This window comes from Medicago truncatula, chromosome 2, assembly GCF_003473485.1.
Source record: "Medicago truncatula cultivar Jemalong A17 chromosome 2, MtrunA17r5.0-ANR, whole genome shotgun sequence".
NCBI classification, from domain to species: domain Eukaryota; kingdom Viridiplantae; phylum Streptophyta; class Magnoliopsida; order Fabales; family Fabaceae; genus Medicago; species Medicago truncatula.
This window is the reverse complement of record NC_053043.1, coordinates 13127157-13199245: the sequence shown is the minus strand read 5'-3', so window position 1 is coordinate 13199245 and position 72089 is coordinate 13127157. Positions and strand designations below refer to the sequence as shown.

General features: G+C 31.5%; 10 protein-coding genes and 1 non-coding gene across 11 annotated transcripts in view; 7 read left to right on the top strand and 4 right to left on the bottom strand.

Annotated features, from left to right (window-relative positions):
- Nucleotides 1-3861: 3861 nt before the first annotated feature.
- LOC11407671 (uncharacterized) lies at nucleotides 3862-4424 on the bottom strand. Its single transcript, XM_003594718.3, has one exon. It carries the CDS (start codon nucleotides 4365-4367, stop codon nucleotides 4065-4067), a length of 303 nt encoding a protein of 100 aa, XP_003594766.3. The 5' UTR covers nucleotides 4368-4424; the 3' UTR covers nucleotides 3862-4064.
- Nucleotides 4425-6113: 1689 nt separating this feature from the next.
- On the bottom strand, nucleotides 6114-6613 carry LOC120578019 (uncharacterized). The gene has a single exon (XM_039830099.1). The coding sequence runs from the start codon at nucleotides 6520-6522 to the stop codon at nucleotides 6220-6222; it is 303 nt and encodes a 100-aa protein (XP_039686033.1). The 5' UTR covers nucleotides 6523-6613; the 3' UTR covers nucleotides 6114-6219.
- A 20981-nt stretch (nucleotides 6614-27594) lies between these two features.
- LOC11417104 (NADH dehydrogenase [ubiquinone] 1 alpha subcomplex subunit 2) lies at nucleotides 27595-31390 on the top strand. The gene is made up of 4 exons (XM_003594710.4): nucleotides 27595-27897; nucleotides 30010-30101; nucleotides 30229-30335; nucleotides 31089-31390. The coding sequence occupies exons 2-4, from the start codon at nucleotides 30016-30018 to the stop codon at nucleotides 31187-31189; spliced, it is 294 nt and encodes a 97-aa protein (XP_003594758.1). The 5' UTR covers nucleotides 27595-27897; nucleotides 30010-30015; the 3' UTR covers nucleotides 31190-31390.
- Nucleotides 31391-32931: 1541 nt separating this feature from the next.
- On the top strand, nucleotides 32932-34665 carry LOC11417103 (DELLA protein RGL1). The gene has a single exon (XM_003594709.1). The coding sequence runs from the start codon at nucleotides 32932-32934 to the stop codon at nucleotides 34663-34665; it is 1734 nt and encodes a 577-aa protein (XP_003594757.1).
- A 4077-nt stretch (nucleotides 34666-38742) lies between these two features.
- LOC11413902 (DELLA protein RGL2) lies at nucleotides 38743-40727 on the top strand. The gene has a single exon (XM_003594707.4). It carries the CDS (start codon nucleotides 38799-38801, stop codon nucleotides 40557-40559), a length of 1761 nt encoding a protein of 586 aa, XP_003594755.1. The 5' UTR covers nucleotides 38743-38798; the 3' UTR covers nucleotides 40560-40727.
- A 2327-nt stretch (nucleotides 40728-43054) lies between these two features.
- LOC11433599 (DELLA protein 2-like) lies at nucleotides 43055-45054 on the top strand. Its single transcript, XM_003594706.4, has one exon. It carries the CDS (start codon nucleotides 43089-43091, stop codon nucleotides 44850-44852), a length of 1764 nt encoding a protein of 587 aa, XP_003594754.1. The 5' UTR covers nucleotides 43055-43088; the 3' UTR covers nucleotides 44853-45054.
- A 1815-nt stretch (nucleotides 45055-46869) lies between these two features.
- TRNAH-GUG (transfer RNA histidin (anticodon GUG)) lies at nucleotides 46870-46941 on the top strand. The gene has a single exon. It is a non-coding gene; the product is annotated as a tRNA-His (tRNA).
- Nucleotides 46942-48660: 1719 nt separating this feature from the next.
- On the top strand, nucleotides 48661-49535 carry LOC11412482 (nicotianamine synthase). Its single transcript, XM_003594705.3, has one exon. It carries the CDS (start codon nucleotides 48661-48663, stop codon nucleotides 49507-49509), a length of 849 nt encoding a protein of 282 aa, XP_003594753.1. The 3' UTR covers nucleotides 49510-49535.
- A 454-nt stretch (nucleotides 49536-49989) lies between these two features.
- Nucleotides 49990-51465, bottom strand: LOC11420027 (pectinesterase inhibitor). The gene is made up of 2 exons (XM_003594703.2): nucleotides 51030-51465; nucleotides 49990-50099 (listed from the first exon to the last, which is right to left on the bottom strand). The coding sequence occupies exons 1-2, from the start codon at nucleotides 51463-51465 to the stop codon at nucleotides 49990-49992; spliced, it is 546 nt and encodes a 181-aa protein (XP_003594751.2).
- Nucleotides 51466-56878: 5413 nt separating this feature from the next.
- On the bottom strand, nucleotides 56879-58600 carry LOC11408794 (universal stress protein PHOS32). Its single transcript, XM_003594701.4, has 4 exons — nucleotides 58332-58600; nucleotides 57445-57554; nucleotides 57226-57344; nucleotides 56879-57083 (listed from the first exon to the last, which is right to left on the bottom strand). Exons 1-4 carry the CDS (start codon nucleotides 58504-58506, stop codon nucleotides 56996-56998), a joined length of 492 nt encoding a protein of 163 aa, XP_003594749.2. The 5' UTR covers nucleotides 58507-58600; the 3' UTR covers nucleotides 56879-56995.
- Nucleotides 58601-69458: 10858 nt separating this feature from the next.
- Nucleotides 69459-72089, top strand: part of LOC11413901 (aldehyde dehydrogenase 22A1) — a 7199-nt gene continuing 4568 nt past the window's right edge. The window contains exons 1-4 of the mRNA XM_003594698.4: nucleotides 69459-69985; nucleotides 70076-70119; nucleotides 71161-71265; nucleotides 71905-72032. Of these exons, the coding sequence (XP_003594746.1) occupies nucleotides 69874-69985; nucleotides 70076-70119; nucleotides 71161-71265; nucleotides 71905-72032 (389 nt within the window). The 5' untranslated portion in view covers nucleotides 69459-69873. The remainder of the gene's footprint in view (nucleotides 69986-70075; nucleotides 70120-71160; nucleotides 71266-71904; nucleotides 72033-72089) is intronic.

Genomic DNA, 72089 nt, shown 5'->3' with positions numbered 1-72089 from the left:
ACCAAGTCCCAACATAATCCTTCACCAACATTCATTGTTTTCTATAACCCTAACGAACCTTTCATTGAACATTCCTTCACCAAAATTCATTGTTTTCTATAACCCTAACCAACCTTCAAAACTTCATCAAAATGGCAATTGAGATCACTCAAGTATCAGCAACACGATTTGGAACGTTCACTTGTGATGTTAGTGTGGACGAGAATCACTCCTTTTGTGTTTCGACAACCTCGAACAACATAGTTGCTGAAGCATGGCTAGAGGCGACACTGGATTCTGATCTTGACCCTCTTTATTGTGCTGTTGGGTGTAGCCAAAATGAAGGTGAAGACTTTGCGTCAACCATTCACCTTTGTGTTGAAGATAGAGTATTGATCTACAAGTTAGGTAATGGTGACACTCAAGTCCCCCTGCATTGAGAAGGTTCTTAATGAGGGAAGATGTTTTGTTTCTTACTCATCGCCCTAAGAATATTTTCGTACTCTCTCAGCCTCCACACTCTCTCCACTTCCCAACAACAGTTGTGAATGTTCGACATGGTCTTCTGGGTCAGGAGCGAGACCACACCATGAAGACTCTTTTGAGAGAGAATTGAATATGGCGATACCCAACCTTTTTGATGACATGAATTTCAACTGGCGGGCTCAAGAATACACACGACCAACTCTTATTTGCTTCACTAGCACCCTATGGTGCTTATCTCATGCACCTTGCTTCCGTGTGATTGCTAGAGCGAATTATAAAAACAATATATATGATTTAATATTTATTCTTTTGGTGCTGCAAACTTTGATTAATTTGATTGGCACATACAAATAATTAGTGTAAACCTACCTCAAATGAAATGAACAATGTCATAGCTGTACGGCAAAAGTATTCTCCTATAGCAACCATATAGTCATTATTTAGATGAAAAAAGTTGACTTAATTAACTTTTTCCCTTTTATATTTTCTTCTTGGACCATCTTTGTTTAAGCAATTTCTTGGACCGTTTGTCGTGTGAATTTTAAATTTGTTATCTATGAAAAGGGATATGGAAACAATATGTTGTTGGCTTACTCTAAACTTGTTTTTCTCAGGAAGAGGGATATGGAAAGGACTGTGCAGCAGCTACCCATGCAGATGGAGGACTGATGTGTCTCCAAATCTTTCATACCCATTTTCAATGCTATGTCCCTTCTGTTGAGTTTGACACTCCAAATCTTTCATACCCTTGGCGTGATGTGCCTTTTAATGAGTTTGATACTAGTTGGCATACTGATGGTCTTGTTTTTGAGCTCCATTCCCATTCTAATTCAGCTATAGTGTTAATGTGTACTGTTAAGATCGATTAATCACTCTTATGTTCCTAACTCATTTTAGAGATTATAGTGTTGTTGAATATTGCACTTATTTTGTTTGAAATGCTGAACTGAATGCATTGTTGAAAGAAGATGTAAACAAGTGAAATCAAGCATGCTTTAATGTGTGAGTTGCTCCATTGATGCTTATTGTGCATTTTGTGTGGGAATTTCTATCAAGATTCAAGATCATAGTGTTAATGTCTACTTTAGAATAATACAGTGTTTGATTTTAGTGTTGTTGAGTATTGCACTTATTCTGTTTGAAAGGTTGAACTGAATGTATTGTTGATAACAGAGTCAACTACTCTGTTTTGTTTTGAACCGTTTGAACAAGTCAACTACTCTCTTTTGAACCGTTTGAACAAGTGAATACGTTTATACGTTGATAACAGAGTCAACTTAGTTCATTCAATCACTAAAAAAAGAAATACTCTATTCACTTGACTTACTTTCACCATATTTTTTAACTAATGTATAAATACAAATATTAGCATCTAAGATATTGTTTGATTTGTCTCGATAAATATTTTTAAAATATTAAATTTTTATAATTTTTTACTTTGAATAATTAAAGATATTAACGATCAAAATTGTACATTGGCATATGTGAAGTGATTGACTTGGACATGTATTTTGAAACGGATGGAGTAATATGCATGTGTTTGTGATTTTGATAAATTTAGGGACTATTTTGTTTGATAAAAAGAGAAAGTTTTATTTGCTTAATGTTTTGGTATATTTCTTTAATTCATGTTTTGGGACATGAGTTCAGAGCAAACAAATTATTTAAAGATGGAGCTAATTTATGAGCTCATCACAGAATTAAGTCCCAATATTTTCTGGTCAACTACCAAAACTAATTTTACACTTTAGTTGATTATTAGAATCTACTATTGGAATTCTTGAGTAATTGACCCATATATATTTTATGTCGAATAATGAAATGACAGAGAAAACAAAGCATATATTCTTAGTTTAAACTCCTTTACTTACATAATAGGGGCATATGTTATAGTCAAATTGATTATGATCATGAACAAAACAAGTGTAGTGATATCTCTACTAGTTGACACAAACAAAAATTTCGCCAATGACCGAGCAGACCAAATTAAACAGAGCTTCAAAGATAGTGGAATTCATAGCGGCTAGGGTTTCTGAATTTTGTGGTTTATCTATTTATAGACTCATTCATGCATAATCATATCATATAGTGTGTTACGTTTTAGTTAAACACACCATTTCTTATGGTGTAGTGCATTTATCTAATTTTGTAATTAAAATAATATGTTATTCGGGTCAGATCACTTTTCCGATGTCACAGACAAACCTTATACCATATGCCCCTGTCCCAATGGGGAAATAGCCATACTGTTCGAGAACCCGATCCGGCAAGTGAAGGCACCTTCTGTCTTTGCCGGCCATGATCCAACCGGAATACCAAGAGATGTTTCTTAAAGGTGTTATGTCTCGTCGATCCTCGTACGGCCTTCAGATGACATCAACATTCACCATCAGATAAATGAGGCCTCGGTAGTGTCTAGGATCAGAAAAGCCCTTGGGGTTTCCATCTGGCAACATGCGGCTGAGCACATTCATAGTCCTTCACAAGCTTCTTCGAAAAGAGCTTTATGAAGTGCTCCAAAACTCATCCCTACAAATACAAAGAGACACAATAATATCAACACAAACAAGATAAAAACAAATATTTCAGCATCACAAACGCATAAACAGACATAGTAACATTCCACAAGGATATATGCATATAGTCACTAGGTTTGGAAGGGTCATTAATCAGTGTTAGGAATAAGACAAATACACTCTGATTGAAAATACTAGGATCTCCTTCATTATTAAGGATATTTAAGAAAATGCTATAGGATCTCCTTAAAATAGATAATGAAAACTTCATGTATCTCTCCATATCTTCATTGATCAACCTGTCAACTTCGGTAATAATGTTGTTGATTCAGTTTCTTTTCCTTCTATGGGAAACTTAACTCTATATTAATATCAAACTGAATTAATAGTTGTACTCAGTACTCTATATTAATATTTTTTTTGGCTTAATTGCACTTATGGATCCCTATTTTTTCAAAAGTTACGGTTATGGACCCCTAACTAATTTAAATACAAAACAGCCCCCTATGTTTTGATTCTTTGGCAGTTTTGGACCCCAAGGCAAAAAAAAAAAAAAAAAATTGACACATGGCACCTCACTTAAGGTGCCACGTCAGCGTTGACCGAGTCAACAATGGACTGGGGGTCCAAAACTGCTAAAGAATCAAAACATAGGGGACTGTTTTGTATTTAAATTAGTTATGGGTCCATAACCTCAACTTTTAAAAAGATAGGGGTCCAAAAGTGCAATTAAGTCAATTTTTTTATTATAAAAAATGTATGGTCATAAATCATACATACTCACATATAGACAACTCATGCTTCGGTGAGAACAAATAATTGGTCCAATAACATAAAGATAATTTAGAGAATAAATTGAAACAACTAATTGATCCTCAAATTTGGAAACCTAAATCATTAGAAATAGGTAGTTTTGATATTTTTTAATTGTAGTTACTATTTTTAAATTGACAATAGATACAACATTAAACCATGAATACACTTTTGGAACTGCATATAGCTCCAATTTCATTATTCTTAGTAAAACACACAAGATCATATTGCATATAGCATATAAATAATATGATGATACATATATTATAACTAATAGTTGTAGTTCTTTGTGGAGGCATCAAAGTTACCATCAATAAACCCTCCATTGCCATGACCATTGAAAGTATTACCCTTGTTATTAATAGTGCGGCCACCATAACTATTGGTGGTGCGGTGTTTGTTACGGTCACCGGAATTTGCACCGGCATTGATTTTGGCACCGGAGAAATTTTGGTCCCCGTTGCCATGGTTGTTAAATGAATTTGCAGTACCATGGTTGGTGGATTTGGAAGCTTCAGCTGCTTCCTCAGCTTCAAGCATTGCGATGAGGTTTTTGATCACACGGGATGACATGTTTATACCTTACTTGAAAAATTTCTATGACCTTAGTGTTTTTGTATTTAAAATGTTGCAAACCAAAAGCTTATTATATAGATGTAATGGAACGAATATGATGCTTTTGCAAGTTCACGCGAAATTATTTAGAATATTACTTCCATTCTAACGAATATTTGATGGATATTTAATATGGACTTGTATAAAATGTCTAAAATTGGATCCTAGTTATATTTAATAACATCTCTTTTTTTATTATTATAAAACTCATTATATTTAGAAAAATAAAAATACCAATTGTATAAAATGTTTTTTTTTTTTTTACTTCAAAATTCAAATTATAGATTAGAATGGCTACCACAACATTAAGAGCCACACAAATAACATAGAGAACGCACCATGTCAAACACTAATACTATGGACTCAAATTCATAGTGTATTAGTGTTTCTATCTCTCTCATCATTTCCCTCCCTCATCCTCATCTTTTAATTTTTTATTTTGAATTTCTCCTTCCCCACTCACAAAAACCACATGAACTGCAATCATGAGAGAGAAGGTGATTTAATTCCATCTATATATGGTAACACTTTGAGTTTGAGGCCTCGTCATCAATTGTGTTATCTATTACTAAGGGGTTTCATAAAAAAAAAGGGACTATATTATCTTGTGAATTCGGACACAAAATCACACCAATAAAACTATGATGTGTGGAGTAAAGAAAAGTACTAATCAATATCAAAATAACATCAAGCAGTAACAACAATAACAAACCTAGATGTAATCTAGAAATCAAGTGAAAAACATAAAACCACAAGCAAAAGATAAAGAGAGAAGAGAAACAAACACAACAATAAATGTTTACCCAATAAGTCCAACTTAACATAGTTTGGAGGAGAGATTGATTTCTTCAATCCACTATCAATGAGTTTCTACAAAGAGATACAAAGGTTACAAGAAATTATCTTCAACAAGCTCACAAAGAACAAACCCTAATTTCTACCATTTTCCCAGTCTCACCAATGAACAAGACACTCAATGATTTTCACTCACCCAATGTGTTTACAAATGTTTCCCAACCCAAGAGAAGCTCTCAAGAGAACCCTATTCAAAGATCATCAGCCCTAAAATTACCTCCTTTGATTTTCTAAGTTTCTTTCTCTTGAAGTCTCCCTCAAAACATGAAGAATGAAGCCTTTTACAGTGCTCAACTCCCGAGAAATCGTGCCCCAATTTCTAGAAATCTTTCCCCGATTTCAACTCGTACACTGTACTATTCAAACCTTATATGTCAAATCGGGCTCCGATTTTGCCAAATCGTGTCTCGATTTTGTCGAACTGAAACACCAAAATCGTGCCACAATTGTACCAATCCGGGCCACAATTTTTCACGAATTCATATCCATGATTTTAGACACAAACATCAATTGGCAATTTTTTTATCAGAAAAAATAGAGAATAAAGTTAGTAATTAATTGAAGAAAATAAGCCAAATTTATTTAAAAGTTAAAGTATTCAATTAAAACATATGTAACGTTTTTATAGGGGCTTAGAGACTTAACTACAAATTTTATTTAAGTTTTTGACGGAGAAACTTAACTACAATACTAGTTTAATAAAATATTATAAACTCAATTATTTCATGAACCTATTTAAAAATTCATAAACAATAGAGAAACATAATCAAGAGTAATAACCCATATATTATACGAGGGATCTAGTATTCTTGACTAGCTTCCACTCATGTCATTACACAATACAACATGTACAGACAATTAGAGGTGTAGCTCTATTGCATATTATTGATAGCACACCATATATAGTCCGATATATGATCATATTATACACATCATATATGTATCAATACATAATTCAATGGTTGTAGTTTGTTGTGGAGGCATTAAAGTCACCATCAATAATGCTACCATTACCATGACCATTGAAAGTGCTCCCCCTATTATTTATGGTGCGACCACCGTAGTTGTTTGCGGTGTGGTACCTATTCCGGTCACCGGAGTTTGCTCCACTGTTGATCTTTGCACGGGAGAAATCTTGCTTCCCGTTGCCATGGTTGTTGAATGAGTTTGCAGTGCCATGATTGGAGTTGAAAAGTTCATCAGCTCCTTCCTCAGTCTCAAGAAGTTTGCGTAGACTTTGAAGCAAACGGTTGCTCATCTTGATATAGCTAGAAATATTAGTTTGAAGTTAACTTCTATCTACCTTATAATTGTTTTTGGTTAGCCTTAATGTTACCAACTAAGCCAACATTATAAATATGCATGCAACGGATGGAATCTATTGCTACTTGTTCAATTAAGGATATATGATTTGATAATTTAATTTAATTAACTTACAAGTTTGATTCGTTTTGATGGGTAAAAGTTTAGGAGAATATATCCCTAATTATCAAGTGTGCATCTCACGCCAAGTTCTTTTCATCCACATTTGTGCTTCAACGATAAGTCTAGGAATAAATATCACAAGTTGCAAGTGCAACAACAATATTTAGATATAGATAGATTAGGTTAATAATTGTAGATATGACAACATGATGAGAAAAACTTTTCCCATGGCTACCTCCAACATGAGTTTAGATGTACATATATTTAAAAAGAACATTTCTAAGTGAGCCTTTTTCATATGTTAAAACCACTTATTTGATTGAAGTAGGTGGAAAAAAAATATGTAGATGGGTGATTCTAGGTTAAAAAAAAAAAGATCTAAAACCACCCTTCTTCGATGAATGAAGAAGAAAGAGAGTTTATAGAGAAGGCAAAGTTTCTCTCACTAGAAAACTAGAGCAGACATGAATGTTTCTCAAATCTACATCTTCTGCTCTATATTGTTTATAATGATAAATATACCAATATATTTGTCAAAAAGAAAACATCAATATATGATAAGGGTGATTTAGTACACCCATATATTGTTTATAATGATTTAGTACATCAATATATATGGGATGGTAGAGTAACAATTTAGTCTTTATATGTTAGTAAAAAAACCAAGCACCATTTGCCAAAGCAATTTTGTTTTATATCTAATTGTCTCATTTTGAAAAGGAAAAAAAAAAGACTTTCCTTTTTAAATATCCAAGTTTTAGGAAATTTATCTGTTTTGACTTTTTTCTTCAAAAAATATAGATATATAAGACTTTCCTATAAAAATAAGTTCGTTTTATTGAATCTTATGAAAATAAGTTGAAAACGACGTATGAAAAATTTCTTAAGTTGTTTTCACATAAGTTCGACACTCTAACAAAAATTATATCAATAAATAAACTCAAATAAATCAAATCAAATAAATCCAACATATTTTTAATTAAGCCTTCAAGTCATACGACTCTCCCAGTTAATAGATTAAGTTTGAGTTTTTTTTTTTTTTTTTTGAGCAAGATTAAGTTTGAGTTGTCATCACCTATAAACTTTTATATATATATATATATATATATATATATATATAATATAATTAATAACCCATTTCCTTTATCAAATGAACCATAATACACATTGAATATAATCAAAAGTGCGGTAACTAACACAAGACAATGTTGCTTTAGCTAATAAATAAGGGAGTTTCTACGGTACATCCTTCAATTAAGGTGTACCAGTACACCTATTTCATAAATATATAAGTTAAAGATAATTTTTATGTGATAAAGAGATATTTATCGACTTTTATATTTTAGAAAATATTATCCCATAAAAAAAAAACATCATTTCATTTTTTATAAAGAATTATACTAAATTTTTTAACATTTTATTAAAAAAATAATCAATATTCACTATTATGAGTAATAAAAATTAAAAAATTTTGAATTTTGCTTTGCCGACACTTTTGAAAAATAAAATAAAATTATTATAATTATAAATGATAGAAAATATTTTTTTCTAAATAAATAAATCATTAAACTATTCATTTAAATACACGGATGTACCGGTACACTCAAAATTATCGAGTGTACCATAGAAATTGCCAATAAATAAACAACATTTTTGGTTTGCCTTGGATAAAACTTAACTTAAATATAAGAAGAAAAATATATCGAGTTTTGGACTGTTGTGTGGTGCAATATATCTCTAGATTCTTGTGTCAACATGGCATGCGAAGTGGGATGCTTGCATAACGAAGTCAAAATTCCATGAAGTGGGCGGGTTACGTATATCATATTATCGTTAGATTAGACTGGTTGCTTATATGTCAATTATCAACTGATATAAACGAATAATTGTTAGTTACAAACAAAGAAAAAAGAACAATGATTGTGCTTCTGTAATGAGAATAATAAATGGTTTGAAGTTCATGTCATAAATAGTAAATAATTTGCTTTAAGTTACGTACTTCATACTCTTTATCCAAGGAATTAATGCAAAGTTATGCATGAGAAAAAAAAAAATACTGATACGGATTCCTTAGGGATGATAATGCATATGGGAAATAAATTGAATAAATTCCTGCAAAATTATTTAAGACAACTAGGATTCCTGCATTTTGAGTCGTCCTAAGGACAAAGCAACCCTAAGTTAAGACTGAAAAAAGAAGACAAAAGAGGTTGGAACAAGAGCTCAGAGACGATCCTAAAATTATTTGTTACAAGGATGTCATGCCACATAGATTACGAATACGAACATGTTCTGGTGTGGTCACACAATTAAGGCCAGCCATACACACACATATTTAATATTCACAATTTTACATCTTAGCATATTTATGTATGTGAAAAATGTCTGGACTCTCTCTTTTCAATACTAAAAATGAAATAGTGATGAGATTAATTATCATTTGAATTGCGTGTTTTTTTTTTTTTTACAATGTATTGCGTTCGAACCCCTACCCCTACACAAATGATTCATATTAGCTATCAACTGAGCTATATTTACTGGATATGTATTGCGTGTTTTTAATTAGTGGTATGATATTAGTTTTCTATTGTCAAAAAAAGATGTGGTCTATTAATCTTTAAGACTTAGTTTTTTAACAAGTCTAATAAGTTTATGCTTCTATTTTATTTTTTTTTTTGGGACGGTATAACAAACAATTCATTACTATGTATTCAAAGCGTTTGAAATTGTTTAATTTTTATATACATCGTACTCTAAAAAAAAAAAAAATTGCTTATAGAAAATGGTTATATACAGAGGTTAAATTAGTTTCTAAAGTTGTTGAGATAAAAATTCATTCCAACTTGATTTTGTAAGGAAAAATAATACTATTTCTATTCCAAAATACATGTTACATTCTTACCATGTGCACTGTTTATATAACTTACTTTGACCATATTTTTTAACTGATATATAAATATAAATATTAGTATCTAAGATGTTGTTCGATTTGTCTTAATATTATTACTGTAACTATATATATATATATATATATATATATATATATATATATATATATTCATGTTGAGATATAATTTGATGTATGTTTAAAATGATAATATTCAAGAGGACCTTAGACCAAAAAAAAATCAAGAAACCTTACAAAAAAAAAAATCAAAAGAACCAAGCTTTTCCCCCAAAAAAGAAAAAGAGTACGAAGCTTTTTTTTTTCTTCTCTTTTTGCTAATACGAAGAGGACTAAGCTGACTAATAATACTCTTTTAGAGATTAATACGGGTATTATGAAAGTTCAGTTGGTTAAAATTATTTAAAATGATGGTTTCATATGTTCTTTGACCACGGTTCAAACTCTTTGCTCAGCAACATTAGTTCTCACATTAGAGACAAAAAATATAATACAATTATCATACAAGAGTCATATTGCTCAAGTTCTTACAATAGTATATAAGACGTATTATATAGTGCAATATGTGATAATAGGAAGAACCACTTATACAACAAATTAATCAAAATTCATTGTAGAGGAATCAAAGCCACCAAAGATGATGCTTCCGTTGCCATTTCCATGAACATAACCGGTGTTGTTAATAAGACCCTCCATGTTTTGGGTGCCCCCGTTGGAGAAAGTGTCGGGAGGTGGCTTTTGGCGACGAGCAACGGCACTGGAACCATTGCGGTTGCGTCGTCGTGGTTGTCGAGGTTGTGGTTCTTCCACATGATCCTCATCAAGGAGGTTCAGCAATTGCATCAATGATGCCATTGTTAACTAGTTAGCTTGGAAGGGCTCAAGTTTTAGATGCCTTGGTAGGAGATGTTGCACCCATCTATATATAGAATATATGTATATGACTTGCTTAAGGAATAATATGTAGGACCCTGTTAACTTGAAGAGTAAGCTAAGTTGAGTTATTTTAATTGTAAAAAAAATATAATCAAACGGTGAGCAGATGGTGTGTATGATAATCATGTGACATGACATAACATAACATCAGTTAGAGGTTTAATTGATTAAATTCATTATTCACAAAATAATAAATGTCTTATAGAGCAATTATATTTGTTTATCTTTATTACATCTCTTTAATCCTTCATTTTTTCTCTATCTCTCTTATCTTAACACATCAATTATAATTACACGTCAAATAATCTATCATTTTACTCTCTTTATTTCTCTCTCCATTAGTGGTAGAATTGTTTTGGATGTTCTAGAAAGAATGCAATTCCCTGCCTTTTATTGATGTGATTTCTGAATAATATAACCATTGTTAATCCTATTTTGGAAACCAAATAATTGTCGATGAATATTTACAAGTCAAATATACAATGAATATAAACATATTATAATATCTAACTTGGTATTAGAGTACTGTGAAGTGGACCGATTACGTAATGTGTCAAAAATATCATGAGGTGGGTTGGTCACATATTAATAGGAAGAATCTACTAAGGATACCATACTACATATCCAATCCAATTAATACAATCATAAAAAGTTCTTCAATTATTTTAAAAAAATCTCAATTCCATTTAGATTTTTTTTTAGAAAAATATGAAAAACAAATAAATATAAGTTTGTATTCGGTGTTTGAATAGTGGAGAAATCCTTTTGAAGTAGAAGCCACTGTACATAACTATCAATTTCATAGTAAAATAGTATAAATTAACGTGTGTTTCTGCTTATCATTTTGTTACTACTTTTTACTTATTTCTAACTATTTTCAAAGCAAATTTCCTTTTACCAAAATATTTTGTCAAAAGAATTTCAAAAAGAATTTGTTATGTAGTTTTTAAAAGAGAAACTTTTTAAACTATAATTGACACTCACTTTCACTCAAAGCCTATATTGATCAAGCCCCGCTTAAGATCTCTAAAGCAATTTTAAATCAAGATTAAGAAGCTCTAAAGAACGAACGAGTATCCTGCACATACGTTGTGGTGGCATTTTCTGTTATTGCCTTAACAAAGGTCGTTATTTTTTTTTTGTGGTGGCCGGGATTTGAACCTCGAACCTTGTATATTTTATACATTGTCCTACCAACTGAGCTAAGCTCACGTGGACACATGTCGTTATTTATGGATATCTATAAAAACCCGAATTGAGAATGTTTTTTTTTTAAATGTTTTCTTCCTTCACATGAGACGTAGGCTTGATAGGTTGATCAAAGGATAAAGCCTTATGAATCATATTGAATATTTGATTAAAAGATGGTAAATAATATATGGAATACTCGATGACTTTACTTTTGGTGAACACATTGACACCCTTGAGTATTTTACCCTAGTTTTTTTTTTTATAAAATTACTTTTATATACATATCTACTTTATTTCCTATAAAAACAACTTTACTTTCGGTGAACACATTCATACCCTTAAAGTTTGGTTGAATATGTACCAATCATTCGATTATTCAATATCATATCATATTTTTATATTATTTTTTATTAAATTCAAATTAATTTTTAAATGAGTTTTGCATACGAGATGCCCGGTACCCAACCAAACTTCATGTATCTAAAAATTCTCAATTACTTTCACGTATAACTTTGGGGTTATCTATGACATCTAGTATTTCATATATCGAATAATTACGATGTTTTTTTTAATTTATTTCAAAGATTTAAAATAAACATAAGGGCTAGACCCTCAATTGGGACTTATGGAGTAAGGCAAACCCAATATTGGATCATGAAACCCTCATCCTTCAAGCAACAGAGAGGGGTGACGCAAAACCAAATTAATTACCACTGGGATGGATATCCCTGGCTGGTATAAATATACATACACCAAGAACAAACACAGGTTTTTATTGTCAACTTGTAATTTGAAAAGCTCTTAAAATACAGATACACCATATTTATCTATCTACTTTAAGAAAAGTTTTCTTATAATAACATGTGATACATTTTCGCATGTCTTTTTCTACCTTGTCTGCCCTAGATTCGTGCAAAGAGCACGATATTTTTACTATAGCCTATAAAATAAGTCGTCAACAACAACCAAGTTTTATCTAACAAAATAAGACTGGCTATGCATCGAACGACACTAATGTTTTGTCATAATACTAGTCGTGCTTAAAATATATACAACATGCATAATAAACTATATTTAAGGCAACATCAATTATTCATGACTAAAGTTTTACTCTTCCTTTTGAGTGAGCTTTCAAGTCTTCAAAGTCGATTGTTCATTCGCCCCGTTCGAGTTGCCGTTGTTCTGCCCTAATTTATTGAACATTTGCCTCCAACTCCTATTGGAGCTGTAGTAGCTATTATATCGATTCCTTCCCGGTAAAGGAATTAAGGAACTTGGTGGCATTCTTGGATGAGTAGTTTTTTGTGTTTCACCATCACCAATTTTGATCTTTGGCACACCAATAAAAAAAGTACTCTTGGATTGATCAGCCATGTCTATAAGAAAATGTGGTTTTTTTTTTTAAAGAAAGAAAATGTGGTTTTTGTTTGAGTCGTTCTCACTTTGATGCCATTTACCAGGATTAACGACCTGGTTTTATAGATGGAGGAAGAATAATATCTATGCATAATTATCCAAAACTTAAGAGGATAGCATTGACCATTTATTAATGGAAAATATTCTCTTAAATATCTTTACTATATGTGTGATTTTTCAAATCATGCATGTTGGGGTTAAAGTCCATACTTGATTCATTTACGATAACTTTATCTGGGAATATATTGATTCCAACATAGTATAGCTTTGTAGACACTCAGAAAATTGGACACGCCAGAGATTCTATTTGGACTCGTATCGAACAAGGTAAGGCTTACTCATTAGATCGTACGTAATAAGAGTGTGACAAATATCTCCTTCCACCACTCCTTATCTTTGTTTTTTTCAATAATAGAAAGTTTAGGATAGTTGGATTAGGGCCTCCCTAGGATTAGGTTTAGGATTAGGACAAGTTTTAAAGCTTAAAGAGCGTAACCGAAATTGAACTCACTTTTTTTTTTGACAAAAATAAACGATATTTATTCATTTAAATTGATAGAATACATCGATATAATATAAATTCAAAGTCGTTATAAACGTGAAGGATGAATATGTGAACAAGTTCACAACATCCATGTTAATTAATAACATAAAATGACAGAGAAAATATGTCTATAAATATGATTATATTTAAACCTCTGCAATACTCATGTCTCCGAGTTTGCAACGTTGTCGTAGTTGAGACGACCATCCACGAAGTTCTGTTGATCCTTTAAATCAGCCAGTGCAACATCCAGATTGATCATAAATAGATTAGGTTTCCCTCGTGTTGTAGTAAATTACAACTAGGTTAAAGTTTATTTTGACCAGATAAGTGTTTACTATTATGTGGTGTAAAGTGAAAATAAATCAAAACACCGGTTTATAAAAGTTTATGTGTTTCGTAAACCACATAAACTATTAATGAATTGTATATATACCACATAAAATATTGTGTTTGAATTCTTGAAACCAAGAGTAGTCTAATCCCCTCGCGCTTTCAAGGGATTTTGACTATAATCACTAAAGATTACAAATGTTCAAGCACACAAAGCAAAAGACTTTAAATTCAATCACACAAGAAAGAGACTTTCAATACTCAAGCACAAAAGTAAGAGACTTCTACAGTGCAACTTAATCAAATAAAAGATTGTTTGAGATTTAAACTTGATATACAATTAGAGGCATAATCAAATAAAAAACAGAGTTGAACTCTAAGACTTTAGAATTTATAAGATACGAAATTTTGTAAAAAAATCTAAATGTTTTATGCGCTTTGATTTCACATAGTAAGGACACTTTCAAAATGTTCAAAGATTCTACCTTTCTTCACGTATCCAGCTCTTTATATAATAAAGAATCTTAGAGACATTGGAGAGGTGTCAGCGCATAATTTAGAGTCCTTGAGAAGCTTAATCAGAGACGTTGGAATATTTTTTGATTTGGTTAATGTCGTTGAAATGTCATTCAAAGTTCATTTGCTTCAAAAGGAATTACCCGTTTTATTTCAATTGTCGTTAAAGTTCTTTGTTTGTATATGCACGTGGTTAGAAGAAGACAAAGTGTACTATCTGAATTTGATAGTGACTTCTTCATAAGACGACAAATCTAACGTGTTCTTTGAAGTCTGATAGCCTTCAGAGTCTTCAGTCTTCAGATGCTCCAGACCTTCAAAGTCTGACTTCTTCATATGCTTGTATCTTTTAGATCTTGGTCTAGAAATTCAGCTTCTCTCAAATTTTGAATGCTCTTGTATATGTTCTTCTAGAACCAAAACTTGATTTAATACTTTAAATTTTAGTTTATGGTCTCCCACACTTGAACATACATTAGTATATCTAATTGTTCTTTTAATACTTTATTTTCATAAAAAATGCAGAGACATCCTACAAAATCTATTTCGTTTCAACATCACTAATTCCACTAAACATAAATGTTACCCAAATATTTTCCGTTTAGACAACGTTTGAGCAGCGTGGAGTGACAATGTCTCGAACTAGATTCAGCGCTGTGTAGTGTACAAATCACTTATACGTATAGTATGGGTCTGTTTGGGAAACCCCAAAAAATAGCTTTTAGCTTTTAGCTTATAGCTTATAAGCTCGTTTGACAAAAAAAGCTCTGTTTTGGTAACACTTTTTCACCATGAGCTTATAGCTTATTTCACGAGCTTATAAGCTATTTTTCAGAAGCTATTCCAAGTAGCGTTTGAGCTTATAGCTTATAGCTTCTCACTTTTTCTTCCAATTTTACCCTTATTATTTCATTTAAATTGTATTTTTATCCATTATAATTTTTATAATAAGCTACGTAATAAAGACTACTATCCCTTTATTCCAATTTTTGTATATATATCAGCTGGCCTTTTTCTTTTCTTTTTTTGAAAAAATATATACCTTCGTTTTTTTTTTACGAAACAAAATATTATTATTCTATTAATGTTACTTTTTTTTTTTTAGGTAAGTGTTATTTTCTTTATTCTTTGTTATTAGTATTACTCTATTAGTGCTACCTTTTTTTTGTTTTTGAGGTAAATGTTATTTTCTTTATAAAGTGGAAACACTTAAATGATAATAAATATAAGATAAAATCTTAGTGAATACAATTTAATTTAATTTATAATACATATGATATATTAAATTAATAAATTTAAAGTATTTTTTTAAAGAAAAATTAGTTTACAAAATTACAAATACTTAAATTAATGATATAATTTTTATTATGAATTAAGAATACTCTTTATGTCATTTTACATTTATCAGTTAGTTGAACCGCTATTTTTACCAAACACTTCAGGTAGTTTATCAACTAAAAATTATCCGCTAGCTTATCAGTTATCCGCTATTTTTATCAAAACAGAGCCTATATATGTATCCATCTATCTATAACTAATAAAGGACAAAAAAAATTAGCCACGTCCCCCTTATACGTTTACAGTCATTCGATCCTTTTATATTTTGTTCCTTTTCTTTTTCCACTACTGCATATTGGAGGTTTGAACCCCAAATATCTTCATATTCGAGTACAAAGATGATAAGGTCGATTAATGCAAAAGTTGGAAGAAAAAACACGCACACGCTAGCAACAACTAAAAAAGTTCATAAAGAATCATTTTAATTGATAAACAATGGTGAATTATTTACATAGTAGACATATTCTCATTTAGAAAAAAAAACTCAATTATTTACATTTAGACATATTCTCATTTATTCTTATATTCTTGAATTTGAGAATTAATTTCACATTAAATATTTTGAATGAAAGTTCTGGTTTGTTTGTGATCCTATCACGCTTGAGACGTTGGGCTCCGTAGAGCCATGCAAAGATCATAGGTTTTCTTGTTTTTTTTCACTGATAACAAATCGTTTAGGTTGTGTTTGCGAGTTTAGAGGAGAAGAGAGAGCTTTGCGGAGAGAAGAGCGTGAAAAAAAATAGAGAAATCTTTCATAGGTTTTGATAGAGTATTTTTGCAGAGAATGATAAATAAATGTTATCATTAATATATTTTCAATTTTGAGAGTACTATAACAATATATATTAGATTTGAAGAGTTTATCTAAACATCTAAAACCTTCATTCGATACAATTTTTTAGTTCCTCCTTCTTGATGTGATGTTACCTCATATTCAAGTTAAGAGATCATCCTTTCTTTCATTTCCCTTTCCTCCTTCCTTTGATTCAAAGTTATCTCCCTATTCCAATCCAAACTCGCAAATAGAGTCCGACAAAAAAATAATGCTACACATGGTTAAGTCGGAAAGATGACTCAAAGAAGTCTGCATAACAAAAAATATTGATGGTCGTCGATCGGCCAAGTAGAGAGGTTATCGTTACTGATAATAGGATTAAGAAAAACAAGAGACCTATTGAGGTGGTTGCTGGGCTAGGAGTAAGCTGAGAGCATGTGTGCCTGTCGTAAATAGTTTTTTTAGAATACCAAATGTCATTTTTTTTCCACTCGAGGCCCTTCACTTAGCTGATGCGATCAGATGGGACATGGTTGTCTTCGAGTCCGACTCTTCTACTCTAGTGGAAGCTCTATCGTCTTCGGGCCATGGTGATTTGGAATTATAAGCTATTGTTTCCAGTATTATTTATCAGTTATCTTTACATTCCAACGTTGAGGTGAAGTTTGTCAGGAGACAAACGAACATAGTTGTTCATACTTTAGCTAGGGCGACATGTTGGTTTAGTCACCGTATTTTTTACTCTTATCCTTCTTGTATTGAACATTGTTTGATTTACGATAATAATTAACTTTGCTTCGGTAAAAAAAAGTGTCATTTTTTTCCTTTTTTTTTTCGAGAGACAAGATAAAATTGGTTGAACTTTATTATCAAATATTGTGTTTTTTTTTTTTTTGTTTATTTGTGTGAATCGGATCGTTGTTTTAACCATTTCTTATAATAACATGAATGATCATGCTCTAACCTTACTAGCTAGCACATAAATTTAATTCAAAGTCATTTGTGGAAAACATACAACTATGTGACTATATAGATCTTCAACCCTATATATGTCGTTCACTACCTATTTTAATATGAACTGAACCGGTCGCTTTTACAAAACACGGTCTCTTGTGTGCAATAGTTGAGAGATAATAGAAAAGAGCGTTGGAGTATAATTCATATTCTAATGTTACTTAGTTAGTATGGCTTAATTTAGTTAGTTAAAATGTTAACCCAATTATGGTTATGGTTAGTGGTTAGTTAGTTAATAACTAACTAGTATATAGTTTTATAAATAAAAGTCATGTAAATGTAATTTTATCTCTAATATCTCTCATATTCAATAATAAAGAGATTTATCATTCATTTGTAGTTTTCTCTCTAAAGTGTGAGTATGTGAGATCATTCTTAACTTTCTCTCAATTCTATATGTGCATGTTCTATCAGCGGCATCAGAGCATTTGGTTCATTATCCATGGGGTTTCAAACATATCTTTCGTAAAGAGATTGCAATTCATTATCAACGGAGCAACAAGGCTTTGTGGTAATGGTTTATGCAAGGGAAATTAACACTTGGTTATTGACACATGTATTGTCAATAATGTCTATTGAAAATGAGTTTTCTTAAGTTAAGAATCGGGAAAAGTGTGTACTGAGGATACAAGAAATCTTTGGTTTGCAAAGATTGCTAGAAAAGATCCAAAGACGTATAAAGAGGAAGAGAAGGCTTCCTGCGAGAAATCCATGGAAAGAGATTAAAAAAAATATTAAAAAAAATAATAATAAAAAAAAGACTCTTTTCAAGATCCATGAGTGTGGATGAAGTGAATTCAAAGGAGAGACATCAGAAGGCTCTGTTCTTAGTCCATAAAAGTATGGATAAGGTGAATTCAGATTGGATTTCTTCTACCAAAAGTGCAAATAAGGTGTGGAAATCTCAAAGAGGAGTTGTTTCAAACAAAGCTCAACGAAGAGTTAAAGAAGAAATATATATGTGGAAAGAGAGAAACTTAGAGATGGAGGGGAAATAGAATGAAAATCAAGCAATTGTTTTAGAAACCGATTATGAAGAACAAGGTTCCAAATTTTATTCTTATTCATGTTTAATTTTAAGTATTTTTCGATTCCATGAAGAATTGTGATGGGGTCGCAATGCTAAATGAAGAATTCATGTTAAGAAGTTTCGTTGTTACTCACTTGTGAATTCGGTCTTGGTTGTGATGTTTGCGCAAAGAAGGTTCAAAAATCCAAGAAAGAGGGGCTTTTTTTATCACTAACAAGAGAGTTAGATCGAATTATGCATAAAGAATTGATATGGGTGATATTATTTCAAGCGATGATGGTGATGGTGTGATAAAGACGTTCAAGTGGATTACAAGATCAGCTATGAAAGAATTTGTTGAGTCAGATGAGGAAACAATGACTAAGTTAGCACAAGAAGGTGTTGTTGTTATGCATGAAATTGATGACATATTCAAGTTATCAAAGTGTGTCGAAATTGCTTGTTTCATTAATAAAAGATCATTCTTGGTTAGTAACAACCAATATGAAGTATTAAGTTTGAAATGCAAGATTTTCTATGTGAGTAAACATGGCAATGCATCAGAAAAATTAAGTTCTGACCATTACAAAAAGTTAATGGAAATTCTAGGAAGTTCAGAATGTTAATGAAGTTTAGAATGTTAATGAAGATCAAAAATTTGGTGATTGTGAAAGTGTTGAGAAGACATTAAAGTATATTTAGCATATCAAAGGATCAACTTGCATACATCATGACAAACCTTTCTAATGAAGAAATGTTCAATGATTTGAGAATATTATGAAGTGCAAATGCGGAACATTATGAAGTATCAAAAATACAGCAAGGTTTGGAGTAGAAAGTTTTGTTTTCTACAATAGATAGAAGCAACGAAGTTAGAAAACAAAGAGTGCTTCAATAAAGTTGGTTGATCAAACTCATTGTTTGTAAAGGAGTTATTATATCGATGTTATGATACAAGTCCATCAGTGGGATCCAGGAATAATGTTTCTTGTTCCAATTTAAGATGTTAGAAGAATCCAAATTAAGGGGGTGTGTTGAAGTATAATTCATATTTTAATGTTAATTAATTAGTATGTGTTAGTTTAGTTAGTTAAAGTGTTAACCCTATTATGATGATGGTTAGTGATTAGTTAGTTAATAACTAACTAGTGTATAGTCCTATAAATAAGAGTCATGTAAAGTGTAATTGATATCTCTCACATTCAATAATAAAGAGTTTGATCATTCTAATCTTTTTACTTAGAGTGTGAGTGTGTGAAATCATTCTAATCTTTCTCTCGATTCTGTATGTGCATGTTTTATCGTAGAGTACTTATCCAGAATGTATAATGGTTTAGAGAAAAATGAAAAGGGTAAACCGTTGTTTTTGGTTCTTGAATGTGAGATACGTTGCCACTATAATCTTTGTACATGAAAATTGTTGATACATCCATGAGTGTATCTTTTATTGGCTTTTTAGTCCTCGGATCTATGTTTTGTTTAGTCAATTTAGTCATTGCAAATGTTTTTTGTTGGTCAGTTTAGTCCATAAATCTATTAACAAAAGAGACATTGTTATTGTGTTTTTAATTTCATTATATTTAGATACTATAAAGACAACTTCTTATAACCATGTAATTGAGATCAATTGATTAATGAACTCTATCAAAGGACAAATTGTTCATGAGAACCTGAATTTGATTCCTATATGGAACAATTTTTGATCAAAATATACTTACTTTTCAACCGAACTTCAGATTACCTGGGGTCTTTTCCCTAAAAATCAGATGTTTACCCAACAATATAAAAAGAAAACTTCTCACAATTTAGAAACCAAAGTTGTTGTTTGGTAAAATAAAAATGAAAACATGAGGTAAATGAGACATGGACACTAAATACAAAATGAGGGAAGGTTTGTCACAATTTTTAGAGTAACACGATATCTGAAAACTAATATTGTCCTTTTTTAATAAAATCAAAACTCTTTTTTTTTTTTTTTGTCTTAGATGAAGTGGTAAATCACTGAAATAAAACTCACACAACCGTGATGTTTTAGGTTCGAATTTGGATCATGACGTTTAGTCTTGCAATTTTGACGCAATTTTGACATTTACCAGTTGAGCTAGGACTTCTAGACAAAATCAAAACTTTCTATTTACTTTTGTAAGAATAAAATTTCTGTTTTATTTTAATCAATTTATTAAGTTGCAAAATTTATATAGAGTAGTTAAGATGTTTATTTTATCCTTTTGTACTTCATCTAGAATCAATGGCTAGAAATTTATAGAGGGCCAAATTTAGAGCTACAGATTCATCTTATTTTTTTCTTTCAAATTCAATAAATATGTCATTTATATATTTTTTCTCAAAAAAAAAAAGTTATTTATATATTTTAAAAATTGTTTATTATTTACCAATTATATTCATTATACGCAATCTACTTCTATGCGGTCAAACATAGTGTTTGTATCACCACCAAGAAAAAGTAGTGTTTGATGAAAGAAAGAAAAAAATAATGATAGTCTCTTCTCTTCGTCTTTAATTATAAGATAAGATCTTTTTCAAATTTATTCCTTAATAATATTACTATCAATTTGTCTAAGAATATGAAAAGGCAACATTAAATGTAATCAACACTTATTACCACAAAAAAAACAAAACAATAAATGTTTATAATTTTGTCAGTATTTGAGTAAAGGTTATGATTTGGAGTAAATTAACATATGAGACAATTGTGTTACCTTACTCCAAATCATGACATTTAATTTCAATATTGATTAATGACTTAGATTAATTGATATGATATGCTTTAGTTTCATTCTCTATTGTAGTCAACACTTATCATAACGAAATAATAAAACAATAAATGTTTTGTTATTTTGTCAATATTTGAGTAAATGTCATGATTTGGAGTAAGTTAACACACTTATTTTTGTGGTCAAAATATCATCCCTCTTTGTCTTTTGAGGGGGATATTTTGACTCTGAGAGTAAGTGTGTTAATTTACTCCAAATCATGACCTTTAATTTCAATATTGATTAATGACTTAGATTAATTGATATGGTAGTATTTATTTTTTATTCTATATTGTAGTCAACATTTATTACCACAAAACAATAAATGTTCTGTTATTTTGTCAATATTGGAGTAAAGATATTTGGAGTGAGTAAGTTAACACACTTACTCTCGTAGTCAAAATATACCCCTATTTAGAGTAAGTTAACACATTTACTCTCGAAGTTAGTGTGTTAACTTACTCAAAATCATGACCTTCAATTTCAATTTCAATATTGATTAATGGTTTATATTAATTGATTGGTATACTTTAATTTCCTTCTCTATTGTAGTCAACAATTATCACCACAAAATAACAAAACAATAAATGTTGTTTTGGTATTTTGTCAATGTTGGAGTAAATGTCATGATTTGAAGTAAGTTAACTCATTTACTATTGAAGTCAAAAGTATCCCCCTCTTGTCTTAGAATATGAAAAAGCAACATTAAATGTATTTTTTTTTTATCGAACATTAAATGTATTTATACACAACAAATAATTTAACACTAATCATACACATTTAAGATGAGAACAACGCTTGGCCAGTGCGCATGCCTCTACGCATGAGCTAAATTAGTCGTCTACCTTTGATAGGTCGAAAACTGGTGTGAAAGCCAAAAAAAAAAAATTTATTATTTTAACAATTTTTTTAATATCTATGCTCTGATGAAAAAAAAAATTAACATCTATGATTTTTGTTTTATGGTCTTATAAAAACACCAAGAAAGTAGATTTTTCTCAAAGAATATGGATAAGGATTTGAACATTTTTTTTAAGAGTAGTGTTATTTGAACAACCATATGAGACAATTTTTGTGACAACTTATTTTTTCTCTCTTTTCATTGGTCAAAAACAATGGAGAGAGAAAAAGGAAGAGTGAGAATAAGAGGATAATGTAAGTATGAGAGAGAAAGTTGTCAAAAAGTTGAGAGAAAGTGGTTGTACGAATATCATTTCTCTTTTTTTAAAAGATATTTGACCATTTTCATCCACATTTATTTTCTTTTAAACAAAAACTCTCCACTTTTTTTACACAATTAATGCATTTTAATTTAACTTCAATGGTGTTTTTTTTATGTTTAAAGTGTATGAATTTTCTTTTAGATGTTCCATCTATATACAACGTTGTACCAATCTCTGTTTGTTTTGTGCAAAAATTTAGATTATTAATAAAATTTTGCCGTTGAAAGAAAAAATTAATACTTTTATGAAAATTTGAATAATTGAGATGACCCACTTTATCGCATCACATACATCTACAAAAGTTGTTGAATGGTAAAAAATGATCCCCAACCATTTGCATATAAATACATGTTATAAAGAACATATTCAACATAATATTTTTTAAGCAAGAACTGGAAGTGTGAGAAGATTCTACATTTCACGATGGACACAACAAGAATTTCTCTCTTCAAATTGGCATTCTTATTTTTTCTTGTCATTGCAATAGGTTCTTGTTGAATTTTTTGTACACCATTTTATGTTTTTAAGTTTCATTTTGAAAGATTTTTCCTTCATCTTCTTTAAATGTTGCATACAAACATTTTCTTATGTTTAATACTACTATGTATTTTCTTTTTCTTGTAGATATGTACATGGAATCTGAAGCATGGATACTATATTGTAAGATAGATAAAGATTGTCACAAGCCTCAAATTATCAAAGAACTTGATTGTCCAACACAACAGCCTCCTGTGTGTTTTAATAACGAGTGTGCTTGTGATCCCAACCCTCCAAAACAAATTGTGTGATAGATAAATGAGAATAATATCTAATCTAAATAAATTAAAATGTAATAAGAAAAGGATCGTTGTATCTTATTTTTTATTCAGATCTTATCAAACTTAAGCATGTTTTTTTTAATATGTTTTTTGTCCTATTTTAATTTTTTTGAAACTTTTCTTCTCCAGTCTTTAAAAAAATCCGTCCATACATTTTGTCTCAGTTTTTAAGACAGATCGTATGAAAGATGCGTACATATATTCAACCAAAAATATATTTAACCATTTTCTATATATCTTATTTCTTTGACAATTTTTTTATATTTATTTTAAGACAAGTAAATTTATACAAGCATTTAAAATAGCACCAAACTCTTAAAGTTAACAATGACAACTTATTTCGTGTACAATAAATATTTTACAATATAATCCCTCAAAAAATATTTTATAATATATATAAGTGATTTTCTTAAATATATATATATAAGTGATGACATGTCACATGGTTAATAATTATTTTGAAATTTATATGAGCGACAACTTGTTTATTATGTTCTAATTTTTTTTTAAAAAAATTAATTACAAATAATGGTCATGTATAACTAATTTCCACTTATAACTGTAGACTAATTTATTTATTTTGCTGGACTTCGTTTTTTAGATATTGTTAGAAGATTTAGATGTTAGTAGATTTGTATCAGTGACAATTTCGCCATAATAATAATTATTAAAGTTTTTTTTAAGTTAACAATAACAACATGTATAATAAATATATATATATATATATATATATATATATATATATATATATATATAATGTGGTTAATAATTATCTTAAAATTCATATCGGCTAAAACTTGTCTCTTTGTGTTATAATTATTTTGAATTTGTACTCAATGATAACAGATGCTGTGTATAATTCTATTATTTTTTTAAGTTAGTTTTTCACTTACGTTATGGTTTGAAAAAAAAAAAAAGAGAATAATGTTTTTTTGAAGGAAGGAGAATAATATATATCAATGTATCTCTTGTCTCATGTATAATAATTATTTTATAATATATATCAGTGATGACAAATCATATGTTCAATACTTATGTTGTAACACCTCGTTTTCCCAACATAAAAATTTCATAAATTAACCAGAGTAAAACACCTTAAACGGAATGTTACATTTCTTTTCTTAAAAATCACAAATGGAATAATTAAATAATTATTCTTCAATTTTCAACAACGTAATAATTAAAACTTTGCAGCGGAATTAATTCAACGACAATAAAAACTTCAACAACATGCTCCAAAATTGACACATAAAGGAATGATAAACATAGCAACAATTTCCCATCCCGTTACGTATCAGAGCCCTAAGACACTTGAGTCACCACTCCTACTAATCTTTATTACCTGCAAGTTACTCATACAAAGGGCAACATTTTCAAGCAGAAGGGGTGAGATTCACAATCAATAATAATAATATATAAATCATCAACCGTATTTAACAACTTAAACTTCACCAATTTATAGTAGTAATTCTTCGTATAGTACTTCATTAAATCATCATCTCATAATAATATAAACAACAACATAATCATAATCTTATAATAACATAAGCAACAACATATTCATCATCTTATAATAACATAAGCAACAACATATTCATCATTAATATTTCATGTTTTGTCTTTATCAACAACTTCAACGATTCATCAATGACAACGTCAACCTGACAACACAACTACGTGAGAGTACACCACCTCTTATAATACGACAACCTAAGAATACACCACCTCTTAAAGAATAACAACGTAAGAGTACATCACCTCTTATAAACGACAACGTAAGAGTACACCACCTCTCACAAAACACCTGAACATAAACAGTCACCAACAACAGCTTCAACTACGACTTCAACAACTTAGACAACATCAACCATTTAAGACTCCAATACTTTGGAACGACAACTTACAACTTAGACAACTTAAACCAACATTTACATCTTAGTTAAGACTCAACAGCATCACAGGTAGCACATAGACATCTCAAGATATAAAAATTATCAAATGATAATCAACACAACTTAAACATCATATATAATTCCACATAATGCATTTGCAAATATACCACATCATTAACAACATCATTAATCATCTTAATTTCATCAATAATAGATATATAATTCATCAATTAAATCTAACACCCTATAACATCAAATCATCTTGCAATTATAATTATATAATTTACAAAGCAACAACTACATCACCATCAAATCAATCCATCATAATATATGTATAAATATGTAACCATCAAACAACATCATCATCATCATCAATATAACAACCACAATCAACAATAAAGACTCATGCATGACATGACGACACCACTAAGACTCCTCAATAAATGCATATATGCATGTGGTACCAAACATGACCGAAGCCCTCACCGCTTTTGAATGGTTAAAGCATTCATCAGGACCGAAGCCCTCACCGCTGTGAACAACTAGTGCTCCAGGACATGAGTCATCTCCGCTGTTTATGCATATGCAATGGACCCACTCGTGTATATCTACATACAACTAGACCATGCATACATTCTCCATATGACTCCAACTTATACAACATGTATGGTTCAATAAATCCAGAATAATGGAGAATGTATGTCAAAGTGCAGCTCGCGAGGCGAGTAAGTTTACTCGCTGTGGCGAGTTGCGACAGACATCTCTACGGGAACATGCCAGTTTCCAGCCAAAAACCCAATTTTTCATCCACCCAAACCCCAAATTTGATAGGAAACTTAACCTATGATTATTCTACAGTCTGAACATCGATTCTTAACACAATTGCCATGGTTTCTACACTTTTCAATCCAAGAATCATACTCCAAAAACCTAACCCCCAATTCACAATTTCAACTAGAACTATGCTAAACCAAAATCAGAATTATATAACCATTATCATTGAGAGATAGTCTCACCCTTACCTGAATTCAATTGCACAAACAAAGCTACAGCAAAATCGATCCCCTCTTGCTCTTGTTCTCCCCCCCTTGGCTTGGTTTTCTTTGTTTTCCTCCCAAAGTTTCAATTGTACGTACAGACAGTTTTCTGTCTTTCTAACTCTTAACTTAACTTCCTTTCTATTTTCTTAACTCCCTATAACTCCCTTTAATTACACCTTATTCCCACTAAATTCAATTAAATTCTAATTAACTCCCCCAATTTTCAAAATAATATTAATTCTCACATTATTTTAATAATTATCATAATAAATCATATAATAAAATATAGCACACCAAAAATCAACACCAATCAACATAATTCATATTAAAATCATACAAAAGACTCTAAAATAAATTAAAAATAATTAATAACAACTAGGGCGTTACATATGTCCTTGTGAGCTTAACTCAGTTGGTTTGGATAATGCATAATATATCCAAGGTCCGAGGTTCAAACTCCGACCACTACCAAAATATGTTCAATACTTATTTTAAAATTTATATCAGCATGTCTTTATAATAATTTTTTAAAATTTTTGCGAAGTGACAACGTGTCTCGTTTACAACAATTATTTTAAAATTCTGAAGTGATGAGTTGACCCTTGTATGATATATTTTGTCAATCTTTTTTAAAACTGATCTCTTAAACTATTTATACATCGTCTGTTACTGCATCACTTCAAATCTATACACATCACTCTTTTTCTACTACTCTCTTTGGTATATTGTATGTATCAAACGATCCATGTTTTACCGTTATTTTTATGTAACAATGAAATATATTTACCTTATGTTTTTATGAATATATTTTTTTTTTTTAATATTCATTAATTAATGTAACAACACGTCTTTAGATCTTGTAAAAAAACACATCGTTAGATATATATATATATATATATATATATATATATATATGTGTGTGTGTGTAAGATAACATTTATTAAATTATATTTTTAGAGGTTAAATAAACTACTACTATTTTTTTATTATTTGATAAAGAAATTATTATTATTATTTTTTATATATTTTTTAAAGAATTTATTTATTTTTATTTTTATTATGTTACACTAATTTTGCAATAAAAAAAGTCGATATCCCTTTACCCTATCTCGTGCAAACCTAGAGTATTTTTTATAATTTTCTTTTTATTTTCTTTTTTGTCATTTAACTTTATTTCACACACACCATATTTATTTCAAAGTTAATTTTCTCTCTCTTCACCAAAGAAATCTGGAAAACTCTCTCATTCTCAAACAAACCCTAGCCGTCGCCTCCTCCTCCCTCCTTCAGTTTCTCCGGCGGTCGTTACATTGCTCCACCATCTTCATTTTTGAAAATCCATCACCATAAAAAGAGTCCCCTCCATCTTCTCTACAAAACCCATTTAAAAATATCCGGAACGGACAACCTTCGCCGGTGACCACCACGCCGGAGCTTGCAACCACCGCGCCGGGAAAGAGCTTACGTGTTTTCATCCCAATCTTGTATGTTGTCCAGATCTTTACATATTTTGTTTCCATTACATGCAACAACAACAATACAAATTTGAAATTGGATGTGATTTTGTTTTATTTCTAGAGATGTAAATTTTTTTTTGTAGATGAATCTTTTTTAGTTCCGATGCTACCGATAAAAAAGTCTGTTTTTTCAATGAATCTTTGATAGAACAGATTTTTTTTTTTTTTTTTTACAGATGAATAAAAATTTTATTTGCAAATCAAAAGATTTTTTTTTTTTTTTCACTTTCAATATTCACTTTCTGTTATTACTTGTTATGATTTAACAAAAATTTCACTTAGATTTTCTTGTAATATGACTCAAATAATATTCATTTCTTTCTCTTATTTGCTTTTTTGTATAACTAATGAATATATTTTGTATATTTGCTTTTTTGTTGTTGATATAATTTTAAAATTGTGTTAGGACTGTTTTTGTTAAATATACATGATATGAAGGTCAACAACAAATGAAATAATTAATGATATTAGGAAAATGAATTCTTATACCTGCCGTGTTCTTCTTGTTGTCAAAGAGAGAATGAGAGAGGAGAGACAGTTGAGAGAATGAGAGAGTATTAAATTATGAAAGAGTAGTGAATGACAATATAAGAGTATTTGAAATTTGAAATTGAAAATTTGCCTCCAATTGATTGTAGATCTGACATTAGATTATATCTTTTTTGTACAAAAGAAAACTTTTTTCGTTTTCCGTGTCAACCAAAATCGGATTTATTTAGTTGGCATCAAATGGGAATGACTTTATGAAGAGCAAATGAACTAAACTATTAGTTATTTGTAGTTACATGACATCATCTTAGTTAATTGTGGTAATTTGGTTGAATAAAGTAAGTTAAAGACAGATTTTACCCTTACTTTGGTGATTTGTCAATTAACCAGGCTGGGGCATTAATAGGATTTCCACAACATCTTCTCTTCTTATATTAAGAGAGATTTATATGTTCTCATTAATGAAAATTGCATTTTTGTAAACTGTTTTGCTTATTTTTCAAATTAAGCCTAATCCAAACGGCCCCTAGACAAAGGAACAAGTTCGATTAACATTTTGCAATTTGTGGGGTTATTTTGAAATTGATAAGGTGGTGGATTAGGGTGAATTGGTCCAAATTTCCACACAATGAGGGCCTGTTTGGATTGAATTGTTTTTGAGCTTATGAATAATAGCTTATGCAAATAAATAAGCTTTTTTCTCACTAACAATAATTTTCTCTTCATAAGTTGTTTTTTCATAAACAACTTTGACAAGCTTATGAAATAATACATCAAAGCTTTTTTTTTTTCCATAAGCTGTTTTGCATAAGCTCAAAAATAAGCCAATCCAAACAGGCCCTAAGTCTTCGATGAAAATTTCAACATTTTTTCCAGAAAGATGAAGGACCAATAAGCCATTAACTAGAAGTAAAAAAGAAAATCAATCTTAGGAAGTTATAGCTTACAACTATGACACCATGCAAATGAGAAGGTATCAATTTATTGTTATTTTCTTAAATCCCATTCAAAAACCACTAGGTTTCTAAAAGGTTGTTCTTGAGTGTATCTTTTTCACACAGCAAAATCTTTTTTGAGTTTGAATCAGTGTTGTCAATTGCGGATCGTGGAAAATTGCAATACATTCAATTTCCGTTACGTGCTATAGCACCGTTATAGCCACTACTTCATAACACTTCGTACTAAATAGCATATCACACACAATAGAAATTTGTTCATGTTCTGCTATGCTATAGCGCCAGAGTAAACACTTTTTGAGTTGTAAAAGTCAATAAGATCAATATTCAAAGGGGCATGTCCTAAGTAAAGTACTCTTATCATCTTTGCACTTGTAGTCCCTTTTCACTTTCAATCTCACCGAACCTATAGAAGTGATCAATTCCTTAACTGCGAAACTGATGGGTAAATCGTGGGAACTGAGACTGATTTTTACCAACGGCATCTAGTGGTAGTGAGACTGAGCTTTACTGTTACTGCCACTAGATGTCGGTGGTAGTTTTGCTTGCATAGTTAATTTTAGATCTTTATATCATTTTTTCCTTGCCATAAGATGAGGTAAAGTCTCACAAATATTATAACTTTGTGCTTCAGAAAGCAATGGCATGGAGAGGACAACTTTCAAAGAACATCAAAGAGCTTCGACTTCTGATGTGCCAGTCATCACCTGCAAGCTCATCTGCAAGGTTATATATATATTTTTCCCTATCTTTGGACCTAAAATTTCATAGCATTAATTTTTAAAAATCTTTTTATTAAATTTCATACATACTTGAATCTTTAATGAGCTCTTACTATTTTGTCTTATCTCAGGGCTTTTGTTGAAAAGAATTATAAGGAACTGAAGACATTGAACCCAAAACTGCCCATATTGATCCGTGAATGCAGTGGAGTTGAACCCCAATTGTGGGCAAGATATGGTATCACCCATCTTAAACCTATTTCATTTTTACTCTGCATTTCATACCATGTGATTTGCATTCACATTCCATATTCTCCTTAGTTCCTTAACTGGGATTTGTAGGAAGTTAACATAATGCTTTAATACTGAAAATATGTTTTTTTTACAAGAACACTGAAATATGGTAATCAGCATTGTTCCCTTAAATTCATTTCAATGTTAAAAGGCCAATAACTCATAGCGTTCTTTTGGTGGTTAATTTGTTAGAGGGAGATAAATTTGTTAGTATCTGGATCTCATGTTTAGTGTTCTTTTGGTGTCCCAACCCTACTCACTAGGCAACGCCTTCAGAGATGAGAATATTATAGTATGAGTAGTCTGTCCAAAACTAATTTTAGATATTATATCAATTTTGACTTTTATCTACAAACATTTGTTTGTATGAATTGCAAGGAGTTTGATATCCTTCAAGTACTAATGAATGGGTAAATTGGAGTTGGAAGAACTGTTGGTTAAAAAAACTTGACCCAATTAGAAGTTGTGTATAATGTCAATTTGGTTGTAATTTTTACTTAAGATTATTTTGTGTATTGTGGATGGCCTTGAATGCATAAAGAAAATTAAGTCACATACTGTAAATTTTGGTATACTTACTCTTCAAAGATGGTTCACATTTCTGATCATATCTTGTAGCTCATCCTTTTCATTTGCATGATTTTGTTTATCTATTTGTGATATATCCTAACATCGTATAATTTAATATTAATACTAGATTTGGGTGTTGAGAAAGGCATCAAACTGGAAGGCATGACAGAGCCACAGATTTTGAAGGCACTCGAAGATCTGGTAAAAGCAGGACAATCCAAAGCTTGATATTACTGCTTATTCACGTTCTGAAATGGAATAAATGTTATGTTGCAATTCTTATTACAATGTGTTTCTTGGTCATTTTTTAAGAGTGAATCTGTTGAGTCTATGTTGAAAGACTTGATGCATTTTGAGTACATTTATCGCGGATTAAATCTATTTTATCTGATTAAGCAAGCAGGGCATAAGCACTCAATGTTATTTCAACTGACCCATGCAACCTTTGCTTGTCTTGGAAATGAGATTAGGTAAACTTGTAACAAATCCATGGATCAAAGGGAAAAATGTCATATGCATAGAAAAGATAGCGAACATATGATACTCTGAAGATAATATTGTATCGATTGATTAAAAGATGATCAAATGACACTATAATCTTTGTTACCCTTTCAAGCTGATAAGTAATAGGTGGTAGCAGGCTAGCAGCATAATCAGCTTGAACTATAATCGGCTGAAGGTGAAAAAAATAGTCAATTGAACATGTACATAATTAAACTACAAAAGAACAGAAAAATGCAACCAGTATAAAATCATCCAAGCTTATGAAAAACGTTGTAGTAATTGAAGAAGTGTAATGAGACCTAGCTCTAATGGTGTGTCCCAAAGTAGAAACTAGCAAACCCTTTTGTAGCTACTGGGACATTGAAATGATTCCTTTTCACAACAGTCGTAAGACCAAGGTCCATGGTGTAGAAGCTCGTTCGAGCCGTTGAGGATATCAACTACACCTGTCTATTATGGTCCTTTGCAACTGGATGTGGTTCGTAATTTGATGATTTTTGCCTTTTATTGTCCAAAAAGAGTATGTGGAAGTATAATTTCTCAAATATTAAATATAAAAATTTCAGTGGATTCTTTTTGCAGATACCCTTTAAGTCTGAGTACAATTATAAAAGGAATGTGGGGAAGGATTTGACCATGAGTTGAATTTTTCGGTTTTTAAGGGATAGGGGTATTTTGCATTAATTTGGGAGATGACAAATATAAAATGAGAAACACTTGATAACTTTTTCCTAAAACAAAATCAAGTTCAAATTTTAGAAATTTGTTATGGGCTATCAAGAGATTGGGTGTTATTTTGCAACACACTTTACTTGAGGGTGTACTGTGCAACAGTAACTTTCTTGTCTTCCATGAAGTCTTCCCAGACATGTCATCTATTCTCTCTTAGCTAATGTCATAGGCGTTGAATTTGTTCGACTCTAGTTAGGGTATCTTCTTCGATTTGTTTTCTTTCTATTTTTATTTCCCTTTTGTTACCAAAAAATAAGTTCAAAATTTTAGAATTCAACATCTTATTTTCCTGTCATCACTAACGCCATCTTTGCTGGATTATGTGCCCTCTTGACAATTTCAAAAAAAAAAAAAAAAGAATATTTGTCTGAATATACCTTGTTATTTTTTTCTTATATGAGTAGTTTTTTGTTTATTATCAATTTTAATGACCTTTTGTATCCCAGCCACCTTTATCATATCGACCCATTATCATGATATGATGACAACATCAATGTTAACTCTACTGGACGGATTTACGGTTACAGCTAGTTAATTTCACATTAAACTAAGCACAAACTATACCTTAATTCTTAATCAACAAAGGTTCATTAATATTAAAATAAAGCAAAGTATGATAATGACTTATAACAATAATCATAATCTTGTTAATCTTGTTAAATAGAAAATGAAGTGCATAAAGAAAATACTAGTTGAAACTCATAATACTAAAGAAAAATTTGTTTGAATCTATGATGGAAAACTTGTGGGAATTTGGTGAGTTCAGTTTTGATACAACGAAAAATGTTAAATTTTCTGTAGCAGAAGATCTAGGAGACTGTAATGGAATTGAGTCTCTTTGCTCTAATTTTGGTTTCTTTGAAGATGATCCATCACAAGAAGAAGAGCTTCTTCTTTCCACTAATCAACAAAAGTATCACCACCAACCATATCTAGATTATGAAGCTTTTGATAACTTCAACATTGACATGGTTCACTTTGATGAACAACAATGTCCTACAAGAATTCTTCCATTTTGTGACAGAAAAAAGGACAATCAATATTACCAACCATCACCTTTAACACCAGTGGAGATATTGAAGAATTACGGCAAAGGATTCAAGAGGTTATCACCTGATGAAGGAAAAATCCTTCATCCTGTTAATGATTTTGATTTAGTCACAGATAATCAAAATGAGAGTAAGTTGTCAACTGGAGATATCATGAAGATAGCTGGAACAAGGTTCATACAATCATCATCTTCCTCAGAATCTATATCAGGTTTGATTCTTAATCACCCTTTTGGTTTTTCTTTCTCCGGTCTCTCCGATGAAGAGAAAGAAGATGTTTCACTTGCTGAATCACTTTTGGCTTGCGCTGAAAAAGTTGGATATCAACAATTTCAACGCGCTAGAAATTTTTTACCACATATCAGCTCTTTATCTTCGAAGACAGGTAATCCTGTTAAGCGTGTGGTTCATTATTTTGCCGAAGCACTTTTCCAAAGAATCGACAAAGAAACAGGTAGAGTTTCATCTAACAATACGCAAAAGATAGAAACTTTATTTGATCCTGAAGAGGTTAGCAAGGATCTAAATCCAACCCTTATTGCATTTTTCGAAGAGCTTCCATTTGTTAAAGTTTCAATGTTCACATGTGTACAAGCTTTAATAGAAAACCTTAAAGATGCAAAGAAGATTCATGTTATTGATCTTGAAATTCGTAAAGGGTTACATTGGACAATCCTAATGCAAGCGCTTCAATCGAGAACAGAATGTCCACTTGAACTTCTAAAGATAACAGCTATTGCCACCGGAAACACATACACTTCAAAGCTTATAGTTGAAGACACCGGCAAAAAATTGGAGGATTTTGCACAAAGTTTGAACATACCTTTTTTGTTCGATACAATTATTGTATCTAACTTGTCACATCTAAGAGAAGATCTTTTCAAGAAAGATTCTGAAGAAACCGTTGCGGTTTACTCTCAATTTGCTCTAAGAAGCAATATTCAACAATCAGACCAACTTGAAACAGTCATGAAAGTTGTTAGAACTATAAATCCTATAGTAATGGTCGTAGCCGAGACTGAAGCTAATCACAATTCTAAATCTTTTGTGAACCGTTTCATTGAAGCACTTTTTTACTTTAGTGCGCTTTTTGATTGTTTGGAAGATTGTATGAAAGGTGATGAGAAGAACAGAATGATTATAGAATCACTGTACTTCAGTTATGGTATTAGGAATATTTTGGCTGAAGGAGTTGAAAGAAAGAGTACAGATGTAAAGATTGATGTGTGGAGAGCATTTTTCGCTAGATTTGGAATGGTGGAAACAAAATTGAGTATGAAGTCTTTGTATCAAGCTGAATTGGTGGCTAAAAGATTTCCTTGTGGAAATTCTTGCACATTTGATATGAATGGTCATTGTCTTCTTGTTGGATGGAAAGGAACACCAATTAACTCTGTTTCTGTTTGGAAATTCATTTGATCGTTGGTAAATGCAAGAGAAATTTTGTTTCATGTTCTATAACTTTAAAGGACAAGGTGCAAATCTCTTGAAAACGATTTGTCAAATGTGGATTAGTGTCACTTTAGTTAATAATATTTTTTCTTTATCCGTAATTAGTTCATATCATTATTATTTCCAATTTTTCCTTATAAGTAATACTTGCATGTGTTTATATATATATATATATGTGTGTGTTGTGTGTTGTGGTGTGAGCCAAATTAAGTCTCGTATTGTTTGGAGGAAAAAAAAGGAAGGTTAAACGATATATAAGTGAGAGGTACATAAACTCATTTTTTTTAAGGTTTTTGGATAAAATGTGTTGCCTGTCTCACTAATATGATTGCTCTTGAATTAATATGAATGATCCCACAAGTTCCCCAATGACCCAATAGTGGTATTGGAGTTGATGGTTCGACGAAGGGTTTGACCGGCTCATTGTGCTGAAAGTCTTTCCAATAATGATGGTCAAATGGCATGTTCCAATGGTGCAAGTGACAACGGCATGAAGAAGCTTTCGCTTGAGGGGGAACATAATGTGAGGCTGCATTGCTTGGAAAAAAGAAAGTTGAACAACATATAAATGAGAGAACCCATAAACTCAATGTCTTAAGGTTTTGTGCTAAAATGTGGTGTCTCTTTCACGTGAAATTCTTTTTGCCACCCCCTCCCATCTTCTCATGTGTCCTACCATTTATCCATTTTACCCTTGTTCGGATTATGGTCTGAAGTGTGTTTTTGGTGTTTCAGATTCGTGAATCCAAACGCATCAGACATAAACAACATCACAGATGCATGAATTGACCAACGAAAAACATAGGTAATTATATCTAAATATCATTGTATATGTAAAAGATGATGTTTAGTTTTCCTATCATATACATTTGAACTAATATTTTGCGAGCTCTACAATATTATCCTCGACACTCTCAAGACTATCATCATAAATTTTTACAACATCTACAACCTTCTTATAATCTTCAACTTTCTTATTATCTTCATCCTTCTCAAGATCTTCAACTATTATATCATCATCTACAACTATCACATCACCTTGAGCATGATTGAGTTTATTATAACTAATCATTCTATGCAAAGATACAGGTTAATGGTCTCAGGCATCATCATTATAACTAATGAATTCGAATGAGCTCAAAAAATATCTTTGACAACCTAAAATCAGCAACCAATCTATAGTTATACAATCCAAATATGTTTAGTCAAGTTTGACTTGTATATAAAGAGAGACAAAGTATATACGGACTTGAATCTCCTCCAATTTAGAAAGAAGGGATAGTATGAACGATCTTCCTTAAATACACAAACATCGTTGAAATGCAACCTCTTTCAATAAGTGTGAATATCATACAAACGAATGGTTTTATCGTGCAACATATTCTTAAGAATTATACACGCATATATCAATTTGTATGTTGTCCTAATTAAGCAACCAAATTTGAATTTATCCATAGCACAACTCTCTACTCGATTTGCCCCATCCACAATCAAATGCAATGTGCTCATGATATATTATTTTCAACCAACTTTTACTACAACATATATCCTTTAAATATGTGTTTCATTAAAATCATGCTCTACTGAAATGAGGTTTGTATCTCGATTTGCTACAAAATTATTAAGTTATTAGTTAGAGCTCAATTTTTACATATATTACCTCAAGTATCCCTTTATACTTTTTTTACTTATTGTGGGCATAATCGACCTTGTTTGTTGTTGTATTTTCAATATGCATAATGCGGTCAATCTAAGCCCTTACTAGTTTCTCCTCATTGGCCCCAATATAATACCTCCAACATATTCCAAAGATTTTGGAAAGTTTGCACATATAGTTTTGAACAAACTTAGAGAATCAAGATATGCTTCTACATAATCAAGATATGCTTCTACATAATCAAACTCCATTATAGCTTCACATGTCTCCATGACTGTTTTCAATACTTTTTTTTTTTTATTTAACCTCTTTTCCATCCTTAGATTTTAGATCTTTGACTTTTCAATCCAACATACATCTTCCTCTTACATTTTTTTTAGATGTGATAATGACATGGTATAGCAGTAGTGTTAGTGAAATTCTGGCAACAATAATTATCTTAGGATGACTATATATAAATTTCAACAAATGACGACGCCTTTCTAGATTTCAAGTGGCATTATCTTCCTTCGCAGACATCATGCAAGAAAATGCAATTGAGTACAACATCTTAGTAGAAATGACACCGACAAACTCAAGCAATGATAGACAATATATTTTTGGGAAAAGCTTAACTGCACAACGTATTTTTGTCGCAAACGCACGAATGACTTTTTTTTTTATTGTCATTTGTGTTTTTATTGTCATTTTACTTCATGTTAGTATCACATATATGTTTGTTTATAAGAATTTGAGAAATTACATGCACCTTTTTCTTGTAGCGGTGCTTTTTCATATATATCACTCTAGCTTTGAGTTACCTCTTCAATGATGTGTCAAAAATGGATATATATCGGAGTACACAATTCAAGGATGTTTCCACTGTTAAGTGTTTATTTTATCTTCTTTTGTCTTTTATATTGAAAAAATTATAAGCTAGTATCCATTAAGAGAGAATCTCACATGTAGATCAACACGTCGTGCAGTTCGTGCGCCGATTCTCTCGTACCATATAGCAAGGCTCTATATTTTTTGGTTGATTTAATTGCAATTTTAGTCATTCTATTCTCATCATTTTGTAAAATTGGTCCCCTATTTTAAGTTTTGGCTGTTTTGGTCCCACCATCATATTTTTATACTAAAAATTGATGATGTGATGTGTTTTAAATGATGTTGTATACGATATGGAGATGTGAAAATATCAACATCAATAAAATGATAAAACATCTTCCTTCTAATGTAGACTCGTGCGCCGAGGATCCAAAAAGCATCTTCCTTTCAAACCTCTGCTTGGTTTTATGCATGTACGCGAGTTTGTTGAGTAGTGGATGGTGTGTGTTTGCTTCGATTATTTTAGTCTACATTTTTTTTATTATACGTAAACTGTCTGAATACCCGTTGGGTTGATTATGTGGTTTAACTAAGTTAGGTTTATGTACCCCGATATTTTGTTGTTTTATGTTACTAGTTTTAAATTGGTATTGTATATATGTTATTTTTTTTTTAAGTTACTAGCATTAGATTGGGAGGTAACAAAAATAAAATGAGGAGGGATTAATAACATTTGCTTAAACTCGATTCTCTCTAATGCCAATTTGAGAGGGTCAGTTTACCTTCTTTAAAAAAACATTTGCTTAAACTTATAAAAAAAAAAAAAAAATTCCCTAAACAAAATGAAGTTCAAATTTTAAAATACGGAAATCTTTTTATTTTTTTATTTTTAAAAACTCGGTATCCGACCCAAAAACCGAATAATCTGAGAGGACCAATCTCACCGCCCACTTGCGGGATTCCGTATGGACTTACCCACCAAAATTGACATCAGGGGAATCAAACCCGAAACCTTGAGATAAACACACTCCTAAATCTCAAACGAACCACTAACCCAACCCTAAATGGCTTAAATCAGGTAATTCTTATAGATAAGTCACACGCCATATTTAGTTTCCGGTCATCCCTTACGCTTTGCTGGCTTATGCCTACTTGACAATTTCAAAAAACAAGAATACTTGTCTAAATCATACCTTTTATTTTATTTTTCGTATATGATATAGTTTTTGAATTATTATCAATTTTAATGGCCATTTGTATCCTGGCCACCTTGATCATATCAAATCATTATTGTTATGGTGACAACATCAATGTTAAATCTTTGCAAAGAAAAACATCCTAGTTAACTCTAGTAGACGGATTTAGTGTTAGAACTAGTCAATTTCACATTAAACTAAGCACAAACTATATTTTAATTCAGTTAATCAACAAAGGTTTGTATAGATATTAAAAAGAAAAAACAAAGTATGACAACTAATTAATAATAATAATAATAATAATAATAATAATAATAATAATAGTAGTAGTAGTAGTAATAATAATCTTGTTATATATAGAGAATGTGGTTCATAATTAAGAACATAATTAGTTTGAAACTAATTACACTGAAAGAAAAAATTAGTTTCAATTGGTGATGGAAAACTTGTGCAATTTTGGTGACTTGAGTTTCAATATAGTTGAGGATAAACTTAGTTCATCCAATGATATTTTTTGGGAAACCAACAAACTTAGTGAAATGAAAAATGTTAAATTTTCTGTAGAAGAAGATCTAGGAGACTACAATGGAATTGAGTCTCTTTGCTCTAATTTTGGTTTCTTTCAAGATGATCCATCACAAGAAGATGAGCTTCTTCTTTCCACTGATCAACAAAAGTATCATCAACAACCATATCAAGATTACGAATCTTTTGATAATCTACACTTTGACATGGTTCAATTTGATGAACAACAATGTCCAACAAAAAACCCTCCACTTTGTGACACAAAAAAAGATCAACAATTCTACCAAACTCCACCAATTGAGATATTGAAGAATTATGGCAAAGGATTTAAGAGGTTATCACCTGATGAAGGAAAAATCCATCATCCTGAAAATGAGAGTAAGCTGTCAACTGAAGATATCATGAAGATAGCTGGAACAAGGTTCATACAATCATCATCTTTGTCGGAATCTGCATCAGGTTTGATTCTTGATCACCCTTTTGGTTTTTCTTTCTCTGGTTTATCTGATGAAGAGAAAGAAGATGTTTCACTTGCTGAATCACTCTTAGCTTGTGCTGAGAAAGTTGGATATCAACAATATGAACGCGCTAGAAAATTGTTATTACAAATTGAGTCTTTATCTTCGAAGACAGGTAACCCAGTTAAGCGCGTGGTTCATTATTTTGCCGAAGCTCTTCGACAAAGAATCGACAAAGAAACGGGAAGAGTTTCTGTTTCGACAAACAATATGAAAAAGATGGGACCTTTATTTGATCCTCAAGAGGTAACCAAGGATCTAAATCCAGCCCTTGTCGCGTTTTTTCAAGATCTTCCATTTTGTAAAATTTCCATGTTCACATGTGTACAAACTTTAATAGAAAATGTAACTAATGCTAAGAAGATTCATGTTATTGATCTCGAAATCCGAAAAGGGTTACAATGGACAATCCTAATGCAAGCACTTCAATCGAGAAACAAATGTCCCGTTGAGCTTCTAAAGATAACAGCTATTGTGACTGGAAACATAGAGACTTTGAAGAATATAGTTGAAGACACTGGTAAAAGATTGAAGGATTTTGCGCGATATTTGAACATACCTTTCTTATTCGATACAATTATTGTATCTGATTTATTACATTTAAGAGAAGATCTTTTCAAGATAGACTCTGAGGAAACCGTTGCGGTTTACTCTCAGTTTGCGCTTCAAAGCAAGATTCAACAATCAGACCAACTTGAAACAATCATGAGAGTAGTTAGAACCATAAACCCTAAAGTAATGGTTGTGGCCGAGATTGAAGCTAATCACAATTCTAAATCATTTGTGAACCGTTTCATCGAAGCACTTTTTTACTTCAGTGCATTTTTCGATTGTTTTGAGGATTGTATGAAAGATGATGAGAACAGAATGATTTTAGAATCAAAGTATTTTGGTCATGGAATTAGGAATATGGTGGCTGAAGAAGGAGCTGAAAGAAAGAGTAGAAATGTGAAGATTGATGTGTGGAGAGCATTTTTCGCAAGATTTGGAATGGTGGAAACAGAATTGAGCATGATGTCTTTGTATCAAGCTGAATTGATGGCTAAAAGATTTCCCTGTGGAATTTCTTGCACATTTGATATGAATGGTCATTGTCTTCTTGTTGGATGGAAAGGAACACCAATTAACTCTGTTTCTGTTTGGAAATTCATTTGATTATTGTTAAATGCAAGAGAAATTTTGTTTCTTGTTGTCCAAATACATGTGTGGTTAGTTGGTGTCTGCATAGGGTTCAAATCTTTCGAAGACGGGTTGTAAAATGATTATTAATGTCACTTTAACTGATAATAATTTTGTCCTATAAGTAGTTTAGTTCTTCTTATTTGAGTTTTTCTATCATGTATTAAAAGTAATATTTGGTAAGAGTTCCTTTAACTCTTATCATTACTATTTTCAACTTAAGATATAAGATTTTTTTTAAAGGATGTTGCACGTGTTTAAGGATATAATTGGAATAACAAAAAGTAAATGAAGCGGGAAAAACCGGGAAAAAGAATAAATTAGGAAAAACTCTGAGAGTGTGAGTTATGTGAACATGATAATTATTTTTGGAGATCTTTGATGTCTCAAATCACAACACCAAACTTGAAAGATATCAACACAAAGGGCAGATCCTGAACGGATAGTTTCTTCAAGAGTATTAAAACAAAACTATTCAAATTGAAGAAAGTGTTGATGTTTGATTGTCAATGGCCAAAAAGGGTTAAAGACCAATATCATCAATGACCATGAAGCATGAGTGACCAACCATTAATTATGTGGTCTCTGATCAAAAGGATCAAGACTAAAGAAGTCATGGCGCAGAGCTGAGAGTCAAAAACTGTAAGTTGAAGACCAAATCAAGAGAAGAAAACCAAAGTCAATCAAATATCATTTGACTTATGACTTATGGTATCATGAGATAGTTCTACATAACATCCATGATTGTGAGCTTAGAGAGATATAGAAAAAAGGAAAGTTCATTGAATCGTTGAAATATGATTGTTATATTTGCTCATTTTATATCCTCTAAGTTGTGAATCATAAGATTTTGATAAAAGTTATTATTGAACACTTCAATTGACATATTATTGTATTGTAATATTGTCACGAAGAGAATTAATCTTCAAATTTCAACTTTGTATCAGTCAAATACAAACTCGTTTATATACACCCTTTAGTAGTGGCAACAAACCTTTTTTTTAAAAGAAATGCCTAGTGAGGCTTTTGAAGACTATGATTCAACTGAACCTATGTTAAACGAGAGTGATTTTAAAATGGTCAAAATAATTCAAACGACCCTTCTTGTGTTCACCAGCACATTCAATTGCGAGCTTCCATGACGAGATGATGATTAATGATAGTTGAATTGGAGAAGTATGAAGAGTTGTGATTATGCCAAGACCACAAAGTACCTGCATCAAAGATGTGTGAGTATTTGTCGTTAACCATAAAGCTTGGATAGTTTGAGTGTTTTACAATGCGGATATGCGGATATATAAATTTTTTTAAATTTAGGATACGATACAGCTAACTTGGGTTAACAAACTTTTTATAATAAAACTTATATGCACATAAAATACTTAACATAACTATTCATTGATTATTGTTTATTAATAATAGATTATAAAGATCATAATTTACAAAAAAATAATACTTGTGATCAAAATAAAATGTACAGAGTTTTTGTGTGACTTGAAATAATCGAAATTTATCGCTATGTTAGGATATCAATAAAAATGTCATTAAAAGAACACAACAATTTTTTTAATGTTGACCAAACTTTTATCTCATTACCATCATCCACAAAAAAAAAAAAAAATACACATCGTAAGTCTGGTTCATCATGGGACAACTTCACACCTTGAATTGCATCATTGACATCTTCACTAAATTTTCACAACCTTGTCTCACATTTTTTTAAGATATATATAGTGAAGTATTTTAGAAGTATACTTGTGTATTCGTGAAATATCTTATAAGTATCTCATACAATATTTTTTTAAAAATTTTTTTAAAAAAAAATGATACTTCTTGGATGCATATTTGCGAGTATCCATAGAGTATCAATCTCCATTTTTGAAGTATCAAGGGGCTTCATAGGTCGTAAGCATTTCAGACATACTCTTACATTATATAATATTTTTTTTAAGGGATTATATAATATCTTTAATGCACTTAATAAAATGGGGAGGGGTTAATAACCTTAGCCTAAAATAAAATAAGTTCAAGGTCATACCAACATTAATACATCGTATCTCATTAAAACACTGCAGTTGTTAAACGTGTTAGGGTGAGAATAATCTTGAGATGAGTGATCTCATTAATAAGTTATTTGTGTTTTATCTCTTTTAACACAATTTGTACCCCAAATTAAACCAAGTTCAAAATGTTAAAATTCAGCCGGTAATGTCATCACTTACGCCATCTTTGCTGGCTTATGCCACCTTGATCATATCTACCCATTATCATGATGGTGAGTACATCAATGTTAGAACTAGTATTTCACATTAAACTAAGCATAAACTATACCTTAATTCACTTAATCAACAAAGGAAGGTTCATATATATTAAAATAAAACAAAGAATGACAGTGACTACTACTAATAAGAATAATAATCTTATTAATTGTTATATATAGAATGAAGTACATAAGAACATAATTAGTTTTAAACCAATAATACTAAAAAAAAAATTGTTTTTGTTATGGAAAACTTATACAATTTGGGTGACTTCAGTTTCAATATAGTTGAGGATAAACTTAGTTCATCCAATGATACATTTTGGGAAACCAAAGGGCATAATGAAATGAAAAATGTACAATTTTCTGTAGCAGAAGATCTAGGAGACTATAATGGAATTGAGTCTCTTTGCTCTAATTTTGGTTTCTTTCAAGATGATCCATCATATCAAGAAAATGAGTTCCTAAAGTTTCATCACCAACAACAAGAATCATATCAAGATTATGAAACTTTTGATAACCTACACTTTGACATGGTTCACTTTGGTGACACAAAAAAGGACCAACCATTCTACCAAACTCCTTTAGCACCAGTTGACATATTGAAGAATTATGGCAAAGGATTCAAGAGGCTATTACCTGATGATGAAGGAAATATCCTTCATCCGGTTAATGACTTTGGTTTAGTCACAAATAATGAAAATGAGAAAAAGTTGTTGTCAACTATAGAGATCATGAAGATGGCTGGAACAAGGTTCATACAATCATCGTCTTCGTCAAAATCTGCATCAGGTTTGATTCTTAATCACCCTTTTGGTTTTTCTTTCTCCGGTTTATCTGATGAAGAGAAAGAAAATGTTTCGCTTGCTGAATCACTCTTAGCTTGTGCTGAGAAAGTCGGATATCAACAATATGAACGCGCTAGAAAATTGTTATCACAAATCGAGTCTTTATCTTCGAAGACAGGTAACCCGGTTAAGCGTGTGGTTCATTATTTTGCTGAAGCTCTTTGTCAAAGAATCGACAAAGAAACAGGACGATTTTCTGTTTCATCCAACAATATGCAAAAGATGGAATCTTTATTTGATCCTCAAGAGGTTAGCAAGGATCTAAACCCGGCCATGATCGCGCTTTACGAAGATCTTCCATTCAGTCAAGTTTCAATATTCACTTGTGTACAAGCTTTATTGGAAAATGTAAATGATGCAAAGAAGATTCATGTTATTGATCTCGAAATTCGAAAAGGGTGTCAATGGACAATCCTTATGCAAGCACTTCAATCGAGAAACGAATGTCCACTCGAGCTTCTAAAGATAACAGCTATTGAGAGCGGAAACTCAGACACTTCAAAGCATATAGTTGAGGACACTGGTAAAAGATTGAAGGATTTCGCGCAAAGTTTAAACATACCTTTTTCGTTCGATATAGTTGTTGTATCTGATTTGTTACATATAAGAGAAGAACTTTTCAAGATAGATTCGGAAGAAACAGTCGCGGTTTATTCTCAATTTGCGCTTAGAAGCAAGATTCAACAACCAGACAAACTCGAAACAATCATGAGAGTGATTAGAACCATAAATCCTATAGTAATGGTTGTCGCCGAGATTGAAGCTAATCACAATTCCAAATCTTTTGTGAACCGTTTCATTGAAGCACTTTTTTACTTTAGTGCATATTTTGATTGTTTTGAGACTTGTATGAAAGGTGATGAGAAGAACAGATTTATACTAGAGTCAATGTATTTTAGTCATGGTATTAGGAATATTGTGGCTGAAGAAGGAGCTGAAAGAAAGAGTAGGAATGTAAAGATTGATGTGTGGAGAGCATTTTTCACAAGATTTGGAATGGTGGAAACAGAATTGAGTATGAAGTCTTTGTATCAAGCTGAATTAGTGGCTAAAAGATTTGCTTGTGGATATGCTTGCACATTTGATATGAATGGTCATTGTCTTCTTGTTGGATGGAAAGGAACACCAATTAATTCTGTTTCTGTTTGGAAATTCATCTGATTATTGTAAAATGCAAGATACATTTTGTATCTTGTTGTCCAAATCCATGGTTCTTATTAGTATAATTACTAGTTTCAACTTAAGAGACACATTTGTTAAAAGGATGTTGCATGTGCTTATTATATGACCTAGTATTGTGATATTTGGGTTTTCTCTTCTTTCTTTTTTTTGGTATAAATGGACCCTATATAATATTGGAAAATATCAACGAGTGTTTCAGGGGTACTCTTTAAGAACCATTAATAGTAAGTTTTTATAAAAAAAAAAAACTGAGTAATCAATGTATTAGAATTTGTAACACTTAACTTTTTTAATGATTATTTTATAAATTTGAGATCCTTAAAGAGTGTCCCGAGGGGCAAAGTTATTATGCATAAGTCATTTCATTATGCACCCTACATAAACACTTCACAACCATCTGATTTGGGATATGTTGTAAGCAGTCATTCGTCATCAAAATTTGTGAGAGAAAAAGCACAGATGAAATGAACAGATGCATTGAATATCTTTCAGATCATATTCACAATTACGATTTCAGTCACAACCAAGAAATCGATCAAGAATATCATATTGGATAATCCGTCTCGCAAGGACAAACGAAAACGAGTTACGATGAAACAAATCGAAAACAGAGATCGAAGAAACTACATAAAACCGTCAATTATGAAATCAAAGAGGAATTTGGAACATAACTGCGAATGATGTTATCAAAACCGAATCATAAACCCTAAGAATTGGGGAAAATTGCAAGGACAAAATTGCGATTGAAACAGACTCGAAATCGCAATCGCAAAAAAAAAAAAAAACTGAAAAGAATGTAACAAGAAAACGAATTATTCATAGATCGGGTCGAAGAAAGCAAATTGAAAACATAATCGCAAGTGAGAAGACAGAAAACCATTAAGTACATCTAATGGTTTTGAAATACAACTCACAGAAACCATTTCCACAGCAAAATGGTTTTGGAGTCCAACTCACAGAAACCATTTCCACTGCAAAATGGTTAATGGACTGAAATTTATGCCGGGTGCATAAGGATTCCTTATGCATGATAACTGCATCCGTTCTAAGGCACTCCTTAACAGCAGACTCTATAATATTTTATGTTATTTCACATTTCTCAATTATTTAAACAAAGCAACAAACATAGTTTATATCTCAAGTATTTAACACACTTTGATAAAGTAACATTGGTAACCGAGAAGCCACTCAATAATTTTCCTGACATTTTCTCTATAAATGGAGAGGATCTCCACCCTATTTTACTACTATCTTTGTTTTGGTTTCATTACACTACTTTTTTGTCTTTCCATTTCTTCCATCCTTAATTAAAAGAAAATGCTAATTGGGATAATTTACCTATCAACGGATCTGGTTCAATCCATCTAGAGGCCTAAAACGAAACTTGAAATGAGACCCTTTAAAACTTAACCAATAACAAAATTAGAAGCCTTTTAAACCTAAATATTATCTTTTACAATATTTAACAACTCACAAATAAATATTAATACATTTACATTATTGATTAGTTTTTCCCGATATGTATGCTCTTATATAGTCTACGATACCTGTTTTACTACTTTAAATTTGCACTACATTATTAACAACGCACAAAAAAAAAAACTAGTCAATAAATGTAAGTTCAATAAAATTAGTAAAGGAAATTTATACTACCAGCACTAAAAAAAATTAATAAAATTATAAGAGTATTAGTTGAATCAAAAGTATAATAAGTTTGAGGCCTAAAAATATTTGAATTTTGTCATTTTGATGATGTTGAATCTCAACCCTTAATCTAATATGTTGAATGAAAGAAGAAATGAGAGTCTGTTTAAAAATAGAGATAATTGATTGGATGTAGATATTAAAAACATGGGAGTTCACGTTGTTTTTCAGATTGAAAAAAGTTCAAGTAGCTCAAAACTCAAAACGTATTGGTCTGTGGGTCCCAAATTTACAAATTTGATATTTATATTACTTGATTAAATAAGATACAAAAGCGCAAGCTATCACAAATGTGGCTGTAGTTTAGTGGTGAGAATTCCACGTTGTGGCCGTGGAGACCTGGGCTCGAATCCCAGCAGCCACACATTCTTTTTTTTATTTTACTTTTTTCAACTGTTTTTTCATTTATCTTAATGATTATTATTTCCATAAATGTAGTACCTATTAAAATTCCTATTCTAAATACTAAATTTATGACAAACATGAAAAATTATGGTTCATATATGATTATTTTGATATTATATTGAGGGTGGTGGATCCTGAACATTTGGTTACATATGTTTAGCTAAATAGCTTTATGAATAGTACTGTCTAATTCATTTAATCATTTTTTAATAAATTAATGTAAAATCATCTCCGGAGTACTTCTTCAAAAAATATATATATATATATATATATTATCTCCGAAGTATCATACGATCTCTATCTCTTCTATGAATGTCAATTTTTATCCTTCGATCCAAGATTTGTTACAAGTTCATCAAACTATACTCATATTCAAGACAAGCAAAAGTTGTATATATGAAGTCAATTGATCATACGTTTGATAAAGTATAATTATTATCTTTCTAGATGGTTGAAAATAAAAAATCAAACTTTATTAGTTTGCTTAGTTTGCTTTTAAAATATCAATAAAGATTAATGTAAATTTATTGAGATAATTACATGTAAAATGCAGTTTATGCAATATAGCACATAGTGCACTACACTGATCAATAATGGACATCTAGGAACAAAATGTCGACATACTATAGGCATAAAATAATCATCAAGTAGTTGAACCTTATTGCTAGTGTTGGATCTTAATTTTGAATGATAAAAATAATATTTAACAAAGGTGCATGTTCTGTTCCTTGAGATGATTGTTTTGTTCTATCTTATGTAAATATCTTCTTTGTTTTCTGATGCCATGAGATGTGGACAGAAAGTATCTACATGCTGCAATTTGATTATTCAATGTTGTTAACAGGAAATATATGCCATTTCTCTTTTTTCTTTTTTTTCAAAACTATGTTTTTTCTTTTTTTGAGGGATTTTTTAAATTATGTCATCGATATGAGATATTTATTTTTGGAAATAGGTTAGGGTTTAGAAATTCACCTTTTGCAGCGAATAAATAAGAAGTTCAGAATTCGAACATTGACCTATGGTGTTTAGAAGATTAAAAAGATTAAAAATAATAAAGCATGCTTAAATTATTAAGATGATTTCCATAAAATCAATGGAAAGCGTTGTAGAATGTTGCCATATCTCTTACCCCAATGGAAAATGTAGATAGAATGCACAACTTGGAAAAAACCACATATGACTGTTAGCACAATGTCACATTTCATTTTCAGTATTGTCTTCACTTTTTTTTTTTTTTGGAAGGAGTATTGTCTTCACTATAAACATAGAATGCATCACTATTATTAATATTTACATATATCTTGTCCTATTACAAATCTTCATTTGGCAACAAGAGTTTTCTATGTCTTCTAATGTTGCACTTGTCACATACACTTGATCACTTTTTTTTTTTAATAAAATAGAACCTTTTTTTTTATCTCACATCAATTTGCACCCACTAGTAGAAGGGCCTATCAACTCTAACCTCGAAACTCTAAACAAAAAATAGCCCTACATTCTTATTATAAATTAACATTGAATCAAGAATGTTAAAAACCTTGAATTCAAAGGTGAGGATATAGTAATTGTTGTGCAAGTTCATCATTTTTATTTTGTTGTTATAAATTAGGTTTCTTTGTGCGTAACAACATAAATCTATCATAAAAGTCAGATTAGATCATATATTAATACAAGAATGGACAATCGTCAAGAGGTGATAATCGAAAAGGTATGTAAAATTTACGACAAACTCTCTAGGTTAGGAAGCCTTAATCCCCCAAACCAAGTCAATGACTTATTTACCCAACTAGTAACAACATGCACCACCCCATGTCATGAATTTGATATTACTCAATTGTCCCAAGAAATCAAAGAAAAAATTGCTAAACTAATTACCCTTTGTGGAAAAGCTGAAGGATTACTTGAAAGTCATTACTCAACTCTCATAGGATCAAATGAAAACCCACTAAACCACATAAAAATCTTCCCTTACTACAAAAATTACCTAAAACTCACACATTTAGAATTCACTATGTTCACCAAACACATCACTCAAGTTCCTTCAAAACTTGCCTTTATTGGCTCTGGCCCACTTCCTCTAACCTCAATCATATTAGCAACCTATTACCTAACAAAAACATGTTTCCACAACTTTGACATTGATTCATTGGCAAATTCAAAAGCTTATGATTTAATCTCAAAAGACAATGACTTGTCAAAAAGAATGCTTTTTCACACTAGTGATATTGTTGATGTGAAAAATGAACTTAAAGAGTTTAATGTTGTGTTTTTGGCTGCATTGGTTGGTATGGACAAAAAGGAGAAAGCAAAAGTGATTAATCACTTGGCTAAATACATGGCTCCTGGTGCCATTCTTGTTCTAAGGAGTGCACATGGTGCTAAAGCTTTTCTTTATCATGTTGTTGATCCTTCTTGTGATCTTAAAGGTTTTGAAGTTTTGTCCATTTTTCATCCAACTGACGAGGTTATAAATTCGGTCATTGTTGCAAGAAAGGGTTTGGTGAATCAACAAGGGATTACTTGAAAAACAAGTGATGTTGAAGGTTTTAACCATGGGAATGTTGTAGATGAGTTAAGCATCGATGACCAGGCTTAATTCATTATTATGATTAATAATGCATGTAATTTGTTTCAGATTGAATGATATCATGTTATGTTGTGATTGTAGATCGATGATGAAGTGTAATTTGTCCTATCATATTACATTGTCGTAATCAGTAATTGAAAATCGTTATGTTGTTATCTTATTATGTTATTACAGTTGGAAAAATGATTAATCTTTAATGAGAACTTAGTTGATTACGCTTTATCTCTTCATTAGTTTAACTAATTGTTGAATAATTCTCTAAATCTCTAAAGCATATTGCCTAGCATGCGCACCGTCCAGCATATTGCCGTCGAATCTTTAAAGCAAATTGCCATCCAATTGTTCTTTGCTTTTGGGAATCACGTGATCCAATTTCTTCATCCAAGATACCAATTTCTAAACGCTCCAGCTTGGTTATTAAGTTTTCTTCGCTGTTCCAGCTGTGGTCATGCCTTTCGCTTGGCAGGCAGAGTTTTCAGCCCAATCGGCCTTTTCACCAGCCTTATGGTTGCATAATTCTTCCACACCTGCAATCACAACTGTATCATTCACAGATAAGGATTTTACGAAGCAAACTAAACCGGTGCAAGTACAACCGAAGGTTACTTTTGCGCAGGCTTTAAGTGGCTCAGTAACGACAATTGATGAGCAGCTACTGGTTCCAATCATCAAATATGATTCTCTCATTATTAAGATTACACAGGAAGAATATGAAAAGGGAATTGATGAATGTAAGCGGCTCTTACATGGCAGGCTTGTTATGAGTAAGGGAGATAAGCCGTGTACTGCCGAGTATTTATTTTTGAAACTCTCGAAACTGTGGAAAATCTCGGGACAGTGGAAATTGGTATCATTGGGGAGAGAATTTTATGAATTTGAGTTCTCCTCATTAGAGGATATGCGCAATGCTTGGGCTCTAGGCACCTCTAAATATACATCTAAAAGAAATTTCGATTTAAATTATCCAAACGACATGAATTACTAAAAAACATTTTTATGTTTTTGCATCCAAAAATGAATTAATTTCCATCAACTCACTTTTATCTAAAATCAATTAAGTCAAAATCAATTTTAGCCACCACAAAACCAATCATATACTACATCATTACATATATTTAGTTCCAATTTTGTATTAATATATTCATATTCATGCAGATCAAAATTACATTCCATCCACTACCGTATAGAAATAAATACAACAAACTAAAAAACCATAGGTTAATTTAGCAAAACAAAGTAACAAAAATCCAAACAAATACATATACATTGACAAATAACTCTTGATCAAGAGTTTTTACCCTTTAACAACTAATTAATACTTTTTCCTATATAATCCAAGCCAAATCCCAATGCCCAAAACTTGACTTTAGTGCATATAATTTACAAACATTAACCATATTAATAGGGAATCAAATTAGCAATGGAAAGACAATTGCTAACAGTAATACTAACTAAACCATCGTTACTAGACATGGTAGAAGTAGGTGATGCTTTTAGATCCTCAAAAGCACTCTCACATGTAGAAACATCAGCCATAACAGCACTAAGCATAACTGTAATTGTACCAAGATCGCGCGATGCAATAGCATCCGCTGCTTTTTGAAGATTGTCCAAAGCACTATTGTATTGTTCCTTACAATCAGCAACTGCACTAGCAACCTCTGGATTCTTAGCTGCATGTGCAGCCACCTTTGATATTGTCAATTTTACTTGTAGAGTACAAACTTTTATTGCAGCTCCGAGGACATCAATCAATTCGAAATTCAAATTGATACTTATAAGAGGTTGAATTGTTGCGAGACAAATGTCGGGGTAATCTGTGTGCATACATATTTGATCAATTCCTAGGGTGCTTTGTTTAATTGATTCAAATGGGTGTTGAGGCATTGTCATGGGGTCTATGCTTATTTCCCCTTTGAGAAGGTCGGAGAATGCATTTTTGAAGGAAGCTGAATGGCCAAATGCTTGTTGTTCTGGACCTGGTTCTGGTTTCGACGGTGCTTGTGCTTGCGCTTGTGGAATTAAGAGCGAGTCGAAGGATGCTTCTGAAGAATGGGTCGGAGGATGCGCCGTGTGATGACTAGAATGGGTCGGAGGATGTTCCATGTGATGATGACCTGAAGTGTGCTGTTTTTCTATGTGTAATGTTGTGTCATGGAATATGTGAGCCGTGCATTTTTCTAGTGCAAAACATATTAGGATTATGTAGAAAATTTTGAGGTTAATGTTGTTCTTGTTGTTGATGAACTTCATGTTGTTCCTTGAAGGTTTGGGACTTGAGAAGTTAATTAGAAGAGAGAAAAAATGTGTTATGGTGAATTATGTGTAAGGAGATTTAATTTAACTTGTGAGTGAAACATGTTATATGAATTGTTCTTGAAAATAGGATGCTATTTAGGGATAGTAACCATTGTTTATGCATTCTTTGAGGGGATAACAATAATTTGTCAGCGGTTGAAACTATACTACATCTATTTTTTTCACTCTTAAAATAGATTTTTTTAGTGATTAATGTCTTCTCAATCTCATAAGCTCTATTGATGATAAATAAAATTGCAAGTTTCACTGGAGCATTGTTTGCGAGTAATAATCCAAATATAGGACCCCATATATATATGAGGAAACATAAAATGAAAATAAGATAGATGGATTTTTTTTTTGGGGTCTATAGACATCGTGAAAAATATCACCTAAAAACACACACACAAAAGAAAATATCCAATATAACAATTTTGACATTGACGGTTGAACTAGACATTACAAATGATAACATTACCTAAAAATTCACACACAAAAGGAAATATTCAATATAACAATCTTGACATTTGAATTAAACATTAGAGATGATATATGAATTTCTTTATCACGGGACTATTGATGCATACAATTGGTAAATTTCTTAAGAACCGAATAGATATGAAACACTAATGCACAACATTGGTACTAATAATATGTGAACATTGATAATGACTTAAAAGATAAAATTGATTGAATTTAATCATGTAGGTTAGTGTCATGCAGTTGTTAGATATTGATACTAAACACACTTTCAATCAGCCTTTATGTTATAGAAGTGAGCACAAAGCTTGTTCCATTGCATGTTCGTTGATTTTCTTTTCACTAGCTCTTCAAACCCTAGCCACACCCATCTTTTCATGCAAGAATCAAGCTCCAAAAGTTTTGAGAGGAATAGAGAAAAAAAAAATAAGAAAAATACTTCTTGATTCATTTGACTATTGCCAATTCTTACATATATAGGGGAGTTATGTAACAAATTCCAAAAATCTAGAGATGAGGGAAAATAAAGCTAACAAAAAGCAATAGAATATGGATTATGTGTTGCACTCTCCCATATTGAAACAAAATTGGATTTGTACAATAACTCTAAAATTGTTGATGATAACAAAGTATTAAAAAACAATTGAATATGCTAATATATGTTTAAATGTGCATAACCATAGATTAAAATTTAACAAGGTCCACATCTTGTGCTAGGAAGGCCTTTTTGATGTGGTAATGCAATTTCATTTTAGCCTCTTCAAAAAAACAAATTAACAAGGTATGAACATATATAAGAGCATTAGAAGCACAAGAGAAGTTAAAAGACTTGGTAGAAGATCTGAAGAAAGGGAAATCAGAAGTCAACATGTTAGATCAGAAGAGAAGAAGTCACCCAGAAGCTAGTGAAGAGAAAGTCACTCAGATTTGGAGTCACCCTGACTATGTGGCATTCGGACTCTGAGGGACCAAGAAGCCAAGTCATCTTTGTCTTCTTTTGAGAAGGGTCACTTTCAAGAAGTACAATTTGTCTTTTTCTGAATCACGTACTTAGCCAAATTCAAGAACAAAATAAACGAACAAATAATTTCATTTGCAGCAATAGATTTCGAATGTCTTTTAAAATGACATTAACCATATCAGATAACATTCCAACGTCTTTGATTTGATGATTCTCAACGACTCTTAATGCGCTGACACCTCTCTAACGTCTCTCAAATTTTTGCCTATATAAGGAGTTGAAGACTTAAGAATAAAAACAAAACTCTGTCAAATTCAAACGTGCATAGAACACTTAAGAATTTCGTACTAAGTTCATATCTTAAAAATTCTAAGTCTTAAGAGTCTTGTTATGTTGTGTAATTGCTTACATTTGTCATTTTATAACAAGTGTAAAAAACTCTTTTATTTGTGAACACTTAGAAGTCTCTTTCAGTTGTGATTGAGCATTTTGAAGTCCCTTGCTTGTGTGCTTGGGCATTGTATGTCTCTTGGTTGTGTCATTGAGCATTTGTAATTAGTAGTGATTATAGTGAAAATCTCTTGAAAGTGCAAGGAGACTGGACTGCTGTTAGATTCTAAGAGGACCCAATATAATTGTTTTGTGTCTGCTTTCTCTCTCTCTTTATCTTTGTAACTTTGATTTTATCTGTTGCACTTAGACTCTTAACACATTTAGACAATCACTTGTGAAATACTTTGAAAAAGTTTATGAAATACAATTGGATATGCTAATTTATTTTAACACATTTATTTTATACTTTATAATTTTAAGTATAAAATAAATTTGTTAAAATGATTTGTGATTGGGAATTTATGGTTATTTTATTCTATGGGAACATAAAATTTCCATGGTTAATTATTTATGGTTATTTTGTGAGGGTAAAAAGTATTTTATCATGATTTTCCTAAAACTTGAAACAAAAATGCAACAAGTATCAAGTTCAAGTTCGTCGGAATAAATTTTTATCCATGAAACAAATACAAGACTTTTGATCTATTTTGATTTCCCAAACTATGATCGCATATCAGACGAAATTTTTGTACAAACTATAAATTTTGGCATTTCAAATCCAATCAAGTAATTTAATTTACTGGCATATCGAGGTATATTCTAGTTAAAAAGGGGTCTACTAGATAAATAGATCTTAATTTTTCTAATGACAATTATTATAGACATTTTTCATGTGTGAATTATTCAAGAAAATTAACAAATGGTGAGATTAGTGATCGAAAATGACTAATTTATTACAAATATGTTGATAAAGTATATTGTTTTTGTTGTACATTGTTTAAATCTTCTACTTCTAATAACTTTAGTTTACTATCAAGTGAGAGTTTAAATGATTGGAAGCATTAGTCAAAGACTCAAACAACATGAAAATGGTGTCGAACATATATGACTTACATGAATACTTAGAATGAATTGAGAATGAGATTTGATAAAAATCAGGCAATTGATAAACACTTGCAAGAAGAAATTGTGAAAGAGAAAGAGCGTTGGAGACAAGTTTTACATAGAATACTTCCAGTTTTGAAATGTCTTGCTAAGAATAAATAATCTTGCATTTCAAGGATCCAAAGAAAAATTAAGTCAAGATAGTAATGGTAATTTTCTTGGATTGATTTAAATGATTGCGGAATTTAATTTGATAATACAAGATTGTGAGATGCGTTCAGAATCATGAACTCATAACCATTATCTTAGACATAAAATTCAAAATGAATTTATTTTTCTTTTGTCACAAAGTGTTACAAAGACAATCATCAACATCATTAAAGAGGCAAAATACTTTTCGATAATTCTTGATTGTACCCCTGATTTGAGTCATCAAAGAACAAATGACTCTTTTAATTCGTTGTGTGAATATGTCAAATAATACAACAAAGATTGATGAGTTCTTTTTAGGATTTTTTTTTAAAAGTTAATGATACGTTCGGGCTAGGACTTATTAATGAATTACTAAATATTTTAAAGACTCATGATCTTAATGTCGATGATGTGAGGGAGCAAGGTTATGATAATGGTTCCAATATGAAATGAAAGCACCAAGGTGTTCAAAAGAGATTTCTTGATATTAATCCTAGAGCTTCAAATAGTGACTTAGGGAGTATAGTTGGGATGTCAACCGCCATAACTAATGTATGTTTCATTCATCGGTTATGAGGGAAAAAGTTTATAATGTTATATAAGGAGTTCTTTTTTCATACTCTGCATAAGACCCGTAAATCGCTAAAAACGGTCCTAGTAGTAAACTGATCCAATTGGACAATTTCACCTATTCCTTCCATGATTTCTGCTTTTCAATAACATGAAAATTTGACCCACCTATTAAAACAAAACACAGGTATATTCACGACCTTCGTGATGCAAATCCTAAATTGCACTTGTTGGAAATAATGATTAAGGTCCCACAGAAATCCAACAAATTTAACCATTTGTATACTTTAACACTCTAGATTCAAATATAAGTTGTTTTCTTACACTGTGTTTGTTTGAGGTGAAAAAGGGGAGAGAGAAGTTGGAGAGAAAGAATTGGAGAGAGATGTCAAACTTCTTCAGTTTGGTTTGGAAAGAAATTGGGGAGAGAGACTGCTTTAATATGGGGTCCACCGCCTTTTTGTTTTTGTGCTAACATGCGAAGAAAGGGGGGAGAAACCAGCTTCATTTTTTTTGTTTTCTGTTCTACCATTATTATTATTTATTATTAATTAATTATTATCACAATTCACTATTGTTTCTTCATATCTCCAGTACTGCCATGGTTATATGTTGTCTCTTAGATGCGTTCCACCATCTCACCGTGTACAAAGCTTTAATTTTTTTTTTTTCTGTTTCAAATGAATTTGCAGCAAACACCCCCAATTAAGATCTTGTGTATTTTGGCTTAAATGGAAAACAACTAAGGCTTGGTACTACTCTCAAGTCGCAAGTTTCTCTTTTTCTATAATTAATTTTCATTATTTTTTAACTTTTTCTTTACATTTGCTTTTCCGAATGAAACAAAAAAACTCCCCTATTTTGTTAATTTTTTTTTTAAGGATGTTTTTTTTATCCTATTTAATCAACTAATTTGATAATAGCAACACTAGAAAATGAAATAATTAATTAACATTTTGACAATTTTTTTTATAAAGATGACTTTATAAGGTAAGGGTTTTTTTGTCAATTTGTTAAATCATTGTAAATCTCTCTTCTCTATTTCTCTCATCTTTCTCTTATTCCAAACAATCTATCAAATCTACTCTATTTCTCACATATTTCTCTCTTTCATACTCTCTCACCTATTTCTCTCTTCACAATTTCTCTTCACAACCAAACACACCCTTAAAGAAAAAGTGAGAGAAATACATTGAAATGGTTCAAAGATAAGGTAAATGCACACTAGGATTTCATTTCTTATTTACTGATATATACGGTCAAAGATGCAGTGTCTCATGAACTCACACAATTCATTATATATGTACCCTAGGGAGTAGGGACACTTGTAGTACAAATAAAACTATTTTCTTACATTTATTTCCTTATAAAGTTAATTCATAAACAGGCTGAAAAGAAAGAAGAAAAAAAACTATATGGAAAACCACTAAAAACATCAAACAAGGTACATGTTTATTCCTATATCAAATTAGATAGAAAAATTAATTAATGGTGTTGGCCTGAACTCTTCACCACAGTAACGGGACAAGAAGCATTATTCACTACGTAATTGCTGACACTGCCCATTATCGCCCTGAGAAAAAAAAAACATTAAACCAACATTAATGCATCGGATCCCATCAAAAGAAAAAAAAAAAACAATATAGTAAAATATTCAATGAAATATCATTAAAAAAAATGAAACTCTCAATTTCGGGTTAAGGTGGTATATCTACCTTCTAAGGGTGCCAAGACCTCTATTCCCCATGGTAAGACCATCAAGAGGTACTTGTTCAATTGCTTCACATAATTTCTCACGAGCATCTCCCCAATAGACCTTTACTAGTACCACAACCTATGCCACACAAAATCTCAAAGTTACTAAAATAAAACCTACATTAATAATATATGAATAAAACATGATCTATAACTACATGATCAAATTTAAATCTTACCTTTTTTTGCTCTATGGCGGTTGTAGCAATTTTAAGTACTTCAGGATCGGTTTTGATTTCATATTTCTTTGGGAGATCGGAGTTAATGAACTCACCCAGAGGCGTGAGAGCTGCATGATGAACATCAAATTCAAATCCAAATAAATAGAATTGTAGTTTTTTATTTTATTTTTTAAAAAGGTAATCTAGTCCGCTTAAATTGGTATTGGGGAGAATCGAATACGAAAGCTGGAGGAGGAGCACATTTCATGGTCAGAAGCTGCGAATGAATATTTTATGTCATATTGAAAATAGTTTTTACAAGCCATCAAATTAAAATGAATAGTTTATTGAAAAATGCTTATATAAACCAATCAAAAGTCATTTGATAAATTCGTCGGTTACCTCTACCTCATTTTCATTTTATCCCTTTATTTTATCACATCACTAATATATCATATCTATCAAATCGCTCTATCTATTTATTTCTCATTCAATGTATAAATGGAGTATTTGAATGTCCAAAGATGATTTTTCCTATTTAAAATCACGTTGAGTTTAACAAAAACATAATGACACCTAGTGTTTGTCAAAATTGAGATGACACAATGTGATTTTGTCAAATTCTTCAACAATCCAAACACGCACAAAGAAGGGCACAAAAAGCACATATGTAAATGAATATTTTTTGTATTTTAAGTATTGAGGGAACACATTTTTTTACGTGAATATGCATGTCTATGGAGTGTCAACTTATATGAATAATTTGACATTGTAATTTCAAAGAGCATGATTCAAAATTTGCCAAGAAAAATTGTAAAATAATCACAATATATACCACTTTAATTGATAATACTTTTCTCCTTTGTGTAATAATTTGTAAAAGCAAGAAGATTGCAATTACTTACGTGAGCCAGTAACTTCCCAAAGCTGCATTTCTCCATGCTCATACTCTTCTGGGCGAATGATAATAAGAATGAGGTTATCACCTTCTTTCACAATGTTATCCACTGTCCATTGAAAAGCCTTAATGCTGCATGGTGAGAAATCCATAGCTATGCCCAATCTCCTTGCACTTGCCATATTGATTGTTGTCGTTCACTTGTGTAATTATGTGTAAATGGGTGTTTGATATGTAATTAATTTTGATTTTTTGTTATGATGTATTAGAATGAGAATGAGAATGTTTCACGGGACATAACATAATGCTTGAGGCCAAACAAAGCAATTTCTAAAGCAAAACAATAACGACAACCGATAATTGCGTTTCTCCATTGGTGGTTGAGAGTGAGATTTTGTCACATACGTTTGACTTTTATATTTAGATTCCCATAATCCCATGGTTCGATCTATACACATACATACATCTAACAAAAAACAATTGAAAATTACAAACTTCTAAAATGATCACATTTCAATCTAATATTAACTAACCACATCACATTACACTTTTGCAAAATAATCTTGAATGTTGATTTTTTTTAGCTCCCAAAAAATATTTGATTACACCCAAATCAATTTAAAATTTAATCATAATACTAAAATTGTCATTATTGTTCATATAACTTTTTCATTTTTGTTTATCTATCATTTACAATTATTGGTCAAGTGATTCACACTATTTTCGAGCTGAGACTTTACATGTGAAAAATGAGAGCTCGGTGTTGACATGATCTATATGCTGGCTGTCAACACTATTCTAGAGCTGATATATTATGTGTGAAAATTAGAGTTCAGTGTTAATATGATCACTATGTTAATGATCAATACTATTTTGGAGCTGAAACATAATATACATATGAAAACTATAGCTCAGTGTTAATAGAATCACTATGTCGATAATCAACACTATTTTAGAGCTGAGACAATGTGGTTTTCCGTGATAACTTCTCTGGCTTTGAGGCATTGGAGAGAAATTGAGGACTAACAAAGACGATGATAGTATGGTTGATGATCACGTTGACATATCATCACTTCTTGCAACACTCTGCACAAATGATTCGTCGACGAAATTGGTGGTATTTGTTACCGCATGGAAGGTGTTGTATCAATAAGGATATAACTACCGCCATGATTCGATATCATTTAATTTTTTGTTGGGTGGAGTCTTAATCAAATGTTGCATCTTGAGATCATTTAGTTGTCACGTTAGAAAGTTTGTTATTAGTCCGAGAGTCGTTTTCGAAAATGCTTTCTTCAAATAAAAAAATACACAATTGATTTTGCCCAAAAGGGAGGATGTTAGAATTTCTTTTAATATTATGTGGGCTACAATCAATTGTAAATTTTAGCTTTAATAAAAACGGATTGATGTTGTGATTCATTTGATGATGCTTAGACACTAATAAAAGTGATCAATAGATAATGAACTTTTAGACACTAGATATGAATGGTGTAGAAACCAAGTGTAGGCCCGACACTAGGACCCATGATAGACGGTAGTTAGGGCTGCACAATCCCTTACTCCTTAATGTTATTAGGTTAGCAATCACTTAACCCTAAAAATTTCCCTCTAAAACTGGTTCATTAATTGCCGTTAGTATTAACCCTAAAAAATTCTTTCAATATTCCACCAAATGAATTTCAAAAATCAGAGTATTATACAACGTGCCATTTTGATAAATTTCTGATACAATGAATTGCATTTATTTGCACCTAATTCTATGCCGTATGGAAAACAGAAATCTCTCCACTCAGCCTCTCTTTTCAGTTTCCAACACATGAAGAATGGTTTTCCCATACACCTTATTCACGTTTAACTTTTCTGTTTCACACCTAATACAGAATCACTTTTCTTCTTTTTTATTTTCTCTCCATCGCTGCTCCTCTCTCTCTCATTGTTGTCTTACCATTGCCTTACTGGTCTGTAGCTCCTGCATATCTTTTCGTTAATTACACTTAGTTTTTATACCTTCATAACAAGTTCCTTCTTATTTATATGATAGGTCCTTTGATCGATAACTCTGACATATATTGACATTGAACCAAGAAGATTGTTTTCAAAATAGGTTTTGGATATAGGTAATGGCTGAATTGGAGAAGAGAATGGTTTGGATAGAAGAAATTTTCATGTCTGTTCTTTGTTTGTTGTCCATCATTTACTGATTTTTTTTTTCTGTTTTTTAAATAGGGGGCTGTTATGTTATCTCCCATGAAATTTGTGATCGACAAAACCTTTGTGCAGCCAGGATTCAATAATGATCTCCCCCCATTGCAGCCGCTCTCTCCTATCGCCATGACTTCAACAACTTGCAAGTTGATTTTGTGAAAAAATTGACTGAGTATGATGTGACGAAAAAGCTTACTGATCATGATGTTAACAAAATGATTTTGGTATATAAGTTTATATGTGTGGTTTTTGTTTAAGTTAATATCATTAAAAACGTAATCTAATGATTAATTTTTTGTCTGTGAGATGTTGAAGTATGAAGGAAGACAATGATGCAAAAACTATGAAAATGGTGGATGATTGTGGAAATTGTTGGGACTGTGTTTTGATCTTTGGCTCGACTCCTTACGAGCAATGCTAGATAGGTGGGGAGTGGAAGCGGTTTGTCGAAGCTCGCAACGAAGCTCGCAACGAAGCTCGCAATGTTTATGAAGGTGTAAGGATGAAGATTGGTGCACCAGTTGCTGGAAGCAACTAGACTGTCTATGTTACTGTCATACCCAATGAAGCTTGCAATTTGTGTCATGTGGTTTCTATTGAGGGATCTCTTTAAAAAAAATTGTGCAACTTTCTGTTTTGTGTTGTTATCATTATGTTGTGATGTCGTTTTTTTTTTCTCTTCAAGTCTTGATACTTCAATTTTCCCAACTATCAATGTAATGAAGTATCAACTTTTCTTTTTGATCCATGCCCACTATAACATTAATCATCCTGTGAAATCATTTGTGTTATCGCGATTTTCGGGTGTCAAGTCATTAATTAGGCTTGAACCTTTCAATCTTTGATATTCTCTATTTTTTCTTGGGAAGGGCAAAATTGAGAAAAAACCCTTAGAGTCTAAGTTCGGGGGTCGTTTTCGCTACGGGAAGGTGTTAGGCACCCGGAACGATTATGGTATTCCATAAGAACCGTTCTCCTAAGTTTATTTCTACGCTTTATTTTTTATTGCCTACTTATTAAAAAAAGGTTTTATTTGAGTGAAGAATGGGGAAAGAAGATGATTGAGATTTTATTTTACTTGGCTTGGAGGAGTTTTAACTCATTGCCTACGTACCCTTTTAAGGGATCAAAACCAAACGTAGTTCATTCTCGAAAATTATTTTTGTTTTTTGTTGGTTGATTTTAAGTTTGAAAAAGGAATTTTGAAGAATGGAAATGAGAGGCCTCAAGGGCATGAGATTTGGAAAATGTGAGGTGGAAGTAGTTATTTTGCAAAATAAAGTCTAAGTATGATTAAAATTTATTAGGTTTTTTACTTAAGAAAACAAAAGGAAAATGAGGAGTTTTGACTCCTATTTTAGAAAAAAAAGTTTTCAAGTGAGGTTATTCACACTTTTTTTGGAAAATAAATTTTGTCTAAGCGTTCTAAAACCTAAGCATACATCTAAACATACATTCCCTAATCATGCATCTAGAACATCCATGTGGGGTGTGTGCATGTGTCGGTGCTCGTGTCGGTGTACATCACTTATAGTGTCCATAGTCCTTTACATTGAGTCCTAAATACATGCTATGGTCTTGCAAGGAATTAAAAGGAAACTAATCTACCTAAAATTATTACAAACCCATTTGATATAGAAATGAATAGAAAAAAAATAATGTCTAAACTATGAGATGGATGAAATATGAAATGAAATGGTTAGTATCATAAGGCATAAAAATGGTAAAAAGGTAAACAAAATTGAATAGAATAGCAAGAAAAAAAAGAGCAATGAAATGAAATAAAATGGCAAAACATACCTAAAATTGGTTATAACACTTAGACATGCACACGACCTATACTCCTCTCATCATAGCAATGTTAAAGGGGTTTGATTTTGAGCTATAATGTGAGAACAAATAGGACACATTCAAGCCAAGAATTATGACACATTTTTAAAGATACTTTGTACTTTATTTCTTGATAAAAACACACATTACTTGCAAAATAAGAAAGAAATGAAAATCTACATCCACAATCAGCAAAACACACATATGATCAGCAACACATTCACCATGAAATTGCACACCAATCATCCACATCACATGCCAACATTTTACGAGAAATATACCACAAAAAATGCACAAACTTAGATCCAAAACACAAATTGATCAAGAAAAATATCACACACATTTTTATCATTTTTAAACCCTTAAAAAATATCACAAATGTATCAAGAAACATATAACAATTTTTTTAGGAATTTTTAGAGAAAAAATTGAGCACACAGAGGTTCAATTAGCAAAAAAGCAGGGTGCATATAGCAAGAAAATAGCAAAAACGAAGAAAAAAAAAAAAAGCCCAAACCAAAACCAAGGGATCCGGATTCACAGGGAGCGTTGGATTGATCCAGGGAGGGAAACCCTAGATCCAACGGCCAGGAATGAAGGGGATTGGACCGGTCCAGTTCACTGGCTTATATATACGTGCTTGCACCGGTTTTTTTCATTTTTCTTTGTTCTCTCTCTCTAACCTAAACCTAGTGAGAGAAGCTCTCACCTCTCTCCTCTCTTCCTCGCCGGATTCCTGGAAATGAAGATGATCTTCATCTTCTCCGGGGAAACTTGTTCCTCCGGCGTGGTGGCCGGCCGCCCCAAGGGTGGCGGCGCCGCCGCCGGAAGTTGAACAACCTTCTCCGTTTTCAAATTTTTTTACACTTTTGGAAATCCTTTTTTGTTCTAAACACGAATCCGGCACTGGTTTTTTCATACAAGGCTTAAATCTTTGTAGATCTACACTTTTATCCACGGTTTTGAAAAAGATTTTTCTTGATTCTTTTTAGTTTTTTTTTTGTTGAATGAAAGCTTTGGAACTTTGCAGATCTACATTTGATTCGTGTTTGTTGATATTTTCAAGCAAGAAAGGTTCGGTTTTAGTGTTACCTGAGATTTTGCTTGGAGATTTTGTTGAATTTCTTCGGAAACACTTGATTCTTCGTTTTCTGTGTTGTTGATTTGGTTGCTGGACCGGAAATAAACCGGTGTTGTTCCTTCTTCTTCTTCACCGGTTCAGATTCTGCTTCTTTTTCTCTTCTTCTCAAGCTTTCGGATCCTTCGTGATCGTGCTTGAATTCGTCGCCAATGGTGATGAATTCGCACTGGAATTGCGAAGGATTTGATTCGATGATGATGATTCGCACAGAATCTCTGAGAATCACAGGAAAAAAAGATGAATTTGATGAATATGGAAATCTAGGGTTTATGTGATTGTTCTTGTGATTTTTCTGTTTTGATCTGTAACTGCCAAGAGAGAGAAAGTGTTCTCTGTTTGTTGAGGTGGCGTGTGATTAATGGAACCCTTTGTAAATTCTGACACTGTGTTGTATTTATAGCTGACATGTGTACTTGAGACCCAATGGGGTGATGACACCTGGACTTGCACTGTATTTGATTCAAGGACCTTCCTGCAAAATATAAAACTTGGGGACTGGACTGCAATTAAAAAAAGATCTAAATGCAATTAAAAAAGGTTTTGGACTAAACTGCAAATTAAAATAAAATTGGATTAAAATTGGTAATTTGAAAAAAACGTAAAGTGAAACAAAAAATAAAATCAACAAAAGGACTAAAATGAACCAATTACTGACATGAGGTATTTTAAAATACCTCCCTACCGAAATTTTGACAGGAAAAGACCAAAATGCCCCTAGGGACTAAACTGACTCAAACTGACTCAAACGCAATTTTTAAAATGATTTTTAAACAAAGACTCAACAATGATTTGTACAGACCAGTTGAAAAGACTCAGAGGCAAACACAGGGACTAAAATGGGTTCCACTGCAGGAAATGACCAAAATACCCTTTTGTATGATTTTTGAAATAAAATGCAAGAAAAGTAATGCGATGTTTCAGAGAGTTCTTAAATGACTTATAATGCAAGAAAAGACACTTTGAATAATTTTATGCAAGAAAATCGAGCTTGAACGTACGTTGAGACAGAGACAGTAAAATATGCAGATGAGAAGAGAGCAAAGATTCAGAGTAAAACAACAGCGAGTTGACAAGTATCTGTGTTAGAAAAAAAATTTGAACGAGTATTTTTAGGTCCAAAATCAGGGTACAACAATTTGGCAATTGAATGAATTTTGTTTTATGTTATAATCCAATTGAGCAATTTGATTATTTGGTTGAATTCTGTATGTCTGTATACAACCTAGCCAACGGAATGAATCTTTATGTAATTGCATTTAAAATTAATTAGCAGGGAAAATCAATAAACGTTAAATCAGGAAAAAAATGTTCAGAATAAGCTTGCTCCAAGCAAGGACATTGCCAATCCTTATATGCTAATTAATTTTAAATATGGAAGAGAGAGTATAACATAGCAATCACTTAAATAGCCCAAATACATTAACTTTTGTTGACCCATTTGTTTCTTATAAAAAGGGCCGGAAGGAGTATAACTTAACAATCATATAGAAGAGAGACGTTTCCCTATAACAAAATTATATCAAAGAGAGACAAAATATATCTGATAATATCTGTGTTTTAACATTGTTAATTGAAGATATTGTTAACCAATAAATATGGTGAAGATGCTACTATAACGTCAAATGTGGTCTATGAAAAAGTATTTCTCAATTTATGATTAAGTATGTTAATGTTAATACAATTGTATTCCACTTTTTATTTAACATCTAATTTTTTCTTTTTCTATGATATATTTTTATTCCTTTATATTACAATCAATCACATGGGTTGGCAAAATAGGTCGGTAAGACTTATTGATCTTTATTCTATGATATACATTTTTCTACGATTATATTTTATCTGAGATCAAAAATTACTTATTGGTCTTTATTACAGTCGATAGGACCCGTGCGGCGCACGAGTCAGCGATCTAGTTATAAATAAAGAGACTAGTTCCTTTTGTCATCACTCTGATAATTCTGCTCATTAGCAGTTTGCCCCAAAACCCTAAGTTTCAAAGCACGTGAAAGGCAAAAATAAGATTCTTGTCTCAAATCTAGTGAGCCGGGTAATCATGATTATAACTTTTAAATAAATGTGTTCTAATTTTATATAATATCTTGATATTGATGAATTAATTTTTACAACCCACAGTTGAGGAGCTTCAATTTTCATTTTCTTCCTAAATCTAAATATTTTAATATTAACTAAAGACATAAAAAGAAGATTAAAAAAATATGCATATAAAAATTCATAACTCAATCACGCCAAAAAGAACATAAAAATTTGACACAAAAAACAAATCAAACCTGAAACTCATGTTGTGTTCTTCTAATTTTTTATTCCATGTGTGTGAGTTTGTGGGATTTCTTTGTTGAGTGCTTATTGAGATAAAGGTGATGACTTATTAATTTCTTAGATTGAAATGTTTTTTTTGTGATTTGTAGAAATTGGGATTTGAATGAGCAAAATGGAATGAAAAAATGGGTTGCTAGGTTTTTCAAAAAAATAAGTACAAGAATGAAGATTTATCAAGACAAAAATCCTCAATAAATATCGCATCTATGTCAATCCCGAGTCCCGACCCCAAAATTTGCATAAACCTCACTATAAATTCATTAAATTCTCAACCTTTTGGTATAAAATTATGCAGGTTCATCTTACTTCTTATTTTATCTGTGTTGAGTTTTTTTTTTTTTAAATTGTTAGGTTTGATTCTTGAAATTTTATGAATATATTAATTAACAATAGTTGATTGTTATAATTTAAAAATTGATAAGGATTTTTTTTAAGGAAAATTGATAAGGATATGTGGCATAAAAAGGCTCCCATTGGATGATGTCATATTCAATTTGATCTGGAAACATGGCCCCTGCTTAGGGGTACTCTTTTACATTTATCCTATTCTCATGTCTAATGATCGGCTTTGTATGAATACTCATCTAGAATTAATCTGGAATAACTTCATGTCTCTCAAAGTGTTTCCCTTTGTATGGAAAACAATTAACAATTGGATTCCTACGAGGATAATTTAATTCGTTGAGGAGTGACACTTTTTGACTTGTTATGTGTTGGAGCTTGCGTTCAAGAGGAAACAATTAATCATATCTTTATGGATTGTGAATTGTTGAAACAATAGTCAAAATTAGTTAAAAATATTTTATGTCACCGAAGACATTATTAGGCTGAGTCACGGACTAGGTCGCTTTCATTAAGACGATTTGTTGCACCGCCAAAAATTGTGAAAGAAGACTATCAACAATGACGTCCCTAAGATGAAACAACTCAACTACAACTGTATCAGAGTCCTACTGCATTGTAGGATCCGTTCTAGTAATAACACATTCAAATATGGTACTAAGACCACTGCAATATGATATTTTTACCACTCTACTATGGTACCAAGACCTCTATAACATGGTATCGTGACCACTCTAATATGGTATTTCTACCATTCTAACATCTTACTTCTCCAAAGGCATAAAATATAGAAAGAGACTATATTATTAAGACCATTCTTAACTTTGAAGGAACGTTATAAACCGAATGGGCTATGGCCTTAAGAACATTCTTTCAATTCGAAGGGAAAAAAAGAGGGAGAAAAAAAAGAATAGCTCGACAATAAGAGCTAAAAGGAGAAGAGAGAAAAGTTCTTTGAAAACTCAAGAGAACTTTTGTGTTAATAAAAGTGAGAGATATGAGCACTATTTATAGGTGAGGAGTCAAAGATAAGTTATAAATTCAATGGCTAGGATTAGTTGACCATTTAAAAATCAATGATTTGAACTCGTGTAATAAATAAACACTCAATGGGAGAGTTGACTTAGGAATTTTTTAATTCACACATTAACACTCATAGTGTTGATAGTCAACAAATCTCTGATCATTTTTTTCAGTTTATCCACTATACAGGTAGTGTGAGATCAAGACGGTCTTTTCTTCAGCTTATTTGGCTTTTGACCGTTTGGACTATATGGAATGAAAGAAATGCTAGATTGTTTAAGCAAAAGGAATCATCTCTAGATCAGTTATTAGATAAAGTAAAGTTTTATTCCTTGTGGTGGTTGAAAGCCAAAAAGGCTTGTTTTGTTTTTGGTGACCATATGTGGTGGTCTAGTCCTATGTCGTGTTTAGGCATTGGATAGACCCTTTGTATTTGTTGTAAACTGGTGTGTGCGGTGGCATCTTGGCACATCTTGTGCTTTTGATATCATCTAGCATTGTTATTATAATTCATTTTTGATTGTTAAAAAAAAAAACATTAGAACCGCCTCCAGTAATCCAGTTCTGTTTTGATAAGAATCAAGAAGATTTTGATAAAATTAAGACTATTTTCAGAAGAATTAAAACTTTTTTTAGGAGGTTCGTCTTCCGAACTATTTTCAGAAGAATCAAGACTATTTTCAGAAGGTTCGTCTTCCGATTCTTTTGTCGTACTTAGCGAATAGTTCTTAGTTGGTTGGGTGTTTCTACCGTTCATCTAGCTGATATCAGTTCTTACACTCTACAGTTTGGTTGCGCACATATCTTCAGGAGGGATATTCGATTAAGCTTTCACGTGATTTGGTTGGTATGCATCTGGGTCAGGGTCATCTCGAAAGAGCGCAACTCTAGAACTTTTTGCAATAAGCAAGTCTCCTAGGACCAACTTCCTGAACACATTAAGCTCCATTCTTGGTGGTGGTTAAAGGCTTATAAGTCTGATTGTTTTTACGATTTTCATTCTTGATGGTTCAATATATCACTTTGTCTTGATTACGCTAATATGTAATGACGAATTTTGAATGGTTTATTCTACGTTATTAATACTTTGTTTTCATACCTATTTGACATTTCTTGTGTTTTATAGGTTTTTATGGTTAATATACTGTGCTTTTGGCTTTTTTTTTTTAAAAAAGTTTTGATGAAAAGTTTTGAAGTTAACGTTGTTAATGTGATATTAAAGCATCTAGTGAACTAAAAAAAGTTTTGAAATGAGTTCTCACATACAAATTATTATTTATATTTTTTTTATAACGATAGTGGAACAAAATATATCTATTCTTTTTTTAACTGTGTGACTGATTTTTCTTTCAAAAAAAATAAAAATGTCTGACTGATTTATTATTGAAGAGAAATAAGTCATTGTATAGATCTTGGTAATCGATATTTATTTTATTTTTTTCTTCCTCCATTAATAGCTTGAAGTCCATATTAGATGATCTCCCCATTGAAGATGCTATAACGAAAAAGATCAATTTGACCAAAAAATTAGAGTTAAATGAGTTTTGTTTTCTTCCTAAAATTGTAATGGATTTTGATTTTAATCCATAAATAATAAAATGTGATGTTTTCACTCTTCCAAAATTTTATGTTTTGTTCTTGGTTCAAAATGAACATAATTTCGATATATTCTTGACATTTCGTAAACATAATTTGGTCATACATGTATTAGACATTCCTTATGATAGGTACATGAGTTAGACATGTTCTTGACATTTCGTTAAGATAATAACATGATCATAGATGAGTTAAACAAAAATGTCATAACATTAACATTAATACGAACATAAGTTATCGATTAAGAACAAAAAATAAAATGTAATTTTCTGAAGATTGAAATCATCCAATCTTATTTTTTAACAATTAAAATCAAAATTTGTTATATTTTTAAAGACAAAAACCTTATTTAACAATAGGCAATTTAATAATAGCGAAAAATCTATTCATCAATTAATTGAAAAGGTTCAAATTCATTCTTATTGATGGATGATGCTGTTTTTGTGTTAAGGGTTCATAGTTGGCTGACTTATCCTCTCCTTTGTTTGGGCATAGGCTTGCTGCCATTTTGTTTTTCGACCTCTTTTTTGTTTTAACTCCTTGTGTAATTTTCCTTGTTTTCTTTTTATACGTCTTATGCGGAAGAAGCGAAGCTTTGATATTTATATATAAGTTTCATTTTTGCCTGTTAAAAAAAATATATATAGAAACAGCTTACTTTGAATATCATAACCCCCTAATTTTTTTTCTTTCGAAAGGCCTTAAAAGAAAACTTGAATCTCATAAATAAGTTAAAGTCTAATTTATACCTTTCTCTCATTGATGAAAATTGTAAATTTGGAAAAGAAACACACACTCTCACTATCTCAACTAAAGTAAAGAAGTTGAATTAAATATCATCACTACCCCATACATAGAATCAAATTTTGTTCCTTACTTTCATCTTATACTTAATAAATAATCTCTCTCCTTTTTTTTAATAGTTTCCTTCTCCATTGTCCATAGTATCAAACTACATCAATATTATGCATCCATCACTCTCTTCTTCTTTCTTCATAGCATTTTCCTCCAACAGAACTAGAACTCTCTAGAACCTTCTTCCAAACCCTAACCAACCAGTTTTCTTCCTCTAATGGCGTTTTGGTGGTCCATTCTCGTTCTTGCATTCGCTTTCGCTATCTGCAAGTTCCTTCTCCTTCTCATTCCTCCCAAAGTTCCTTCGATCGACGTTGATGCTTCCGATGGTAATCTTCTTCGTTCATTCTTTTGATTGTGAATTTGTTGTCAACTGTGAAAATGTAACGTTGATTTTGTTTTTGTTTGATTAATTGCAGTGTTGGAAGTTGGAAACCAATCGCAGGAGAATAATTTCATATATGTGAGTAGTGATGATTTGATGCTATTTTTTATTTTGTTCATACATTTCTTTGATACTTGTATAATTGGGATCTTAATGATGTGTGAAATTTAATTTTGTTAGATCGGTTTTGTTTTACTTTTGGATTTGAAATTTGAAAATAGAGTTCACTTCGATTGTAAATTGTGGCGCTGAATAGATTTAATTTTATTCCGTGAAGCACAAACACCGACACCAGACACAAAACTGCCCCTTACACGGGTCAAAAATTGAATTTTTTTAAAAAGAAGTTAGTTAGTATTAATACACCGTCAGTGTACAATTTTATTTTACACATGCATTCAATGATGTGTTGCCACATCAATGAATGAATATTCAACATTGGATGCATATGTGAAATAACTCTACACTATCAGTGCATAGTAATTAAACTCTTAATTAAACGTAATCACATGTGTCGGTGTTGACACTCTGACATGTGTGAGACACCGAACACGTTTTCTATCAGAAGTGTCAGTGCTACAACTTATGGACTGTTTGGATTTGAGTTTATCTAGTGACAATGGCATAGACGCTTGCGAGACTACCGTATGCATTGGCTTATTTTTTAGCTCATGCAAAACGGATTATGCAAATAGATAAGCTTTTATGTATTTTTCATAAGCTTGTCAAGGTAGTTTATAAAAAAATAGCTTATGAAGATGCAATTTTCGTTAACGAGAACTTATGAATTAACATTAAAGCTTATCTATTTGTATAAACTATTTTTGATAAGCTCAACAATAAGCCAATCCAAACGGGCAGTGAGAGTTTATGGAAGCAGCTTATGGCATGTCCATAAGTTGTTTGTAGCTTATTTCGTAAGCTCTCCATAATAGCTTATGAAAACAACTTATAGCAAGCTTATATGAAAACAATTTGAATTATGCTGTCTTTTATTATAGAAATAGCTTATACAAAGCGCTTAATTAAGCTGTTTATCCAAACAGGGCCTTAGTGTTAGTGGATTGTAATTTTTTCCCCTTTTTGGAGAATCCAGTTGATTAATTGCTTTTTATTCAGGTGCCTCCAAGGGGAACGGCGCAGCAATCGGGCAAGAAAGTTCAGTGCTATGAGCCAGCCACCATGAAGTATTTGGGATTTCTTCCTGCTTTGGCGCCGGATGAGGTTTGTGAGCCTATGCTTATTGCTTCTCAAGAGACTTATGATTGTAATGCATAATTTAATTAACTGACAAGCAAGCGGCCAGGAAATATTTGGAATATGATGCATAGTATAGCTAAGCTAGCAAGGAACTAGTAGTTTTAGATGCACAATGCTTATTTGAACGGAGTATTTGTTTTTAATTGATAGTGTCAAAAGTTTACATAGTCTTCTAATCATAACTCACCAGGATGCCTCTGTTATATTACTTGTAAAAATATCTCATCAGATATCTACTTGGTGAGATATATGATAGGATGATTGTGTAAATTTTTTGATACCCTCTTAGCGCATAGTCATTAAACTCCTTTTTTATTTATTTAATGTTTATGCAAGTATTATATTTAGAAATAAGAAACTTCAAAATTTCTAGAGACAGAAAAATATCAAAGGGAATAAAACTAGTTGGGCCGAGTAGCTCGTGAGTTTGTTTGGTTCACTTGTATTTCTTATGAGTTATGCCAGCACTCAAGAAGCCATGAATATGAATAAGAACAAAGTTATTGCAAGAGTGTTCATAAAATATTATACCAGTTTGACTAAATTCATTCATGGGTAAATGTATTGCCACAGTTAACTTGTACTAATTTGAGATATGGATAGGTCAAGGAGCGAATTGAAAAAGTACGGAAAGCACAAAAAATGTGGGCAAAGACTAGCTTCAAGCAAAGGCGCCAGTTTTTACGTATACTACTGAAGTATATAATCAAACATCAAGCACTTATTTGCGAGTAAGGCCACTTCAATTCCATGGTCATAGTTTGAAGATCAGGTGTTAGTTTTATGCA

What these genes read in the sequence shown, in the direction of transcription:
- LOC11420027 (XM_003594703.2), bottom strand. Translation starts at nt 51,465, where the DNA reads ATGACAATGCCTCAACACCCATTTGAATCAATTAAACAAAGCACCCTA. An exon ending in TACCATGTCTAGTAACGATG is followed by an intron (nt 50,100 to 51,029) that starts GTTTAGTTAGTA and finishes TTGTGATTGCAG; the next exon opens with GTGTGGAAGAATTATGCAAC.
- LOC11417104 (XM_003594710.4), top strand. Translation starts at nt 30,016, where the DNA reads ATGGCATGGAGAGGACAACTTTCAAAGAACATCAAAGAGCTTCGACTT. An exon ending in CCTGCAAGCTCATCTGCAAG is followed by an intron (nt 30,102 to 30,228) that starts GTTATATATATA and finishes GTCTTATCTCAG; the next exon opens with GGCTTTTGTTGAAAAGAATT. An exon ending in CCAATTGTGGGCAAGATATG is followed by an intron (nt 30,336 to 31,088) that starts GTATCACCCATC and finishes TATTAATACTAG; the next exon opens with ATTTGGGTGTTGAGAAAGGC.
- LOC11433599 (XM_003594706.4), top strand. Translation starts at nt 43,089, where the DNA reads ATGGAAAACTTATACAATTTGGGTGACTTCAGTTTCAATATAGTTGAG.
- LOC11407671 (XM_003594718.3), bottom strand. Translation starts at nt 4,367, where the DNA reads ATGTCATCCCGTGTGATCAAAAACCTCATCGCAATGCTTGAAGCTGAG.
- LOC120578019 (XM_039830099.1), bottom strand. Translation starts at nt 6,522, where the DNA reads ATGAGCAACCGTTTGCTTCAAAGTCTACGCAAACTTCTTGAGACTGAG.
- LOC11408794 (XM_003594701.4), bottom strand. Translation starts at nt 58,506, where the DNA reads ATGGCAAGTGCAAGGAGATTGGGCATAGCTATGGATTTCTCACCATGC. An exon ending in CCGCCATAGAGCAAAAAAAG is followed by an intron (nt 57,345 to 57,444) that starts GTAAGATTTAAA and finishes TGTGTGGCATAG; the next exon opens with GTTGTGGTACTAGTAAAGGT. An exon ending in GGTCTTGGCACCCTTAGAAG is followed by an intron (nt 57,084 to 57,225) that starts GTAGATATACCA and finishes TTTTTTTCTCAG; the next exon opens with GGCGATAATGGGCAGTGTCA.
- LOC11412482 (XM_003594705.3), top strand. Translation starts at nt 48,661, where the DNA reads ATGGACAATCGTCAAGAGGTGATAATCGAAAAGGTATGTAAAATTTAC.
- LOC11417103 (XM_003594709.1), top strand. Translation starts at nt 32,932, where the DNA reads ATGGAAAACTTGTGGGAATTTGGTGAGTTCAGTTTTGATACAACGAAA.
- LOC11413902 (XM_003594707.4), top strand. Translation starts at nt 38,799, where the DNA reads ATGGAAAACTTGTGCAATTTTGGTGACTTGAGTTTCAATATAGTTGAG.